At 37.6% G+C, this 69,237-nt stretch overlaps 2 protein-coding genes and 2 pseudogenes across 2 annotated transcripts; 3 read left to right on the forward strand and 1 right to left on the reverse strand.

Moving 5' to 3' along the window:
• Positions 1 to 16,782: 16,782 nt before the first annotated feature.
• Positions 16,783 to 16,937, forward strand: LOC143431408 (5.8S ribosomal RNA; annotated as a pseudogene).
• Positions 16,938 to 24,004: 7,067 nt separating this feature from the next.
• LOC143431363 (uncharacterized) lies at positions 24,005 to 25,357 on the forward strand. Its single transcript, XM_076908035.1, has 6 exons — positions 24,005 to 24,150; positions 24,227 to 24,362; positions 24,498 to 24,590; positions 24,666 to 24,703; positions 24,778 to 24,898; positions 25,154 to 25,357. Exons 1-6 carry the CDS (start codon positions 24,005 to 24,007, stop codon positions 25,355 to 25,357), a joined length of 738 nt encoding a protein of 245 aa, XP_076764150.1.
• Positions 25,358 to 25,531: 174 nt separating this feature from the next.
• On the forward strand, positions 25,532 to 25,928 carry LOC143431364 (uncharacterized; annotated as a pseudogene).
• A 25,465-nt stretch (positions 25,929 to 51,393) lies between these two features.
• LOC143431365 (uncharacterized) lies at positions 51,394 to 52,502 on the reverse strand. Its single transcript, XM_076908036.1, has 5 exons — positions 52,488 to 52,502; positions 52,187 to 52,359; positions 51,854 to 52,011; positions 51,528 to 51,811; positions 51,394 to 51,450 (listed from the first exon to the last, which is right to left on the reverse strand). The coding sequence occupies exons 1-5, from the start codon at positions 52,500 to 52,502 to the stop codon at positions 51,394 to 51,396; spliced, it is 687 nt and encodes a 228-aa protein (XP_076764151.1).
• Positions 52,503 to 69,237: the final 16,735 nt, after the last annotated feature.

Raw genomic sequence — 69,237 nt, forward strand, 5'->3', positions numbered from 1 at the left:
ACGCTGAAATATGCTAAGCATAGCATTGTGCATATCTACTTCTACATTTCCGTAGAAGGTGAATGCTACATCTCCATGCAAAGGGATGGCGGCTCGTAATGCCTGCGTGTGAATGGAATGGAGTTCTAATGCTCCATGCAATGCAATTGTGCATGTGATTTCATGATTTCAAATTAAGTAAGCTGTAATCCTCCATGCATAGCATTATGCTTATTTGCATCTACACTTCAGAAGAATATGAATTCTACAGACATATGCATCGGGACGGCGTTTCATAGTGTCTACGTGTAAAAACAATGGAGTTCTAATGCTGTATGCGATGCGGTGGAGTATCTCATTTCAACGTTCGAAAGCAAGAATGTTGTAATGTTCTATGTATCGCATTATCCTTACCTACTACTGCACTTCAAACGAATGTAAATTCGTCTGTTCCTTGCACCGGGCTGGGGTTTCATATTGTCTGTTTGTCAAAGCTGTAGTGACCTAATTCTCCGCATTATAAACAGACATTCAATATTTAAAACATAACAAATCAATATTATAAACCTAACAATTATTTAATCTTTTTATGTAATTTTTCAAAACATGTTGGGTAGAGTTTCGGTTGGCCCTTACATCGGTTACAACAGGTTTTTATTTTCATCGTCTTATTCGCGGCATACTGCCTACCATTTATTCTAGACATCCGTTTATTACATTCTTTACATCCCTGTCTCGTTTTTCTCGCGCGTCCTTGGAACGACCGCAGAAAATGTGTACGTTTCTTGGGCACTGCTTAAGTTTCAGATGACGTTTGTTCACCGTGATGATCCACTGTACTGAGGAGATAATCAATAACTTTTTCGCGGAAGTTTAATATTTTCATACCTTTGGTACTCCATTTTCTTTGTATATAACAGGCATTGACGAGAGAAGCCCCGCATACTAATTCGATAACTATTTTTCTATACCACTTTACTGTTCTGCGTAATCAACTGTGATAAGAAGACATCTGGTCGGATGTTCAAACCCCTTCTTAGCTTTTTTATAAAGGAACACTGTGTCCGGCTTTAACTTATTGTTACTACCCTGGACAATAACATATTTGTGGTTTTCAGAAGTGGCTAGCATGCATACCGGCCTCTTATCCGTCCACTTTAAAGATTTAAAGCCACAAATAAATGTTCCTTTTTGCAGAAGTTCCTCGGCCGATGGGACACTATTGTCAAAATTATCTGCGTATAATACGCGGTTTCCAAATAATAATTCAACTTCCAGCGTTATAACTACAGCATGTGCATGTGCTTTAACTATTATGGTTGCATTTTTTCCGACGTAAATAAGAATGTTGTGGGTGTATCCTTCCGGAAGGCACAATTTACAAAGTCTTATACCATATTTATGCCGCTCTCCAGGGATATATTGGCAAAAACTGATGCGTCCTCGATACGAAACCATGGTTTCGTTGATTACAATATTTTTACAAGTCTTAACAGTTATTTTGAAAGTGTCGACAATTTCGTTAACAATATTTATAAGTTTATATAAACGGTCCTCAGTCCAAGCCGTGAAAATGTAGGATAAGTGTAAATATCTAAGTATCGATATAAACCGGTCGCGCTTTTCATATGCGTGTTTGTATACATATCCTTTTGAGACTAATATAATCTAATTTCTAGCAGTGGCGGTACAACTAATATAAGCAGGACACCAATAAAAATGTTCAGTTCGTTTTCTGTCACAGGCTTCCAGGCCAGTTGGTGTCTAGGAGAAAAGAAAATTTTAAAGTGTAGAAACAAATAAGCATAATGCTATACATAGAAAAATACAAATTACTTACTCAGAACGTTGAAATGAGATGCGTCATCGCATTGCATGGAGCATTAGGACTCTACTGCATCGACACCGAGACACTGTGGAACGCCATCCAGTTGCTTGGAACTGTAGAGTTCACATTTTTTAGAAATGTAGAAATAGATAAACAAAATGCTATGTATGCAGGATTGCAACTTACTTACTTTGAAACGTTGAAATGAGATGCCATTGAATGGAGCATTATAACTCCGTTGCTTTGACAGGCAGACACTATGAAACTCCTTCCTGTTGCTTAGAACTGTAGGGTTCACTTTCTGTTGTAGTGCAAAAGCAGATAAGCATAATGCTATCCATAAAAGATTACAGCTAACTTACTTTGAATCGTTGAAATGAGCTGGGCCATTGCAATGCATGGTGTTTTTTAGAACACCGTTGATTTGCCACGCAGACACTATGAAGCGCAATCCAGGTGCAAGGAACTCTAGCATTCACTTTCTCTTGAAATGTAAAAGCAGATAAGCATATTGCTATGCATCGAAGTATACGGCTTACTTATCTCGAAGCGATGAAATGCTATGCGCCATCGCATTAGTACTCTTCTGCTTTGACACGCAGACACCATGAAGCTCCATTCCACTGCATGGAACTGTACAATTCACATTCTTTTGAAGACCTGAAGCTGTTAACACATTGACAGCCGTCCCCGCGATAACGCAGGTTTTTGAGTATGTTACTTGGCCCCGTTACTTACGCCGGCCCCGCGAAAACACGGGTTTCTGAGTCTGACGCTTGTGTGCTGATCTCACGATAATGTGCAAATTTTTTTTGCTGATTTGAGTATCTTGTACATCGATTTGTATGTACTTGCCATGGTTATGTCGATCTTCATTTCTTACGCCCAAGACATAAAACTTATGCGATAGTTTAGAAACAATCAAAGCAAGAATTATTCTAGAACAATGCATTCCATAGTTATCTTCTGTTTCGTAGGCTTACGCTTCTAGTTTACCAGTATAACAAGGTTTATTATTTTGTTACTTTTTACCCACATAATATGAGTGATATTATTGATGAGTATATTGCTGACTCTATCGGATTATTCGGTACATTCAGAAGATTCTGATATAAAAGTTGAGGACAGCGTTATTGATGTGGATCCAAGAATAAGATCAACAGCCATTCCACTACAGCATTCAAGCGATTCCGATGGTACCAGTCATTGTGTAATGTTCACAGGATTGTATAGTTACAGTGAAGTATGGTCAGATGTCGATAAAATTCCTACCACATCAGATTTTACAGGTGAGCCAGGTCTAAAAATTTTCCCTATTGATAAGAAAAGCATAAAAGGAATCTATTCTAATGTTGCATGTAACTGAATGGCGCTTCATAGTATTTGCGTTTCAAAGCAACAGAGTACTAATGCTCTATTCATTTCTGTGACGATTGTCATTTTAACGTTTCAAAGGAAGTAGGTTCAAATTTCCTATGCATCGCATAAAACATATCGGCTTGTACGCTTTAAATGATAGTGAGTCCTCCTGCTGAATGTAAAGAGGTGTCGTTTCATAGTGTCTGCGTTTCAAAGCAATAGGGTTCTAATGCTTCATATATCGCAATGGTCGCGTTTAATTTCAGCGTTTCAAAGTGAGTAAGGTACAATCTTCTAAGCATTCCGATATGCTTAACTCCGTTTACACTTCTAAAGGATGTGGAGTCTACAGGTCCATGCAGCGAATAGGCACTTCATAGTGCCTACGTGTTAGAGCAATAGAATTATAGTGCTCCATGCAATGCGATGGCATTTCTCAGTTCAAATATTCAATTTAAGTAAAATGTATAGTTCTATTCAAAGCAGCTATGATTACCAGGGTCTTTGATACAAAGTATGTAATTTCTACATATATATGTAACAGAATAGCGCTTCTAAGTATCAAATTGTCTAAATAATTTATTTGCAAGTGTCCATGCAACGCGATTTTGTTTCTCAGTTCAGAGTTTCAATGTATGTTAGTTCTAAGTTTCTATACATATCAATTTTGCTACAGATCCATGTAACTGTTGGCTCTTCTAACTGTCAAATTGACATTGTAAGTGACTTCCAGTGGTTCATACAGCTTCCTAGTTCTACGTTCCAAAGTAAGCAAGTTGTAAGTATCTACACAACGCAGTTATGTTTACCTGGTGCTACGTTACAAAATGTGCAATTTCTACAGTTCCGTATAACTACTCTGCACTTCTAAGTATCAGCTTGACAAAGTAATTGACTTCCGAAGTTCAATGTAACGCGATGGCGCTTCTCAGTTCTACAATTCAAAGTTCTTCATCTAAACGTGTCTGTAGAAATAGCACTTCATGATGTTCTAAGTTCATATTTCAAGTTATTATATATATTTATTCTTATCGTGTATTTCAGTTGATTGTCAATAGATTATCATTACTAAATACCTTATTACATTCAAAATCCTAATTAATTTTACATCATTTCATGATTTTCTAATAATAAATATTCCATATTAGTATATATATTTATTCTTATCATATATTTTAGTTGATTGCTAATAGAATACCACCTCTAAATAGTCCATTACATCTAAAATCCCATCTAATTTCGTACTATTTCATGATATTTTAAATAAATATTTCAAATCAGTATGTGTTCACACTTATAAATTTTATTTAAGTGTATATCTCCAAATGCTCCATTACACCGAAAGTCCTATCTAGTTTTATATCATTCCATACTGTTTTAATTAGTTACATCAAATTGATACATATACTTACACTTATGATATATTTTAATTAACTGCAAATAGAATATTCCCTAAATACCAATTACATTTAAAATCTCATCTAATTTTATATCATTTCGTGATGTTCTAACCCTTTCACTACGGACACCAACTATAGCCGGCGGCCGCGCGAAGTGCTGTGCGTACTGCTGCCGGCTACAGTCGATGTTCGCGAGACCTACTGTGTATACCGGTGTCGACTATAGTCGGCGTGATCACCTACGCTGACTCCGCTTCGTAAAACAGAATCTACCGTATCGGTAGAATATCTTTTGAATCTAGTGGCTCGTACTGTACTAAAGCCTGCCAAACACATATTCGACATATGAAGTATTTATAAGGCACAAAACTATAATAAAAAATAGGGATTATAATATAAAATCTTTCTTGAACCAATACAAGTCGGACAACATGTAAGTTGAATAGATTATTGTCGACTTTTACAGTTGAGGTAAATTCTAAGGTTATAAATGATTATCTAAAAATTTTAGTTTTATGTTTGCGTAAAATTTGTTTTTTAACTTTTAATTGCACCCTCCTTACAATTTCTGGACGGAGTTCAAAAGGAATTCAATTTTTGATTGGATTAACTGATTACGAAAATGATACCGTGAGTGAAAACGAAGATAATTTCGCTGAGCACAAAAAAAGAAGGTATATATGTAGTACCTCAGACTCAGAAGTAGAGAACAATGAGCGAAACAATAAGGACGATTGCGATTCCTGGATGCCAAACACATTCGTCTCTAAGTTACATCCGTTTACCCCAGAAAATACAGGAATTATACCAAACATTAGCAGATCAGAAAAAGCAATTGATTACTTTGAACTCTTTGCTTCAGACGAGTTCGTGCAATTTATTTTAAATGAAACAAATGCCTATTGGAAAAAAATAACAATAATATGAAAGATGGTGAAGCGACAATGCTGTCCGAAATATACTGCTTTTTTGCTGTGTCATTTCTAATGACACGCAATTAGAAGTTGTCCTTAGAGCAATACTGGAGGGTAGACAAACTCCTGCGTAGTGACATTTTTGCTGAGATTATGCATAGAGACAGCTATTTTAAATTGTTATCGTTGCTACATTTCAATCAAGATATCACATATACCAATGGTAAATTATATAAAATAAGGAACGTGGTTGATATGCTTCGAAAAAATTACTGCCAGTCATTCTATCATTACCAAAAATTATGCATCGATGAGAGTATACTTCTATATAAAGGGCGGCTTTCATTGGAACAATACATTCCTTCAAAAAGAAGTAGATTTGGGATAAAATCATGTATTCTCTGTGATTGTCGAACTGGTTTTGTACAAGACCTTATTGTTTACGCCAGGTCAGCGACTATAATCAACAGCCAAAATAAGGAAATTAGAAAATCCGGAGCGATAGCAGATGCCCTAACGGCGTCCTATCTAGGAAAGGGACATACTGTTTACCTAGATAATTGGTATTCAAATCCAGCCTTGTTTAATTTACTATATAATAATCATACAAATGCGTGAAGGACCGTAGCAAAAAAGCGACAAGGAATACCAAAAATTACTGATACATTGAGAAAAGGAGGGGCATCTTCCCGGCCAACTAAAAATTTATTAGTTGTGAAATGGCTGAATAAAAAAGAAATATATATGCTATCCACTATGCATACTTCAGAGTGTGCAACGGTTGTTAGGCATGGAGGAAACAGAATTATTCAAAAACGCCTATGCGTCATTAACTATAATAATTGTATGGGTTGTGTCGACAAAGCCGACATAGTGATAAGCACTTTAAATTCGACACGGAAATCTGTAAAATGGTAACGTCAATATTTTTTCATTTGCTGGACATATGAGTATGGAATGCATATTGTTTTTATAAGGATAACACAAGAAAACCGAAATCTATGGCTAAATTTTACTTGAATTTAATCCAAAAAACACTGAAAAATTATCATATGAATATTACTTAACATCATCAAAGAGACAACAACAATTCATTACGGCCAACAAAACGGCATTTACCTTCACTGTATGAACCACGAAGAAAAAACCGAAATAGAAGATGCATCGTCTCTACGACAAACAAGAGACGCGTGTCTCGATATGAACGTAAATATTGTAATGTTGGACTCTGCGTGGAACCTTGCTGTAGAATTTACCATACTGAGTTGCATTACTAAGAATTAACGTATAATTTGATATCTCACTAACTCAACTGTATTTTTATTTATAATAACAGTAAAATTTTGTAATATGTATATTTCTGAATACTCAAAATATACTCATTTTTATATTTTTCATATAATATGACGAAACAGTTGTTACATAACTCTCAAAAAAGTATATACACAAGAGAATTCCAAGGTGCCAATGAAAGACGTAAGTGCGAACATCGACGCCTACAGATGCGTAATATGCACACTGCACGGCGCGGTGCCCCGTCACAGTATACAGTAGCGAAACTCTCTGTCGGCACCTTTGATGTCGGTGTACCATAAAATTGAGTGCGCATGCGCGACAGAAGCAACCAAATCGCAGTGCCACCTGGATTTCAATCTCACTTGCATTTTTTTACTCTCTATCTGCCCAACTTATTTTTACGTTTAGTTAATCAAAATTTAATAAAAATAATAAATGTATTATTTCTAATACACTGAAAAACAAGGAAAGAAAGCAAAAATCGAAAAAATATAAAATACACATGTTACTATGACTATAAAAATGTAAGAACATAAATATTATACAAGATAAACAAGAAAAAATATAATGAAAAATACAAAAAATATATTATACATTGTATATTTTATTTTAAAATTTATTTTAAAGTTATTTTATATATACTTAATACCTATGTATACAAATATATCGGTAACAAACATATAATATCTTTTGCCATGTTTACTTTTATATTGTGCATCTATTTGTGCTGTTAATAATCTATTAAAATCTTCCGGTAATAACTTACGACCTAATTCCCTCAAATTATTATATTCGTCTTGTCTACTTGGGCTGACTGATTTTCTTTCCCTTTCCTTCGCATGTAATCGCCGAATTTGTGTACGCAATGCATTATTTTGCGTTTTTAATCTTTTAACTTGTTCACGTAATTTTTTTATTCTGAAACTATCATCTAATGATCTCTTTGTATGAGTCGTCATCAGGCTTGTTCCTGGCTCCTCAGCAGATGTGCCTCTGTAATATTCAAATCTGTTAGATTCATTAAAAAGAATTTTTAAATATATGATATAAAATTATATAATTATAAATTAGCTGACACAAAATAAACAACAAAATAATATGAAATAAAATAAAATAAAATACAGTAAAAGTATAAACTTACGGTTTCATTACTTCTGTCTCGAAATTACTAGCAGCAGAATGGCAAGTTGGCAGAATTATTTTAGAGGTTTTTGTATTCCTGAAAACAATTTAGGTATAATTTATAAATTTACTAATTAAAAATACATAAATTCATTATTCTATTAATATATATTACCTATTCTCTTCTTCAACTTTTATAGCCCCTTCTGCATATGTATTACTACAACAAAAAAATATGTATAGAAAATTACAAAACAATATAAAATATAATTTTAATTATTCTATTAATATATATTACTTATTTTCTTCTTCAATTCTTATAGCCTCTTCTGCATATGTAATACTACAACAACAAAATATGTATTATAGAAAATTACAAAACAATATAAAATATAATTTTAATTATTCTATTAGTATATATTACCTATTCTCTTCTTCAACTTTTACAGCCTCTTCTGCATATGTATTATTAAAACAAAAAAGATATATATTATAGAACTATAAAATTGTATATAAAATTATAACAAAAAAATATGAAATACAATTTCACATACCTAGATAGTTCTTCTTTTTCTGTAGCTACATTTTGTTTTGCAATTACATTTGTATTATCTCTGAAAAGAATTTATTTATTAAATTAAATTGTGTCAAATAATTTAATCATTAAATGAAATTATGTCAAACTAACAATTATTATTAAACTTACTGTTGTTTAGTATCACGTCCCAATAATAGTGTTGGAACAGCATCTGGATGAAGGCTAGCTCTAACTTTATTAATTCTGAATAATTTTTCCTCAAAATGTAAATGGCACAGACGAATATTGTTAAATGAATATTGTGGACCTTTAGATAATAGATGATATCTTTTACATGCATCTACCCATTTCAACCATCTGTAATATAAAATTGTATTAGTTTTATCAATAACATATTAATTTATATATTACATATATTTATATTATACTACTCAAAAGAAGCATGGCATCAAAAAATCATAAGGCATATTATAAGACATGTTATACCTGTCTTGTTCCTTTGGAAATTTAAAATAATGTCGCTTCACGTTGAATTGTTTTAAGCATCCCAGTATTGCACAATTTGACTTCTTTTTTATGTCCATTTTTTAATTATAAAATTAATGCAGCAACATCTGAAACAAAGCTAAGATCAAAGTGCTTCCAAAGAGAATATATAATTTAAAATATTTATATAAATTAACAATTCCTTTAAATTATTAATCAAAATACTTTTAGAAATTAACAACTATTTTAAATTGATTCTTCTTTGCTTCCTTTCCTTTTTCTCCTAAAATCTTCGAAATAGCTTGAACGTGCTTCAACGCTTTCAAGCAGCTTTCAACGGATATTGAATTCCCTCCAAATTCAGCTTCAGGTTTGGTTAGATATTCAATCGTCTTTTTGTTTGCTAAGAAAGAGAGAGAAAGAAAAACTAAAGAGCAAGTGAGGCAGAAGTTCAGATGGCACTGCGATTCGGTGCCTGTTTCGCGCATGCGCATTAAATTTTGTAACAAAATCGGGCCAGTTGCGCTACTGTATACTGTGCTAGAACGTGCTGGCACTGCGTGCCGGCATTTTAGCTAACGAATGCAGTTACAGATGGCTACGGACACAGTATATTCCGGAAAACGATCCTCGAATGTTGTCGTATTTAGGTGCAGAACAGAGAAATCAACATAAAGGTAAGTGAAAATCCTTTCTATATACACGTTCAGACTGTTAAGGCAGGCGCATTTGTCAGGATCGACGGACCCGGTCACACGCGTTTTAAACCGGGCCGAATTCAAAAACTAGGTTAGTGTCGTTTTAGCCTCTAGGACTACGGAAAATTGATTCCCAAGGACGTGACAGTAAGATATTAGAGCCTACTTACTATAAAACGTTGAAATGATATGCGCCATCGCGTTGCCTGAAGCACTAGAACTCTATTGCATTGAAACGCAGACACCATGAAACGCCATCCCGCTGCAAGCATATGTAAGAATCACATTCATTTCACGCGCAGAAGCAGATATGCATAATGCAATGCATGGATCATTACAAACTGCTTACTTTGAAACGCTGAAATGATATGCGCCATCGCCATGCATAAAGCATTGAATGAAGCATTAGGACTCTATTGCTTTGACATGTATACACGATGAAGCGCAATCCCATTGGAAGGAACTGTAAAACTCACATTCCTTTGTTGTGTAGGGGCAGTTAAGCATAATGCAATACATACAAGGTTACAGCTAGTGGAGTATTTATAGGGGCTATTCTATTGAGAATTAACTATAATGTATGAAGAGTATAAGTATATACACTAATTTGAAATACTTATTTAAAACATCATGAAATGATACAAAATTAGATAGGATTTTAGATGTAATGGAGCATTTAGAGGGGATATTCTACTTTCAATTAACTAAGACATATGACAAGTCTGAATATATATACTAATCTGAAATATTTATTTAGAGCATCTTGAAATGACATGAAATTAGATAGGATTTTAGATGTAATGGAGAATTCAGAGAGTATATTCTATTAACAATCAACTAAAATATATGGTAAGAATAAATATATATACTAATATGGAATATTTTCTTAGAACATGAAGTGTAATTTCTACAGATACTTTTAATTGTAGAACTTTGAATTGTAGAACTGAAAAATACCATCGCGTTGCATGGACCTTTAGAACTCAATTACTTTGACAAGTAGACACTAAGAAGCTCTATATAGCAATATGGATCTGCAAAAATTACATACATAGTAATGTAGAACCTAGTAAGCATAACTGCGTTGGATAAAAGCTTACAAATTTCTTACTTTTAAAGCTAGGACTGAGAAACACCATCGCGTTGCATGGACTTTCGGAAGTCAACTGCTATGATAAGTTGACACTTACAAGCACTATACAGTAACGTGGATTTGTAGAAATTACATACTATGTAACGTTGAATCTAGCAAGAACAATTGCGTTGTTTAGAATCTTACAACTTACTTTGTAACGTAGCGACATCTTTAAAGCGACATCGCGTTGCATAGAATTTTAGAACTCAATTGCTTTGACACATAAACACTTAGAATCGCAAATTAACAGCCTGGAACTGTAAAAACTGCATTCTTTAATGAGTAGAAACAGATAAGCGTTATATAGTTTCATAGAACCTTCCAACTTATTCACTTTGAATCATAGAACTAATCTGCGTCATTGCGTTGCATGGAACTATGGAAGCCTATTACCTTAACAATCTGGCACTTAGAAAAGCTATAAAATAATATGGATCTGCAGAAAATGCACACATTGTAATGTTGAACATAGTAAGCAGAATTGCTTGATACAGAACCTTACAAATTACTTACATTGAAACGTTGAACTTAGAAGCGCCATCACGTTGCAAGGCCCTTTGGAAGGCAATTAGTTTGACATGTTGACACTTAGAAGCACTATGCAGTTACATAATTCTATGGAAGGAACATACTTTGTAGTGTAGACCCAGGTAAGCATAACCGCATTGTATAGAACCATTCAACTTACTATCTTTTAATCGTAGAAATGATAAGCTCCATCACGTTCCATGGACCTTCAGAAGTCAATTACTTTGACAAACTGACTTTTACAAGATCTATACAGTTACATGGATCTATAGAATTTACATAATTTGTAATGTAGATGTAATAGAAGCATTATACAGTTACATGAATCTGCAGGAATTACATACATTATAATGTAGAACATAGTAAGCGTAATTAAGTTATATAGAACCTTATAACTTACTTACTGTGAAACGTAGAACTGAGAAGCACCATCAAATGTCATTTACCTTTGAAATACATTTATTTTGACAGGTAGACATTTGGAAGCGCAATACAGTTACATAGATTGTCGAAATTACATACATTTTAATGTAGAACCAGTTAAGAATAACTACATTATATAGAACCTTACCACTTACTTACTTACATACAACTTTCTACATTAAAAGTTTGATATTAAATCTGTTGCTTTGACACGTAGACACTATGAAGCACAATCTCGTTACAACGCACAGTGGAATTCACATTCCTTTAATATTGTAATACAAAGAATGTAATGTTGAACTGTAATGAGTTGCACCATCGCATTGCATGAAGCATTAGAACTCCATTACAATAACAAGTAGAAACTGTGAAGCGGCATCTTGTTGCTACGAACTGCAGAATCGACATTCCATTGATGTATAGAAGCAGATAAGCATAATGCTACTTATAGAAGATTACAGTTTACTTACTTTGAGACGTTTTTACTTACGTTGCAAGGACCTGTGCAATTGACATTCTTTTGAAGTGTAGAAGCAGATAATCATAATGCTATGCATAGACATACATTACAGTATACTTACTTTGAACGTGTACTCAATTATGCCTACTAGGTTCTACATTGCTATGAATGTAATTTCTACCGATCATGTATCCGTATAGCGCTTCTAAATGTCAACGTGTCAAAGTAATTGACTTCCAAAGGACCATACATCTCGATGGTGCTTCACAATTCTATGTTTCAAAGTAAGTAAGTTGTAAGGTTCTATAAAATGTAGTTATGCTTACTAGTTTCTACATTACAATGTATATAATTTCTACAGATACATGTAACTGTATAGCGCTTCCAAATGTCAGCTTGTCAAAGTATTTGACTTCCAAAGGTGCATGCAACGCGATATCGCTTCTCAGTTCTACAGCCCAAAGTAAGTTGTAAGGTTCTATGCAACGCATTATGCTTATCCGTTTCTACACTTCAAAAGAATGTAAATTCTACAATTGCTTGCAACGAGATGTCGCTTCAATGTGTTTACGCGGCAAAGTAATTATGTTCTAATGTTATATGTAACGCGATGACATATTCAACCTTTCTGCAGTTTCATGCAACGCGATGACGCTTCAAAGTCTCTACGTGTCAATGTAATTGTATTCTAATTTTCTATGCAACACGGTGGCACTTTTGCGTTCAACATCTCGAAGTTTGTTTTAGTGTTTTATAAAACGTATTCATGTTTATCTGATTTTACACTTTAGAGATTGTATATGCAACGCGTTTTCAAATTAAGTAAGTTTTAATATTCTATGCAACGGAATAATGCTTATCTGCTTCTTTATTTCAAAGAATGCGATATCTACAGTTCAATGCAACCGTACGGGGCTTCTGTGTCAAACTAATTGAGTTCTAAAAATCTATGCAATGCTATGGCACTTCTCAATTCAACGAATCATAGTAAGTGTTCAATACACCGTCAAGGTGGCCGTCAGTGGCTATTTGTAAAATCGAACCATTAGACGTTGTTGATGTTCGCGTTCTTGCACAAAACCCACCAGAATGTTTTTCTGTAACCAGCCGGAGAGTGGATTCCAGAACCTGGGTGTCCAGGAAGTACCCATCCCCACCTTCTCGTGGTGGAACCTGGGCGTCGGGCTTGCCCGGCGGCTAACGGGGCTCTGGAGTTATTGAATAATACTGCGACTCGGGGGTTTGGTGCATTATTAATTTGCCCAAGCTAGTCCGAGCCACATTCATAGAGTAAAATTGAATAAGACTGAGGCTGGCAGTCTGGATCATCAATAAATTTCGCCAAAATGATCCATCCTAATTCAAAAAGGGTCAGAGTGAGCGTGTTCGCGTACACGTAGTGAGTTCGCCTCCCCGAGGTTCCCCGTGGGTACTCCGGCGGTTGGGATTCGTCCTCCCCGACGGAGTAGCTGAAGGACTCACCCGCGGGAAAAACGCCGCGGCACATCTGGATTTTTCCATCGCCCGTTTCAGTGTGGTGGATGTAACTGGTTGGTAGATGGGTAGATCCGTCTGGGTATATCTGTATGAGGAACCACGTCCGATCACCGTTCTGGTGTAAGGCAGACAATAACCAGCCGGAGAGTCTCGAACGGTCGCTCCATAGTTAGCAGTAAACAGTACGCCGTAAAGCAGTTAAAAGTAAGCAATCAAGCAAGTGAGCATCGAGTAACTACCAGACTATTCAGAAATCCGCAAGCTCGTCAGGCTTGCACGAGGAGGAGCGCTAATAACGTAAATAAAGAATTTTTAACTACGAAACTAACTACTATAAACTACTTATAGAGCCCATCTACGATCCAGCGAACCAATGAAGTTAAACTAGATGAAGACGTAACGGTAAGTAAGCTATAAAGTTCTATACAGCGCAATTGTGTTTATTAGCATCTACATTACAAAGAATGTACACAACAGTAATTTCCACAGATCCATGCGTACGTGTTAATGCTATTGAGTACTATTGTTCTATGCAGCGCAATGGCGAATATAAGTTCTACGTTTCAACGTAAGTAAGTTGTAAAGCTCTATGCGACGTAATTATGATCATCAGCTTCTACACAACGCAGTGTGTAATTTCTACAGATCGATGCGACAGGAATGCGCTTCAAGTGTCCACGTGACAAAGTAATTGACCACTAATGTTTTTTGCAGCACAATGGTGCTTCTCAACTTCACAGTACAAAAGTAGTTGAGTTCTAATGTTCTATGCAATGCGATATCACTTCTCAGCTCTACGCTTCAAAGTAAGTAAGTTTTACATTTCTTTGCGACATAATATTGCATAACTGTTTTGAATGTCTACAGATTCATACAACAGGATGGTGCTTCCAGTGTCTACATGTCAAAGTAATTGAACTGAGAAGCGCCATCGCGTTTGATAGAATAATAGAACTTTGGCACGTAGACACTGGAAGTGCCATACATTTACACGGATCTGTAGAAATTACATACTTTGAAATGTATAAACAGATAAGCGTATTTGCTTTGTTTAGAAATGTACAACTTACTATGAAACGTTGAACTGAGAAATGCCATTGCATTACATAGAACATTAGAACTCAATTACTTTCGCCCGTATACACCAGAAGCGCCTTCCTGTTGCATGGATCTGTAGAAATTATGTACTGTGTTGTGTAGAAGCTGATAAGCGCCACACTTGGAAGCGCCATACAGTTACACGGATCTATAGAAATTACATACTTTGTAATGTAGAGGCTGATAAGCAAAATTGCAGTGGATAGAAACTTACGATTTACTTACTTTTAAAGGTAGAATTGAGAAACGCCAACGTGTTGCATAGAACATTGGAACAAAATTAGTTTGATACGTAGACACGGGCAAACGCCACCCTATTGCATGGAACTGTCAAAATTGCATACTTTATTGTGTAGAAGCTGATAAGCACTATTACGTCATGTGAAACTCTACAACTTACACGTAGTTGAAATTTTCTACACACCATACATGTGTTTATCTACTTCTGCATTTCACAGTTTGTAATATATATAAATCCATGCAACAAGATGGAGATTCTAAGTGTGTATGTGTCAATGCAATTGGATTCTAATGTTCCATGCATTGTGATGACGCTTCTCTGTTCTACGTTTCAAAGTAAGTAAGTTGTAAAGTTCTAAACAACACAATAGTGCTTACTAGCATGTACACTACAAAGTATGTAATTACTACAGGTCCATGTAACACAATGGCGCTTATAAGTGTCTACATGTTAAAGTAATTGACTTCAAATGTTTTATACAACGTGTTGGCACTTTTCTGTTCTATGTTACAAAGTAAGTGAGTCCTAAAGTTCTATGGTAAGCAATATTTCTTATCTCCTTCTACACTAATGTTCTATGCAAAGCGATGATATTTCTGAGTTCAACAGTCAAAGTATGTAAGTTGGAAAATTCTATGCAATGCAATAATACTTATTTGCTTTAACACTACAGAAAATGTAATTTCTAGAGATCCATTCAATGGGATGGCACTTCTATGTATCTACATGTCAGAGTAATTGAAATCTAATGTTCTATGCAAAGCGATGGTGCTTTTCAGTTTAACATTTCAAAGTAAGTAAGTAGATAATTTCTAATCAACGCAATAGTGCTTATCAGCTTCTATATTGCAAGATATATAATTACTACAGATCCAGGTGAAGGTATGGCGCACCTAGGCATCTACGTCCATGCTACGCCATGGTGCTTCTCAGTTCAACCTTACAAAGTAAGTAAATTGAAACAATCTATACCTTAATTGTGATTATCTGATTCTACATTTTAGTGTGTATAACTACTATAGTTCCATCTGTAGTAATTGATGGCGCTTCTAAGTGTCTACCTGTCAAAGTAATTGAGTTCTAATGTTCTATGCAACACTATATATATGGTGGTTCTCAGACTGACACTTCAATTCAAGCAAGTTCTAGTGTTCTATGCAACGCAATAATCCTTATTAGCCTCGAGACACCAAAGTATGTAATTTGTACAGATCCATGCTACAAGATAGCGCTTCTAATTGTTTATACGTAAAAACCATTGAATTCTAATGTTCTGCGTAGCGGTATGATGCTTCTCATTTCCACGTTTCAAAGTAAGTAAGTTGTAAAGTTGTATGTAACGCAATTGTGCATATCGGCTTCTGCAGAACACAGTATGTAATTTCAACAGATCCATACAACAGCATGGTGCTCCCAGTGTCTACGTGACAAAAGTAATTCAGCTCTAATGTCTGTAATCCTGCCGTTACGAGCTTCAATCCTTTATGCTCGCTTCGCGTCGTCGAGAAGGCCGCCTTAAGGCTGCTGGTACGCGGAGGAGTCCTAACGAATTTCTGAAAGATTTTTTTCATACCTGGACACGTGTACTTGGTAACTTTGAGAAATCTTACGCGCCAACTATCGACGTATGTTTCATCCATAGGAACGATATGTCGTGCCGCCTAAAACTCCGTTGAGCGATGAAAGCTGCCACGGTTCAGCGACGCCCACGTCTCTTTCATCGGAAACGGTTGTGTATCGACTTGTTCGAAGTTAGTACCAAGAGACTTAAAGCTCAATAAAGATAAAAAGGTGGATCACTTGGCTCGTGGATCGCTGAAGAACGCAGCTAATTGCGCGTCAACGTGTGAAGTGCAGGACGCATGAACATCAACATTTCAGACGCACATTGCGGTCCACGGATACTATTCTTGGACCGCGCTTAGCTGAGGGTCGTTCACGTAACCAAAATACTGCTTGCGTTGCGTTCCGTCGAATCTTTTTTTCCTCCGGTGCTCGAACCTGCTCGCCGTCGTTCATTCTCGAATTAAATTCCGAACGTTTTTGAGTTCGGGTGGCACCGAAAAGGAGGAAAAGGGGCGATATGCGACGTACGAGCGATCGTTGGACGTTCATCCGAGTCATTTGTGGCCCTGTCGAAGCAATCTGCAATTGGCAACGTGTGTGCGCGTGCGGCGTGCGTAAATGTGTTCACAGAACTCGACGGTGTGTCGATCACGGACTCGCGTGAGTTCTTCGTGACGTGGTGAGTCGTCATTTAGCGTTCGATGCTGTTTAAAATGAATTTCTTTTTATGCCATCACAAGATCGAGAGACAATCTCGATCGAGAGAAGAAATATACAAGAGGGAGCGCCATCGTCGTAACACGAGGGACAATGATTCAAATCCGATCCTTCGAATTTCTCCTCGTATAGCCCCAGGGTTTTTCGATCAGAATAACCCGTTCTCTCGCACGGACCGTCACTCGAACATAGGTCGTCATTACGCCCGAAGTCGATCTCGAATTTTCATTTTCCGTATGCCGTCGATTTGTCGGGGATCATAGACAAACACACGCGTGACGCACGTTTTCCCTTCGAAGACTGATGATCTTGAGATGCCCGAATCTGACCCCAACCACGTTCGTGGAGACATGAATATATCATGCGTCGGTGCGATCTGTTTGTGTCGATCGGAACAACACATTTAGTTAATAGTGATCAATGACGTTGTAACGTTCCTGGGCAGTAACACGTATCCGCGCTTCGAAGAACTCCCGAAACGAAACTCGAATCAGTACTAGAATCAGTACTACACGAATCATCTACTTTTGGCGAAGATCGAGCTTTTCTTCGACGAGGTGCCGCCTCGGCACAGCAAAGTACTACTGCTGCTTCGTTATCGAGACGGGACCTCGCGACCAAAAGCCCGTCTTCCAGTACCCAGAAGCAGCTTGCTAGGGTTACATCGTATATTATTCTACGCGTGCGTTCCCTTTTATTTCCCACTCACGCAGCAAAGAGATTCGTGCGGGCGCTCCAACTCGGCCTGTTCTTCGTTGTAAAGGATCAGGGTAATAAAATTGAGGAAAAAGGAACTGCTCCGTTTCGATCTCTGCGGACGGATGTTAAAGAAATGCCGGTAGCTTGGTCGTCTAACGAGAGTCACGCATTTTTTTTTTTTTTTTGTATTTTTTACGAATCGTATATAAAAAGAATAATGACACACAAAAGATATTGGCACGGTGAATAAAACGCTTCTACGAGAATAACGGAGGGGTGTGTAGTTCTTCCTGCCGGTTTCTCGAGCGGTAAATTAAAGGATCGCTGTGTCAGAGATAGACGAAAGTTCTTTTCGTCGTCTGCCGTCCCCGTTCACCGATGCTCTCTCGTCATCTTGTGCGTGCGTGCGTGCGTGCATATATATATATAGTAGACGCACAACATTCATTCGTGCCGAAAGACTAATCGAACCACCTAATAGCTGGTTCCCTTCGAAGTTTCCCACGGGATAGCTGGCACTCAAAGTGTCATACTTGAACATATCTGTGGTGAATCCCATCTGGTAAAGCGAATGATTAGAGGCCTTGGGGCCGAAACAATCTCAAACGAGCTTGAACTATGAAGCCACGAGATCTCGGATCAGAATGTGTGGGCCAATTTTGGTAAGCAGAACTGGCGCAGTGGGGTGAAACAAATGCAGCCGAAGCAACTAGCTCTGAAAATGGATGGCGCTGAAGCGTTGCGCCTAAACTCCGCCGTCAGTGGCAAGTGAGAAGGCACGCGAGCGTCGATCCTTCATAAAGCTCTGACGAATAGTATAAGCGTCCAAGTTCCCTGGAAACCTCAAGGAGATAGGGTTTGGAACGCGAAGAGCACCGCAGTTGCAGCAGTGTCCACATCTTTTCCTCGGATCTTGAATACTCAGGACCAGGGCCACGTGGAGGTGTCGCGCCGGTTCGTACCCATATTCGCGCAGATCTCCAAGGCGAAGAGCTTCTAGTCGATAGATTAATGTAGGTAAAGGAAGTCGACAAATTGAATCCGTAACTTCGAAATAAGGATTGGCTTTGAAGAGAGGGGCGTGTCGGGCTTGGCCAGGACGTGGATTTGGCTGGCGTGCCGGGCCTGGACGAGCTGAACGGGCCGCTGCTTCCTGCATGCGAAATCCGAAATCCGAGATTGATCCCGTGCCTTGGTCTCCCACGGTTCTTTTTTGCTGCGAGGCTTCAGCGGCGGTTCGCCGTAACTGTCGTCCTTTTCGGCCGCCATTCAACGCTCAGCTCAGAACTGGCACAGACTAGGGGAATCCGACTGTCTAATTAAAACAAAGCATTGCGGTGGCCCCCAAGAGTGTTGACGCAATGTGATTTCTGCCCAGTGCTCTGAATGTCAACGTGAAAAAATTAAAAAACGCACAGGTAAACGGTGGGAGTAACTATGACTCTCTTAAGCAGATATTACCCTTAGGTTATTAGCATCTTAGCGATCTGTGCAATCGGTTGAGGTGTATGAATTACCTTTTGATAGAGAACGAGTTGCCTGTGAAATAGCTAGTCTCGAAGAAATATGTGAAGTACAGCAAGGAGATTACTGGTTGGGTGAAATTATATCTGCGCTCGACGCTGGGTATTGTTTTGGGGATATTGAAACGGTAGTGTCTTCTTATCATGTGATTTATGGTAATGATATCACGCTAACCCGCGCTGGTATGACCTACACTTGGAATCAATTATTCCATAGTTCTCCAGATGAAGTCCTGGTTGTATATGGGAACAAAACATTTAAAATGTCAAGGACACAGAAGGGAGAAATTCTCTGGTAGCGTGCCCCTCAAGGTTGGACAATATCTTCTAGTAGAATCTGCACAGGTTCCATTTGGCAATAAGAAAAGAGCATTATTTTATGAGTTGCGACTGGCTATTGTAGATCCTACATACAACTTCATCAAAGCTAGTGCATGGAAAGGAGTAGCAGGAATGAGCGGGTGCCTGAAATGTAACTCCAAAGGGGAAATTGTTTCTATTTACGGCCTAGGGAATATCGAATCAAGGAGGATCCTTAGTAGTCGCCACATCATAACAGCCGACGAACCTGCAGCCCTCACTACTTTAGTACCCGATATATCAATTGATGTAGTCTCTGAAAATTTCTTCAAGACGGCAGTTACTGATCAGTTAGGAAATGACCTAAAGGAAGGCAACATGCATTATTTGTTAGAGGCCCCTACGGGTCAATTTTTTACGGTCAATCTAATGAAAATGACTAAACCTCGTTCCGTTGTATACTTGCTGCAACCCACAGTGGCAGCGGTTAAGGCCGCGTACATTAGAATTTGTGACTTACTAGATCTGTCTAGTCATGGTGCCATCTCACATACACTTTAGGATATGTAGTTGATCAGCGACATGAAGATTCATCAGATACGGTGGACTATGGGAGGAAGAAATTAGTTATATTGTTATATGGAGCTGCATTGTGCAAGACACAACAGATAGAAAACAATGCGGATTTCATATTATAAGCCGAATTACATTGTCGATTTGATCCGACTGTGATAGCAGGCGATTTGCAATTCACAAAACGAAATCCACCTTATAAATGTGTGTATTTGACAGCGATAGTACTGACAAGAAATAGGTCTCAACGCTTGGCCAAGGGAACTAGATATGAGATTAAGGAGAATCTAAGATCGAGCCTGTTGTTTTGGGTAACGCCGCCAATGATGACTGGTTTGTCATACCTGGGGTAATCAGCGTTAAGCTAGAAGGCTTCTCAAAGGAATGCAAGATAGCTATAGCGATAATTAAAAAAGGGTGTATAATCTTTTTGTCAACTCGGAATGATTGTGACAAATTATTAACTTATGCTTCGAGGATGTGTAGAGGCAGAAGGGAATACATTGCAATCCATGGAGGTACGACCTTCAACTTAGAAGAATTGTCTTCGTCATTGACAAACCGTCCCGGGTTGTAGTGTGGTTATTGATTTTCTGGAGGAGATGCAGCCTAACACCGCACTATTGGGTGGAGATAATGGCTCAAGTTATCGCTACACATTAAACCCAGCTCTGTTGGGTTGATTGGCGATAGTGTTGTTGTACTGGGTGTGACTATCATAATATTGGGTTCTGTTTATCATCTCGCTATCCGAAATATTAGTAGGCATGTATCTTCAGTGTTTCCATTTAGAAAGACATGTGTCGCTAGTCATTGTAAGCACTTGACGGACATGTATGGACTTGATTTGGAGGCGACAGCAATAGCTAAAACGTTTGTAGAAAGCGCTATCGAAGCAGCCGTGAGGCGCAAAGAAGGGTTTAAGGCCTGGATCAAGGGAGCAAAGATGCTTATTAGTGACCCAACACTCTGTTGAAATTCCAATGATGAGTGTCATTTCGACCTGACCACAGGGGTGCTAAATGTGATAGTAGCAGTGGTCTTGCTGGTCATTCGAAGCGAATTGCGTGCAGCCAAATATCAGTCTGAAGTGTCCTGCAAAAATGCTAGGCAGCCAGACCGTACAACTGCTGACGTGGAGAATTATTTCGAAAGTTTTGATTATTTTGCTTTGAACGTGCTCTGCGTAGGCTCCGTTCTTGCTAGCCCCAGCTCTTTACTATCTATCGCGATTGCATGGATAGGCAATTGCACTCGCAGGGGCGAGATCACAAAACAGTGTTTCGATGATGCCTTCGAGGCCTATGCAGGTGTCCCTACTGTACTTGCTATAATCTCTGAGGGCATAGTGAGTTTAAGCCGAAGTGATGGCCATGAACGTCACTCAATGGACCTATTTACCCTAGCATTAGGCGTGCCCACCTTCATTATCGGCTTGTCCGGCTGCCTATTTTGGGCTAAAAATGCTGCGGTTGTGCACGCGATCACAGATTTTTGGAATAACCTTACGAATTTTGTTAGCTTCGTCTAGCATTATGCCAGGGATTGTATATATGGAATGGCTAGTCGCTTAGGTGGGTCTATCGGCAACAGTATCGTAGCCAAATTCGTTAATTAGTTGCTAAATTGGTGTAAACCTAAGACAGACAATTTAGTCATAAGCGAGAAATTTACAATGACTAGGGCGAAGCCATAAGAAGTAGACAATTGATTTTTGAAAGGAATAAATTAAGGAGGCCTTAGTTTCATTCAGCGGCTGCATTATTCGAGATCAATCTGTAACTCCGATAGATATGGCAACGTGTTGCCACTGTCATATCCAAAATTCGTGCGTGATACCAACCAAGGTCTGTCGTTGTGTAGAAAATGTGAGTCTACAGTGCCGTTCGAATTTTTTTGTGTAACGGCCGAGGATTTACATGATATAGTACAATGTTTCACTGCCAATGTTATGCTTACTAACGCTGAACTTGTCTTAACCAAGGGAGATTGCACGATCAGACTTGAATGGTCTTATAATAGCAGTGTGGCGGTTCATTTTGTCCACGTGACAAAGAATATATTTAGCTTTAGCTTTTTGTTAATAAGCACGCCGCATGACACCGGAAGTTGTAACTATGTTCTCGCGTATAGAGTATCAGGAAAGTTGCTTAACACTATTTTTTCGAAATTGGCCTGTTTACGGTTAAGGCCGTTCCCGTACATACTACCGCAATGAACGTTGCGCGACGTACGCGCGAAGCGAAGAGAGTTACAAAGTTAAAAGTAAAAGAAAGAAAAGCAAAGCGAGAGAAGGAAAAAAACGGACAAGCCGCTAACACTTGGCGTTTAATAATATAATATTAAACATCGAGCGTCGGCGGCTTTTTTTATGACTCGCCGCAAAGCAATACGCCGCTGGTACTTTGCAAATAGACGGTCGGCGGCATGAATAGAATAGACATGATTAAAAAAAAGATTTGCATATATTCAAACATAGCGAGCCGCCGGCCGGCGGCCGCGTTCTTTTATAGCCAAACCTACACCGTATAGTATATGCACGGTGTCCAAGTCACATCACTCATAGTCAAGTACGCAACGGTACGGGTTTAGGTTTGGCTAGTAAAGAATTGCGCCCGAGATTGACTGCAAAATACATATCTCGGACCGAGAAGACGAAATCAACACTCCCCGGTGTCTTGAAAATATTCGGATCGGGATTTGAAAATCGTATATACTCGATACTTTACAAAAAATTCCAGCCGAGAGTTGAAAATCGTACGTACGCGATACCTTGAAAAAGTTCCGACCGGGAGTTAATATTCCCATCGAGAGGTAGGGATATAGATTGTTTCGCTATGTTCTTGTTAATTAAACCGCTGACCTATAAATTTTTTTTTAAAAACCTTAATAAAACCTATTGATTATACTTACCGTCGCATTATTTAATCAAATTAAACTACACGTTCGGAAGATTTTTACAATTTGTTGATAATTTTTATATATAGACAAATGGTTTTTTGGAAAAATATGTTGTAACAGACAGAGTAGGCTCTATACAAACTTAGAAAAGGTGTCCCGTGTCGATTGCCCAGCGCGCGCTTGATACGCGCCAGCTCGCCTGTGATAGGCAAGATATAAAATATACATCAGTGTGACACAATTGTCCGCGCTTACCCATCATCGATGCCCAGCATGTTTTCGCAAGAGATGTTCGTGCTATAGACGATTAAAGGTGTATATCTCTCGAAAATCAGCGTGAAAATTGTAAACGCGCTTGCTCGTCGATGCTTGTCGATGATATCACAAGAGATCTCCGTGAAGTAGATGATGTGCATTTCAATGTGGAGTGTATACGCGCTTACTCGACACGGTTCAGTTGGAAGGTCTTTGCATTGAAAACCACAAATGGGAACCATGAAATTCGAGAGGGAGGTTGCAATACCTCAGCGAATTGTTGAAGTTATGTGTTCAACGTAGGATATTGCACCGAAATAAATAATGTGCTCGAGCGAAATCCAAAAGAGAACCGCCAGCCGCAACCACTGCACTGCCAATAACGAAATTATGTGAACGATGTTCATAAATAACGAAACGGTATGCTCATAACAATCGGTGACTTGAAGAGAAGCGACAACTGAAAACATGTTGGAAACTACTATGAATGATGATGATGATGATGATGATGATGATGATGAAAAAGTAAAAAGGAGTAACGAATGGTACGGTTCCCTGGTTGATCCTGCCAGTAGTCATATGCTTGTCTCAAAGATTAAGCCATGCATGTCTCAGTACATACCGAACTAAGGTGAACAACGGTAAGGTCGACGATAACTAAGGTGACGGTTTCTTAGATTGTACACGAAGTTACTTGGATAACTGTGGTAATTCTAGAGCTGAAACATGCAAATCAGAACTCCGACCAGAGATGGGAGGAATGCTTTTATTAGATCAAAACCAATCGGTGGCGTGCGGTTCGTCCGTGCGTCCATTGTTTGCTTTGGTGACTCTGAATAACCCACACAGTTGATCGCACGGTCATTTAGCACCGGCGACGAATCTTTCAAATGTCTACCTTGTCAACTGTCGATGGTAGGTTTCGCATCTACCATGGTTATAACGGGTAACGGGGAATCAGGGTTCGATTCCGGAGAAGGAGCCTGAAAAACAGTTACCACATGCAAGGAACGCAGCAGCCGCGCACATTACTCACTCCCGGTACGCGGAGATAGTGGGGAAAAATAACGATACGGGACTCATAGGAGGCCCCGTAATCGGAATGAGTACACTTTAAATCCTTTAGCAGGGATCAATTGGAGAGAAAGTCTGGTATCAACAGCCGCGGTAATTCCAATTCCAATAGCGTAAATTAAAGTTTTTGCGGTTAAAAAGCTCGTAGTTGAATCTGTGTATCACAGTGTCGGTTCACCGCTCGCGATGCTTAACTGGCATTATGTGATACATCCTACTGATGGGCTTAGCTCCTTCGAGGGCGATCCAACAGACATCCCATCGCAGTGCTCTTCACTGAGTGTCGAGGTAGGCCGGTACGTTTACTTTGAATAGATTAGAGTGCTTAAAGCAGGCTATTTTCGTCTGAATAGTATGTGTATGGAAGAATGGAATAGGACCTCGGTTCTATTTTGTTGGTTTCCGGAACCCCCTGGTAATGATTAATAGGGACAGATGGGGGCATTCGTATTGCGGCGTTAGAGGTGAAATTCTTGGATCGTCACAAGACGGACTAAAGCGAAAGCATTTGCCAAAAATGTTTTCATTACTCAAGAACGAAAGTTAGAAGTTCGAAGGCGATCAGATACCGTTCTAGTTCTAACCATAAATGATGCTAACCAGAGATCTGCCGATGTTTCTCCGATGACTCTGCAGGCAGCTTCCGGGAAACCGAAGTTTTTGGGTTTTGCGGGAAATATGGTTGCAAAGCTGAAACTTAAAGGAATTAACGGAAGGGCACCATCAGGAGTGAAGCTTACGACTTAATATGGCTCCACACGGAAAACCTCACCAAGCCCAGACACCGGAAGGATTGACAGATTGAGAGCTCTTTCTTGATTCGGTGGGTGGTGATGCATGTCCGTTCTAAGTTGATGGAGCGATTTGTTTCATTAATTCCGATAACGAACGAAACTCTAGCCTGTTAAATAGACGTAACTTATGGTATCTCGAAGGCCCACGGCTTCAGTCGGTGGGTTTTTACTATCAACGTACAAACAAATCTTCTTAGAGGGACAGGCGGCTTTTAGCCGCACGAGATTGAGCAATAATAGGTCTGTGATGCCCTTAGGTGTTCTGGGCCGCATACGCGTTACACTGAAGAGTAACCCATTAAACCTCCTTCGTGCTAGGGATTGCGGCTTGCAATTATTCCCCATGAACGAGGAATTCCGTAAGCACGAGTCATAAATTCGCGTTGATTACGTCCCTGTCCTTTGTACACATCACCCAGCGCTACTATCGATTCAATTATTTAGTGAAGTCTTCGGACTGGTACGCGGCCAATGTCTTAGCATTACCGATGTTATTGGGAAGATGACCAAACTTGATTATTTAGAGGAAGTAAGAGTCGTAACAAGGTTTACATAAGTGAACCTGCGGAAGGATCATTAACGAAAAGACGTAACAAGGAAGAATGATATATTGATGAGCATGGAGGAAGAATCATCATAAAAGAAAAAGTCGTTTATCGACCAAATAGTAGCAAATACAAAAAACACTTCCTTCGATCGCATAATGCCTGGAGAAAGTCGGATTACGTGTAGAGGTACTAAGCCTTCCGTTCCGCGTCTCACTGTGTTGGCATGGCAGCCGATCGAAGCGAGAAAGCGGAGCTCTTTCAAGAGCTCGAGCCAGAGGACGAATAGTTCAATTCTCTCTCGATTTCGAGACGAGGAGTTGCATATTTACATACAAAAATAAAGTGCTCGCGTGTGGCCTTGGTGACCCGCGGCACCGAAAAATGAAAATAACGAAATGGTAAATGTGCTCGCGTGTGGTCTTCGTGACCCACGGCACCGAAAAATGAAAATGGCGGAATAATAAATAATGTGCTCGAGCGAGCCTCATCCACTGCACTGCCACTCAAACAAAAACATGACCATTGCATGCATTGCAAATACTTAATGGCATGAAAACATTACATCCACTGCTGGAAGTATGTAACTCCGCCTCGTGTTTTAACTTTAGTTCAGTTCTCCAGAGAGAGTGCAAGGAAAAGGTCACTTCCAGTGAGTGGAAATGAAGAGTATTATAGAAAATAAATTCCTTTCCAACCTCTGCCAGCCTAAGTGAATTATCGATATGGTTAAATCATTGAAAAATATTATAGTTGCCGTCAGATCCAGTCGAGTCGAATACCAAACGATTTTAATTGCAATGAAAAATAATCAGCCCCCCGCGACAAAGTAGTAGTAGTAGCTTCAGTGTCAAGTGGATTATTCTAATTACCGAAAAATAACAGTGCAATTTATTTATTAATTGCAACATTTTATCGAAAACGTCAATTTATTGGAACATAAGACCTCCACGATGCATGATTATTGTTCTCCAATATTCTCGAGAATAAAATTTGATAACTGCATCTTTTGTTACCATGAATCCCGGCAAAGTAACCTACGCTAATGACGGTGTGCTCTGTGAAGTATAGTAACTGCTGTTGACTGAAACTTATCAATTTTTAAAACTGAATCTTTCAAGATCCATCCATCTGCAGCATGGAAGCGTACATTCGATGTGGCCTATCCTTTTTTATAATGTATATCGCGGACACACTTAAATCGCAGTGTAATCGTTTACCACTAATAATTGCGCAATTTTATGAACTTTATTTTTGATGAAAAAGTAAATTATTCAATCGCAGATAGGAATTCTCTCCGTATCAATATCGTCCCCAATTGATTAAAACATACCACGACCTTATATATTGCTTATGCTTTCGTTGCATTTTCATTCTTCCGTTTACAAATTGCTTTCGCGATTAAAAATACGTGGAACAACGTTGCGAAAGTAAAGTTTCAATGGTAAACATATGCTTGATACCGCAGATAGGGTTAAATAATTTATAACCAGGATTTGTGAGCAGCTCCGAACGAAATGAAAGAAGTAGCGTTCCATAATAGTCCGTAGGAGCAGCCACTAGGTACTATTCCGAGGACTGCCTAAACGTCAATTAACATATTACATCTGAATTTCGAAGACCTACGTCGGTAATGTGATCGAGATGAGCTGTCCGCATTTTGCCAAGGAGTGTCTCTTGCTCAAGCCAATAACATTAAACTATAATACGTTAAACTACCGGCGTTAGCTTGATCAACCCAAGTTAAACCCGGTTTAACTGCTATTTAAGTACTGTTTTTTAAATTCAGTGTAATCATCCGACGCCATTAGTGCTCATGCATTTTCTTCGAACAAACCCCTTATCTATAACATTCGGATACATACTCGCGGTTTTAACTAATGCTTGAAATAGTGTACAATATCATTTGCGAAGCGCAATAATTATTACGTCCATCAATTTTCCACTGCGATTCTAAATATCATTTTTTTCTTTTTCATTCTTCTCCAACGTATACTGTATTTCTTGTTTGTTTGCTTAAAATGGCAAAGAGATATGGAAATATATGTTTGAATTCAATATATTATCTCTATATATTATAACTTGATAAAATGCTATTCGTGACGCAGTTTTATGAAACTATGGATATTCGATCAAGTAATGGCATGCGTTTATGCTTTCAACTGACGTTTTTATTTATTTCCATTATATGATTGTACATTTTTTTATCGAATGCATCCACTCATTTATTTACAGACACATCTCACACTTATCTACAGACACACTTCCTCTGTATATATTGAACTTTTTGAAATATTAATTATACAATTTCATGCGCCTCTCTTTCTCTCTCTCTCTCTGTCTCTCACTGGAGGATAAGAGATTAATTTTTGTACTTGGTTTCCAACGAAAACTAACTCGAATATGTTAAATGATTAATTGATTGTTCGTTAAGATAGGAAACGAGAGTGACTTTCGAATGCAAATGCTTTAGGTGAAAAGGGTCTGGGAAACTTCGTGGCGAGATGATTGCAACGGACCCCGACTCGCTGACGTCGCAATCCTATAGAAATTCTGTCTCGAGGCCCACTTGAGTTTTTTGGGAAAGTTCGGAGACACTTTTCTCGTGCCTTGGGAATGCACGAGAAAAGAGCAGTCTTTGACTAACGCTGCAGATCAAGTTTCAAAGATGATTATTCAAATCAAATTTCATTGATGAAATAACCGTGTCTTGTTATTATCACTTTAATTCTGCTCCGCTTTTTATCCAAGTCGCTACGTTTTTCTATCTCGAACTGATTCGTTTCCTTTATTTTCATCGAAAATACATCGATTATCTATCCAGTTTGATAGAAAGTAATTCTTCTTATCGATTCGCTGCTTGTTAACGACGCGTTTCCTATCGCGTTTGACCCAGTTACTTAATTACCCTCTTCATGAAACAAAACGCTTGCTCGCTTTTTTCCTTTTTAACGTTCTTCTATCTCTGTATTAAAAAATGAAATTACAGAATTGTACAAACCATCATGCTTTCTGACATTATAACTTTTATTGATATATGACTTGAAATATTTTAATTATTTAAGAGAACGTGTATTTAACAATTAAATAATTTCGGATTATATTTGTTTCGTCTTGGGACAAACTGTCTTGCTTGACTGGGAATGGTTCGTGTAATGATTTTTCTTTGTCTCTTGGAAAACTCTCTTCATCACATAAGCCTGACAAGTTCACAGGTTTCCAGATTGTTTCGTGGCGACTCGACCCTCACTGACTGTAAGCCAAGCAAGCGGTTTCCTGTATTATTCTCCGGCCGGGTGTGAAAAACAGTTCGGCGGAACACGAACAGATCGCGTAAGAACAATGATATCAACAGTTTGTTGATGAGTCGTTGTATTCGACGCAATGATTGCTTTTACAATTAACTCATTTGCATTATAAATACATATATGCGCTGAATCTTCCTTATGGATTCAAGTATTTCTTCGGATAAAGGCAAAAAATTTGGTCAAAAATGAAGGGTTGCAATTCCAATACTAGTGGAGAAATAATTAGCCCTACAAAGACGTAGATGTATCAGATTCAAAGGTAAATTTTTACGCTCGAATCTTTGCAATTTAGACATTGGACGATCTGCGATAAATCTGATAAAGTAGTGATAATAAATGATGATAAATCTGCGATAAAATAGTAGAAAAGGACAAATACTTATCCAGCATTTAATACACATGACGTGTACAAAAAATACGGGATTCTGTTTTAGAAACCGCGTGGTAGGTGACCTTTGAAACTCGGAAAGTAAAAGATGATTCATGGATCGTAATATTTTTTCCCTCTCGTTTAAACAAATTTCTCTTCAGACGTGTGTTTCATTACACTATTGAATTTTTAAGTCGCAGTTTTATGTAACTCGCCCTATCATTTTATGTATTAAGTTCCCTTTTGATTTCTTATCGCTATTATCGGAAGGAAAATGTGAACAATTTTACATTGAATAATATGTAACGAAATGTATTAAAAATGACAAAACACAGTCATAAAACGCGAATAAATTGATTTTATTTAGTTAAACGCAAGCGTTCACCTAGCCATTATTACGCCAACGATTTACTACCAACGGGTCAAGTTGAACCTGTCTCAATCAAACGTTGTAGTCCGTGAGAAACAAAGTTCAAATGATAATGTTTTGAATGTAGTAAAAAGTGAGTAAAAGTATGAAATGAACAAGAGGGAGAAAGAGAGAGAGAGAGAGAGAGAGAGAGAGAGAGAGAGAATTTGATGGTTAATGCTTTTAAGGAATAATGAATACTACGACTGACAGGAAGGGATATAAATCCAGTACGGGCGGAGGATTTGAGAGGATTGAACGTTTATAAGATGGAGGCACAATAGGGTAGGAAGGATAACACTAGGCGGTGGAGGACAAAAGATAGTATTCGTCATGAGACAGGTGCGTTTAATTAAACAGGCAAATAAGTGCGGCATTACCGGTCATCGCTTCCACATTTTCTGTACCCGAACGGAGGAGGCGAACGATGGATATGTAAAGATCTGGTGGTTGTGCTCTAGCAACGCTCCCGTCGGATTGGGACCTTGCATATCCGACGGAAGAGAGCAATAACAAGAAATACCAGAATTTTGTGCAGAATCGCGACCCACCACGCGGACATATCGACTTTTCTTCCGCCTTTTTTATACTTCTGTCCGTATCGTAGATCTATCCGGAAGAAAGAATTTCGAGAGGCATAGCGCGCAGAAAACGGAAGTGCGTCGGCTGTTGAAGGTTCCGATAGACGCGTTCGGTAGATGCAATTTTTTTTTTAGCATTATCCTACGAGTGATAAATATGTATAACTTCGTATTACTTGCTTTAAGTTAGAAAGAAAAGAATTTGGCAAACGATACCGTTCCAAAAAACAGAAATTGTCGAACATATCATTCCAATTTGACGCGATGCACCTTCAGCGTATACATAGAACTGATTTCTCTGTTTTGTTCAAACACCGCTTCGAGACTGTTGCCGCATATGGGAGAAACTGATAAGAAAAATCAAAGCAATCGAAGCAATCAAAGTGTACATGAGAACGCGATAGAATGTACATAAAATCGAACCCGAAAATTGATTAAAATTTAACAAAAAAAGAATTAAAAAAAAAAGGGATTATAATATTTCTAAAAGAAGAAAACGTTTCATTCGCAAAGTTACGACACATTAAAAAGGTATACATTTCGGTTCCCGAAACCATTGATTTTAAGGCTCACCCCATATTTCATCACGAGATTTGAGCCATGGTCGAGGTAACTGCTCTTTTTGAGAAAGCTCTTCAGTTTTTTTTACCATCTGGATGCCAAACTTAGATGGTACAGGACTTTACACACACTTAGTTCTTAGCTCTTTCACTTTGTCTCAATAGCATGCACCGTGTCGTAAATCTCATTCACATGGACACCTCCAATAGATTTCTGCTAGACTTTCACCCGTATTTTCCTTTCTCTTTCTGTACCTTCCCGCGCTTTTTATCTTGTATTATTTCGCTTCATTTCATTTAATCCAATAGAAATCGTTTGTTTGACTGAATTTTTACATTTCACTCGGAAAATTAGTTCTTGGGATACCTGAAAAATATTCTATACTTTGTATATTTTCAAAATCTACCCTGTTATTCTATCATATCTCTATTCTATGTAAAATTATAATAAGTTTTTTTTTTGTTTACGAAACTTTCGTCACTTCCCAACGTTTGGTTAAATGGCGGAGTGGTTTGGCGGAGGAATGAACTTTTAACAAGAATGATCGTCAACGACTCGTATATATTGTATAATAGTATATTTTCGTTAACGGATCAGGAGGTGAGGGTATCTGCAAATATAAGATTGTTCGACGAGTTTTTTGTAGGTCTTAGAACTTACTCGTCGTATGTTGGTGAAGATTTTCAACGAAAGATAGGTCAAGCTAGAATACAAGCGAATTCGTTAACTGCTATTTTACGAAATCTGGTGAGAGAAGTGGCTGGTGGAGCTAATTAGTTAACGAAATTCTAATAAAGTAGCCATCCGAAACTATCGGTTACCCACTAAGAGAACGCCTCGACAATGATCAATACGGCAACGATAAAAAAGATTCAAAGTAAACGAGAAAATCTTCAACCTCGAAACTAATGGCTTTTTCGATATTATTCCTGCTATGTCGAAGCTGTTTGCCAAATGTGGCTAAATTTAATAATAAAAAATTAGCAGACTCCGATAGACCTCCCTTTGCTTTATAAATTTTTTGCTAATTTTTTGCTAAGCGATAAAAGTTTTTTAAGTAGAATCTACTTAAAAGTAGCTGAATCGCTGTGCATCGCGTGACCTTTATCGGCATTTCGATGATCGTAATTTTAGAGGCTCCTGAACTTAAAACATGGATTATAAAGAGGAAAGACTACCACAGTAGTGACCATTATTTGTATGAAAATAATCAAATATCTTCACTATGTGTAAAAAATATTTAACGCGGCATTGAAACTCTAGAATTTTTTTCAGTTTTTTAGGTTCCTAGTCTCTATTCCGAGTATAAAAATGAAAATCACCGTAAAAAATGCGTGATGCCAATTCTGTTTCTTATTCCAATATTCTTCTGAGGGATGGTATTAATTTTTGACGCACCGGCAATAGTATTTGAAACGACGCAAGCCATTTTGCATTGATCGATAAACAAAGTAATCGTAACCTCCATTTCTTACCTTCGCGTTCCCTCCGAGCATCGCGGTAAAAACTGCATTAGTTACTAAGGATAATGAAATTATTTTTATTAATAGTTGCGAGCGGGAGCGAATGTGCTGAATGAATGAGTTTTTCGCGTGAATATCTTGAAACGACCAGTTAGTTGTTCATCATCCTTCTTTTGTAAAGGATACCTTTCTCAGTTGTAAAGAACTATCCAACGATTTATAAAATGTTGCAATTTTCCTTAATTAATAAATATCCTACAGTTATATTTCTATAATTCTCGCGGAAACTTACTCCCAGATCGAACGCGGTTGCTCTGGACGCTGTCCGCCAAGTTAAATTATGGACAGCTTGTTCTAATTGCTTGGGACTTTCCGACCGTGTAGAAGTATTCAAGCCAGCGACTGGTGGTAATGTTCGATCGTTCTTTACTTTTCACAAGACTGCTCTCAACTCGATCGTTGATAGTCTTTTGACTATTTAGTCTCGATGGGTCTTTGTCGTCCCAAAAGATCCAAGCCCCTTGGTAATGTTTTCAGAATTTCCCAAAGATCAAGATTTCGGTCCGGTCCCAGTGTGCGCACGGTTCTCGGTTGGCTACGTGCACATGTCTTAAATTTAAATTTTCTTAAGGAATTAAATTTTCTAAGGATCATTGCTTTGCAAACGTGTAATATACAAGGCCTTCGAAAATTCATAATCAAAACCCTTTAAACATGATCGTTTATCATTTTTAATTTGAAATATTTCTTAAAAGTCAGACTGTACCTAATACTATCAATTCGTCTTCATCAAGAAAAAATTAATTTTAATTATTCTAATGTAGACGACTCTTATTAAAGTGTCCACTTTCCCCCCGATGTAGTAATGGTAATAGCTAATTCTATTAAGGTAGTATTTGAACACGTTCTTCCTCATTCTGTTTAACCATTGAATTTCTATTGAATTATTTACGTCCCGTGGAACTTTGTTTCCTATTTTAACGAAACCTATTGTAGTTCACCGCTTTTCGAGATTTTTATTCAAATCGTCACAGAAACTTACGTCTTTTACCTGTTTCTTCAATATTTAGTTTACAATTATAAAATAAAATTATAATTTATTTCTAAGAAATAGTTGTCATCAAGTGACGATGGCGACGGCGACAATGACGTTAAAGAAATAATTGATTCGGAAAATTCGATATAGTCAAGTTTTCCTTTCAATCTCAAATTCAAAACTCTTAGGAGCGTCATATAGGAAATATAAAGGCCATATAGGAATTAAAAATCAACGAGAGGTCTTCTTGGATTACGATACGTGCAATCTCGTAGCGCGTAAAATGGTCGAGAACAAAACCCGATTACATTCGCGCCATTCTTTCTTTTTACATTTCAGACGCCTGATATAGCAAGTTGGCAGGATACGTGTGCGAATGATGTCTTAGTCTACCCCGTATGGTGTACTTAAAGAATTAAAAACAGATTTTGTTGTGCAAAAATTGCGATTACTATAATCGATACCATATACAAAGGAGATATTAAATTTCATCATTCGTTTGCTAATTTTGTGTCAAAAGTGATTTATTACAGCTAATATGGTTCAGAACGACCTGACAACGGTCAGGTGATGCTGGACAGCAGAAGATATACGGCTCTGCCCGGTAACCGACCGACGACTGCTTATCAGAAATAAAAGAAATCAAAATTCGGAGGGGACAGCTTCTTCACCTAATTGGTCAATGAAAACTCCAGATCTATTGCGTGCGTCCAAAGTTGTCCGCACACGGGGTGCATGGTATCTGGGGAGATGGAAAATGTAAGGCATGATCTGCATATATCGCAATATATGTATGATATATGACCTTGCCAATGGTCAATGGGCCCCTTGTATTTATGACCCTAGAAAGGCTATTTTTAGGCATTTAATTGTGGGTTAAGTAGTGGGTCCCAAAGTGCTGGCAATCCGCACTAAAGATGAAATCTGTGTACAATTGCCAGACTCTTGGGTACAATTGGTCGACGATAGTGAAAATGAAATGTATTACTTAAAATGGGGGTGGGATAAACAGGAAAAGGGGGCCCAGAAAATTGTTTTAAGACCCCTGGGTGTGTCGTTTTCGTAAAGAAGTGAAAGTTGAGTGTTTAACATCTCCTCAAGTATCATCTCTTCAGCGTTGCTCGTCTAGTTTTGGACACCTTACATAGAGGCTTGCATCTTCCGTAAAAAAAAAAGAAAAAAACAATAACCCTCCTATTCACTTTTAAAAACCCCTAAGCTGCCTCGTCTTACACTTAACTACATATTTTATAGTTCGGATAGTATACTAATTCAGCCTTATTTATTTCCATGATATACTAATGCACATAGAAAAATATGTAAATTATATCGACGATCGTCAATACTTGTTTGTACACGGTAACTGACAATATGATTGCTGTCTTATATTTTTAAAAACGAGACATTAGCACTCAACTCACTAGCAATCTAAACTGGTACGTGGAAAAGGGAATAATTATTCTATAGCACTCTGTCGTATTCGTTTCGTTAACATTCTTCGTTACGTGATGTTTTCATTGTTATTGGAAGTGATAACGGAAAAACGTTTTACTCTTTTAAAATCAGATGAGGTAATCTTATTTCTGTTTCATTGACCAATTGGAAGAAACCTCGTTACTTGCACGATATGTGATATATTTCTTTGCAAGATAAAAAGATTTTTCTTTCTGCAAAATAAGAAGTTGATGTTTCTAACGTTTTGCATAATGAATTATTAATAAGTAAAACGCAACCTGCTCGCTTTCCTGATTAAGTGAGATTTATTTATACCATCGTGTGGCGGCCCTCCAACACTCGCCACTAAAAGGATATCGACACTTACAGTTTCCCGAAAGTGCATGTATGTGCAAGTAAGTGTATGTATCATGTCTGCAGTGTGTCTATGCTAAGAAATGGGTTAAGAGTAGATACACTCGAAATACGACTATGGCTATGGAGTGACGTGGTGGAGAGCAACTGGGCTTGCGTGATGTTTTCCTAGGACCGGTTGACTGTACGCGTTGTAGCATAGACAAAGAGTCCGACTACTTCTGGACGATCTGTACCTGGTTGTTTAGGCTTGGCTGACGAGCGCGTTGACGGTTTGCAGAGGTGCTCGTCCAGTGTACTTGGATGCAGTTGTATGTATGTAAGGCCTCGTCGGGCGTTGGAGGTGATGCTGGAAGGTGGCAAGCGGTACATACATTATAGCGGTCCACCGATTTGGAGCGAGACTGTTGTGACGCAGGACAACTTTTGGCCCGGTTTCAAGTTATCCGCGTGTTAGGTATACATCTGCTTTATCATCGAGTGTTTTCTCCTTTTGGTATTACTTGTGTAACTTGCTCTTGGTTATTCGCGGCGTTTACGGTTAAACCGTCTTTATCCCCGTGGAAAACACTACAATCTTAGCCAACCTCTATGTAAGTAAGAACGTGGCAATGGTGCTATAAAACCGCGAAACGATCGCTTGAGCAACAGTAATAATTTTCCAATAGATAACAAATTATCCACGGCCAATTATCAGTAAGTTATCGATACTTAATCGACGACAATTCTCGACGAGAGGGTGACTCGTTGATGGCTCTCGGCGCAGAGACCGTTAGAAGGGTCCCTCGCAAACGATAACAGGTCGGTCATTAATGTTTCCCTGCGTTTGAAACGAACAACACCCGAAACCCACCATTTAGACCGCATAAGATTGCAATCCTTTCTCACGCTACGGAACTCGACTGCCGTTAAATACATATGCATATGTTTTACAGTGCGTTCGGAACAAGCTGTTTTCCCTTTCCGTTCCTGCTCCGACAAGTTACGGTCACGCTTGCGGTCGATTGAGAAGCGAACGCGTTACCTGTCGACGATTATCCGAGGAATCGACTTTGAAGGTCTGCGCAGACCATACGAGCTGCGGTGAACCGCATCCACCCCTTTCAGCTCCAAACACGGTAATCCACGCGGTATTTTATGTAGAACAAATTGATATCGCGACTTGACCACGCTTTTGCGTGAATCCTGAAGAAATTTGCTTCATTTTTTGGTCCGATCCAAGGTGTTCGAACAGTCGTTTGAATACCGTTTTTGCTGCGATATCTTAGAAGACATTTTCACATGGTTTCGAAAGATATTTTTCAAGCAAAATTGCAAGGTCTTTTAAAACTTCAACGGTGAACCGTTAGTTCACTATCGATCGATAAATAATCTTTTAATGTCGATGAAGTAGAGTGTAACGTTCGGTAGTTTCCAAAATTCAGTTGAAAAATTGTCGCGACACCTGGTCATCGAAAGTTCGTCATAGCCGTCAGAACGGCAGTTTAATCGATAAGGATTCACAAATTCAAAATAAGCCCCGAGAAAACATCCACGGAAGCTTTGCTATCCGGCATGCTATAATATTCCAATAGAACATCTCTTTCTGGTTTTTGGGTCATCGTTTAAGGCTAAGGGAATCGAATTCTCATCAATATCTTCCTTTGCGTCCAATTTATTTGTTATATAAACACGATTGAATTGTAGTGTCACGCTTCTGTTGAAAAAGTTGTCTCTTCATAGCACATTGCATGTAAAATGTGGAAACTCATTGCTTGTCGATAATACAAATCAATTTTGCCATTCGTTCTGTATTACATATAAAAAATTCTTGATTTCATATATTTTTATCCACGAAAAATTCTCTTACTTCTCAAGCTAACTTTTCGCCCACCAAATGTGATTTAAAGCATTCGCTGGTAGTACAAAATTTAATGATTACATTAGTATTACCAAGTTTGTAAGAAAAATCTTCAAACAAAATGCTATATTATGTATGTCTGTGACCAAACAGTGCTTTCCAATGCAAAAAGGTTAACATCAAAACAGATTCTGCGAGTAATTTACCAAGATATAAAAGTACCTCCATTCCCAACTTTCTTCCTGTTCGGACGTCCTGCCCCGACGTTCTTTCGTGATGCTCATGATACAACAATATCTTCCCCCGGCTACACTTCATGTACATTAGCCACGCTGCGCGTATCTCCGTGCATCGGATCACGTTTCCGGTAATTCATGGTTCGCATAATCACTGAGGTCCTCGCGGTTGTGTTACGTCTGTCGATCGTTGCTCGCATCCGTTGAGTTCGGTTGATTGCGCGCTCCATTTTGGGGCTGCACGTGGTGACAATTAGCGGATCGAATGATGATTCTTCCCGAGGAATCGTGATTTGTTGGTGATTCCTAGAAATATTTAATGTGTAGGCGATTATACCCGCCCCAGGGGCCATTACTCGACATTTTTCAGGTCGTGGTATTGAGTCTGATGCATCCGGGGCTCCCAGTCCATCCGGCCCACGCCTGGCCCAACACCCGTGCGAGGTGTACACCACCTTGGCGGTTGTGCCTCGCGTATTTGCACAGGTATCGTCCGGGGGACGTGGTAGGTACGATTGGGGAATTCCGATCGACATACCCCCGGAGTTCCCTAGCTCCGGAGGATCCATGAGTATTTACCCACGTTGAAAAAAAAAGAAAGGCTATTGTAACCGTTCAACTTTGACTGTCAACTTGGAGCACGCTTAGTACCTCTCAAGAACTTTGGTAAACAACGGATCGTTCTATAGAGGCGGATATTACCCCATGTTGAGCCTTGTATCCTCTTTGGGAGGCGTTATTTTTCACAAATTAAAGGAACAGCTGTGGAACTTGTGAATGAAAAGATTTGGTGCATTGGACTCGAAGCCATTGAATTCTTAACTTTTCAGTAAAGGTATATTATGCAACTAGAGAATGCAATGGTATTTTTCAATTTCTACATCTCAAAGTTCCAAGCAGCACGATGGTCCTTTCTAATTTCTACTTCTACTTATCAGTAAAAAATCTTAACTATAATATAATATAATAATATATAATTAAATCTTACTAAACAAGCAGAGCGCAATCGCATCGTGTCTAGCAGTCAAATGGTTAAGATAGATTGTTGCGCGTCTTGCGACTGTTAGCTTAAAGTCTCTTTATAGAACAATTTACACGTTACCACCCTGTACCTCGTTGTTATTGTACAGTGTTTATTATTAAATTGAGCAGCGACCGCTATTTCTTATTCTACGTACCGCTTTAACGGTATAGGACACACAACAGTTTATTTCAGTAGGCCAAACACGTTAAAGTCTGAGAACTGCAGGAATTTGCAGCGGTATTCCCAGCGCGTTACGGAAGTCTTTGAGATGGAACAAAGAAAAAGGTTCGAGGTGGTGTATCTACTGCCACGGACCGGCCGCGGCTGGTACACACGTCTGAGGAATTAAAGAATGCGGACTCGTGTGTCAGCCATGGGGAAGGACGGATATGTCTTCAAGGAGCACCCACAACGAGAAAGATATAATTGTTAAAGGGGAGTCGCGTATAAACCGTGGTGGAGGACGGACGTGTCCGAGGTGCGCCTGCAACGGGAATGATACAATTGACAAAGGAATTGTTAAATGAGTGTTAATGATGTGAAAAGTGTATATAAGCTAAAGAAAATAAAATGGACAAAAAAATAAAAAAAGTACTATTGGTGAGACTAGAATTAATTAAAAGTATCATGCTAGTGAAAGTGACTAAATTAGATATAATGTAGGAAATAAGTGAAAAATAGAGAATAGTTAAATAGTGTAGTGTTAGTATAAGATAAGCGTAGGATAGTAAGAATAAACCTGATATCAAAAAGGTATTACTTACAAGAGTCTATAAAGGAAAGGAGGGCCAGGTAAAAACACCCACGGTGGAGCACCAAGGAAGCGCTCAGACAGTGAAAAATGGAGAAAATAAAGAAGATGTGGGGGGTGATCCAAAAGGACTATAGAGTAATAGAGGAGGACTAATGGTGGAGAAAGAAATGGAAGAATTTACAGAGAAAAAGCCAGGAAGAAACGATGCTAAAGTCGGGAAAATCGGGGAAAAGTTGGGAAGAGGTAATAGAGTTAAAAAATAAAGGGAAAAGTTTAAACGAAGGAAAAAGAGAAAATATACAAAAATAGAAAGACGGAGTGGGCGGAGATCAGGGAAGAGAAGAGAAGGTGTGCGTAAATTAACGGTCAAGAGGGAAAAGAGCGGGAACCAACCAGGAAGTCAGGAAACAAAGAAATCAGTGAAAGCATTACAGGATTGCAAGACAAAAAAAAGAAAACGGCCATTGGTGGATGAGGAAGAGAGGGAAATGGAAACCAATCAAGAAAGAGAAGCCATGGCAGCGAGAGAGGCGACGCCTGGGAAACGGGAATTGAACCAAGGAACAAAGAAAACCAGATGGGAAGAGAAATGGAAAGATAGTCATTGAGATAGAGAAAGTGAAAATAGTAAAAAGCTACGTGTGATAAATGAAGAAAGGGTTAAGATTAAACTAATAAATAAAAGTTTTGAGGAAGAAGAGCAAAACCAGAGGGAAGAAAGCAAAGAAAAAGGTGGAAGTCCAAAAAAAAATAAAATAGATACGGATGAAATACATAGTTATACGAAAAATAGAAAAGGTAAGATAGAACATCTATACGAGGATGACATACCATGTAACGAGTATACGGTGAGAGATAGAAATAAGATGAATTGGAGTAAGTACAAGAATGAACAAGAGTCCCAGTTGTAATGAATGCAAAAGTCGCGTTAGATATCGAACACCGTGCGAAGGTTTTAGTAAATAAGTTCCTCATAAAACAGATATCAGAGATTAACAGCAAGTTTATAAAGTTATTATGCAAGTATGAGACGGAAGTAAAAAACGCAAGAGAGGGATATACGGATATGATCTGTGAGGAATGGGAAAAAGTAAAGGAGTGGAATGATAGTTGGAGAGGAAGTTTCAATAAAAAAAAATAAAAAAAAAACAGAGACTAACAGAAAGTGAAGGGAAATAACCTGGAAGTCAAGATAGCTGCTCTAATTGTTGAGAGTGAAAAGGTAAATAGCCGAGTAAATAATTTGCTAATAAATCAGTCAATTTTAGAAACTAAACATTAACGCCTGAAAATAAACGAAACAGTAAGAATTTACACGGACGGATCTAAGCTGGAGGGATTTATAGCCAATGGCATAGGAGTTGTAGAAAGAAGTGAACACTGGAAAGAAATGTCCACAGAAATAAGCAAAATAGCTACAATATTCATCACTGAAGCAATTGCTATCTTTCAAGCGTTAGGAAAAATAGAAGAATTAATGAACAGTTTGGACTTGATAAGTTTTGCAATTCTGACAGACTCCAAAAGTGTAATCACCTGCCTAATGAATATGTGGTGGCTACAATTATAATGCATTGTGGGTTATCACTCGTCGCGACTGAGTGTTGCCCAGTCGTCTGCGATATATCCTTGACTTTGGTTTATTTATGACAAATTTTCGTTCCTTGCGTTTTCCTAGAAATGTCCGCTTTCCTCGTCCGCGCATCCATCCTTTTTAAGGGGCGACATTTCCGCTCTCGCTTTAGTTCGTTTCGAACCTGCAGTTCGTTCAGAATAGTTCGTTTAGAAAATCCAGTTCGTTCAGAGCAGTACGTTTAGAACATTCACTCCGTCCGTTTAGAACCGTCAGTTCATCCAAAGCTTTCAGTACAGTCGATCAGTAACTCGGAAGAATTGTAACCATAGCACTGTTCTCGTTGTTAAGAATTATCTTTATTGTCATCATCGCTATTTTCATTGTTATTTTTGTATTAAAATTGAGAGCAAGATTTCGAGTGTTATTCTTCCTCTTATATGCCTCAAATCAGATACATGTGAAAAAATACAAAACGATAAAAGAAACGAATCCTTGGATTCCGGATATTTTTTAAAATTTAAATAAATTAAAGGGCATAATACAAGAAAGAGAACATGAATGTAATAATAGTGTTATTTGGGCAAAAATTCAAATCATGTAAATTCCAGCGCACGCAGGTATCAAAGGAAATGAAATAGCGGACACAATGACCAAGGAAGGAACGAATAAGACCCCGAGCAGCAGTTTCAAGATTCCAAAAATGGGCATAAAGAGTTATATAAAAGAAAGGGTCTGGAAAGAAAGAAATAACAAGCTGATAAATCAGGGAAAATGGAAAGTGAAGGAATAGTTCAATAGGGACAACAACATGAAAAGAAAGAAACTTTAGTTCGGTAACCTGTGTAAGTTAAACATAAGTAGGCAGGCGACTTCGAAACTAAATAGAATAAGGACGAATCATTGTAATTTAACGGCCCCATTATGGAGGAAAAATATGAAAAGCTCCGCACGATGTGATTGTGGGGCGGGTAACGAAGATATTAACCATATTATATGGAAATGTGAACAATATAACAGGGATAGAGTCAATTGAATAAATATACTTAGGAAAAAGAATATCAAGCAGAAAAAGGTCATAGTAGCACATATAAAAGAGGATAACTCTCCTATAACCCGAAGGTTGCTAGGGTAATAACTGTCTTCTTGACGAAAATTAAATACAATATTTAAAATAAGGAATGTGATAAGCAACGAAGAGTCTGATAAAGTAAAATGTTAAAGTACAAAATGTATGTTTACGATAATAGTTAAAAGAGTTAAAGAAGATTATTTATACTTGTTACTGTTAGATAAATGTTATAAAGTATGCATATTGTAAAGTCTGAGACGTTATGTAAATAGTATGTGAATAGTATGTAAAGGATGAGTGCAGATGCATGAATGAAATAAGCAAGTTGGGGTATGGGTGTATAATAGTTGTAAAAATGGAAAAATAGAAGAAAGGGAGCATGTGAGTGATATGTGAGAAGGGAATAATAGAGTTTGTTATATATATTTTGTAATGTGAAAGTAATTATTATAACCACTATTGATTCATACGCAAAACATCAAATACACAATACCATAGTCAAAAGTAAAGGAACTAGGCTATTTCAAGTTCACGAAAACGGTCGCTACGATTAATAAGAAATTGCAGAAGAAACCTTTTTTCTACCAGTTGCACCCAACAACACGGTACGTGACCGACTACCGCTCGCGGACAACGTATCGACAAAAACGCGTCTGAAAATCACAGATCGCCCAGTTATGGATATTAAATAATAGACAGTAATTATTCCTGGGAGGCGAGCGCGCGGTGTCCGGGCTCCTCTTCCACCACAAGGATGACATTTTAACCCCCCTTAACTAATATAATACTTAACATACATTTATTACGCACATCTCGGTTGGCCGACTCTTTGTTCGATTGCTCCTTGCCCCACGGTTTTAAAATAAAAACCTATCGTGACCTTTGGGCGCAACCGACGTCTTCGTCGAATATACATTACCGTTCTTATATGATATGACTCTTACACTATTGTTGCACGATGATCGTACGCCGCTGCATCATCGGACAAATTTGTAGAGCCGGTTCCGTAGCTATCATTGAAGCATCCTGGGTGTGGGAAATGCACGGTTCTGTGGCGTAGTGCGCGTTCTTCGATTTAAATTCTCGTTGGAAAACTTAAGACTCTGTTTGATGACAGAGCAGGAAATTTCTGTACAACTTGGTCTATGAAAGATCTTGGAAACTTCGAGATAACAAATTAACAATAGATTAAAAACTTTTTAGGTGATTTGTTAACCCTTTGTCTACGACGGACTTTGCGACGTACCAGTCATAATACTATACAGTAGGAATTCAGAAAGTTTTCGTTAGACGTGCATTTCTAAAAAATTACATTCAAAACAAAACATTTTGCATTGTTGCATTACAATTTTTTTAAACGTTTTTAGGCAACTACAGTATCACACGCGCAAGTTTTCTAAGCGCCTTTAAGCGTTCGTAGTATCACAAGGGTAAGTTCTTTTTGGATACTGCATTTGTGTTGCGGTGGTACATGGAATGGGAGAGCTTGATGAAATAATCAACAGGTGTAACTACGCGTTCAGCTACTCTTTTTTCAATATAACAAATCGTCCGCATTCTTCAAAGGCTCCAAAAAGAATAGGACCTCCGTTTTCATATTCTTTGTTACATTATTCTTAAATTAAATGTTACCAACTATCTTATATTAAAGTTACTGGCTAAGGACTAGATGTTTCCTTTTTCTAACATTACACTACCTTTTTCTAACAAAACTACCCGTAAGCCATTTTACTCTATCTTGTTTATATTAACTTAGCCTAGATGTCACTCTATATGACTTTTGTATCTTAGTCGCCATAGTATTGTGGCGTTACCAACTTCTGTTTTTCAGAAAGCATATTTGATGCCATTTACTTCCACTCCTTGGAAGGTACATTTCTAATAGGAAATTGTTCCAAAAATAATTTACACCATCTACAAACAAGAAACGCTCGTTCGCTTCATTTTTCAAATTATATTCACTCATTTTCTTCGCCTCCAAGATAAACAACTGAATTTTCTTTATTAAAATTAGATTTTTACATTTCTAAGTTTCCTTAAAATTTATTTGAATTATTAATGTTTTGTTATTTCTTCAAGTTAAAGAAGACAGTGAATTCAATTTATAAAATCAAACAACGCGATCGTTAACAAAGAAGAAATTTCTTATACAAGACCTTACAGTATTTTCTGGTATGCTGACATCTAATGATGGTGTATGGGGTTCTTTTTCCCCTTCTTTTGTTTCTAAATTCTCTATCTCGTAGTATTGTAATAGATGCCATTCAACACGTGGTGCGAGAAGGTTATATAAGTGAAACTTAGAAAATAAGTATATTTAAAGACAAAGTAATAAATAAAGAATAAAATATAAGAAACAGCCTAAGAAGTTTATCTACAATTTTGTTTCAAAAATTGTAGAGAGAGAGAGATTTTGTATCTATTGAACTTCAGAATTGTCTTGTTGCTTGGTGCTCGCTAAACTTTTGCTATCTACCTTTGTAATCAATATTCACCCCTACTCTAAGGACTTTTTTTATTGCATCCTTCCAGGAACCGAGTACCAACCACGCGCCAATCAGGTATAAGAATGCCTATGATTGGTATCACCACAGTATACAGTAGCGAAACCTTATGTCGGCAACTTTGATGTTGGTGTTCCAAAAAATTGAGTGCGCATGCGCGTCATAAAAATTCAGTTCACAGAGCCATCTGGATTTCAATCTCACTTGCATTTTTTACTCTCTATCTGCCCAACTTATTCTTACATTTAGTTAATCAAAATTTAATAAAAATAATAAATGTATTATTTCTAATACACTGTAAAATATGGAAAGAAAGCAAAAATCGCAAAATAAATATACACAAAAAAGCAAAAATAATATACACATGTTGCTATGACTATAAAAATGTAAGAACATAAATATTATACAAGGTAAACAAGAGAAAATGTAATGAAAAATACAAAAATATATTATACATTGTATATTTTATTTTAAAATTTATTTTAAAGTTATTTTATATATACTTAATAGCTACATATACAAATATATCGGTAACAAACATATAATATCTTAAAAGTAAAGGTTTCATTAATGAAGAAATGAATATATCATATTTTTAATAAAAATATACTTGCATAAATTAATATTTATATATATAAAAATATATTGCATAAATTAATATTGATATATATATTGCAACCTATTTTTATGTCTTCCAACTTCTATTGCGGAGGGGTTCGTTGTTAGACGGATCAGATTGTTCGTAGGATGTTTAGGATAAAACTACTGAGTTCACTTTTGCGTCTTTTATTTCTAGAGCGTCTGCACTCGGCTAGTTCTCGAGATCAACTGAACTTTTTCAGTTCTCTCGTGGGCAGCCGCGTCTGTACAATTTCCTTAAGTCGCATGATTGGCTAAGTCGGTGCTTCGACCTTAGCCAATCATGTATTTGTTTATATCTAGGTGCGGCAGCGGGTATAGTGGGGGTGCTTTGTTTCCTCCTTTTCTGGCCTAGACCCCTTTTTGCGGGGAACATGCGGAGAAAGTTCGTTAAGGACGTCTTCTCAAAAATAACTTATTTGTGCGCATACCATAAATCGTGCTAGCTGCTTGTAGCGAAAAAGGTCTTCTATTATATCTCGATGGTAGCCGCTACACTATCATATTTCATATTTCAGCTACCCGATGTAAATAAGTGCAAAGTACGGATTGAAGTAATGCCATTGATTTTTGTAATTCCTTGTAAGTTCCGGGGTTTGAAAAAAATAATGACAAGGCAAATTTTTTAGACTGTGAATCATATCTTCTGCCACGTTTACTTTCACATTGTGCGCCTATTTGTCTAGCTATTAAAATATTCTGTTAATAACTTATAACCTAGTTCCCTCAAATTGTTACATTCATCTTGTCTACTCGTGGTGACTGGTTTTTCCTTTTTTTCCTTCACATGCAATCGCCGAATTTGTTCATGCAATGCTCTGTTTTGCGCTGTTAATTTTTTGACTTGTTCGCATAATTTTTTTATTCTCAGACTATTATTTAACAATTTCTTTGTACGAGTCGTCACCAGGCTCATTTCAGGTTCCTCAGCCTCTGTAATGTGACGGCCTCCCGACACTGGCCACTAGAGGGACAGCACCACTTACAATTTCCCGATAATACACAGTTACCTGTCCGTTCCAATATATATATAACTTCTGACCTGTCCCTAATATCCCAGCGTCTAAGGCAGGGCCTGCTAGGTAGCCTTACTGATGAGTTCACTAGTAGGCCCAGGACGAAACATTCTTCCCTCTCTTTTCCTTCCTTCTTCCCTCTTTCATTCCACAGCAAACCGAAGCACTTCGCTTCAGTAATATTCAAATCTGTTAGATTCATACAAAACGATTTGTAAATATCTGATATACAATTATATAGTTGTAAATTAGCTGACACAAAATGAACAACAAAATAATATGAAATAAAATAAAATAAAAGACAGTAAAAGCTTAAACTTACGGTTTCATTAATTCTATCTCAAAATTACTGGTAGCAGAATGGCAGGTTAGCAGAATTATTTTAGAGATTTCTGCATTGCTGAAAAAAATTGAGATATAATTTATAAATTTAATAATTAAAAATACAAAAATTCACTATTCTATTAATATATATTACCTACTTCTTTCTTTAACTTTTACAGCCTCTTCCACACATATATTACTAGAACAAAGAAAATATATATTATAGAAAATTACAAAGAAATATAAAATGTAATTTTAATTATTCTATTAGTATATATTGCTTATTCTCTTCTTCAACATTTACAGCCTCTTGTACACATGTCTTTTTGCTTGCTAAGAAAGCGAGAGAAAGAAAAGGTAAAGAGCAAGTGAGGCAGAAGTTCAAATGACTCTGCGAACTGGATTTTAATGAAGCGCATGGACATTACATTCTGTATAGCACAAGGTCGTGCCAGTTGCGCTACTGTATACTGTGTTACAATCTTATGGCTTAACCTATCGCGAATACCGCGAGTTTCCTCCGTGCGTAAGTGGCGGCCTCAGACCCTGAGTGGTAATGATCTTGTGACATCGTCACATCACAACATATGCATATATATATACTTATTTCTCGAAGTACTTTTGTTTAAAGGAATACCCTTTTATTTTATTCGTTATATAGACCTATTTTTACTCTGCGCTTTATTTAATATCATTTGTTTGTTATGTTTTTGTAGTATCGTAGTTTTAGGAAACTCTAGTTGTAAGAGAAGAAAGTACAAGACTGTAAATTATACGTAGTTTTAAAAAGGTAATAAAAAAGGAAAAAGTCGTCAACGAAAACCAGACGCAACTTGCGTGCTTCTAGAACAAAAGCTAGACAGAGAGCTATTACTTTTCGCTTGTCGCCATCATATTTATGAGCTAGTTCTAAACCAGTTTGTCTGTTTGAAACACAAATCCAATAAGTTACCAACAGTTTTCATATTCTGCTATTCAAAGAGTTTAAAGATTCTTGGAGGAACATTGATTCTACGAACAGACAGATGTACACTGATTTCGTAAAACAATATGTATGTGAAAGCGCCAATTTATTCTTAACGAATGCAAGTATAAAACTCGCGATATACTCCTGAGTTGTCACTGTGCTACCACATCGATGTTGTTAACAAGAATTGCTGTTTCTGCATCGTAGTCGCACGGTCAAGACTTCCTTCCACGACGGAACACCGAAAAGGGTATAATTTATGACATCTCCTTACTGCCTAACGTTTTCCCTTTTCCGCTTAACTTCAAGGTGACGAAAACTAGACGGCACCCTCGAGCGCTTCGACTCCAGCTTTCTCTTAAAAATATTTAAATTATTAACTGTTTGTATGGTTGAACTGCAAAAATCTATTGTGAGAAACGACTACTTTGAAGTAATCGAGTTACACATTACATTTCGGTGGCAAGATACAGAAAAATATAGAAACAGACCTCCTGGTCCAATGCACCAAGATAGATGGTTAAAGCTGTTTGCTCTGTGAAAATATATTTGTTATAGTCTCAATTCAAACTAAGCGCTAAAGACGAAAAGAAATGAGTATTGCGATACATTTGTTATTTATTGTGACAGTTTATGTAATACCCTAGCTTGGGTGTGGTTTAATAGCGAAGCCGCCATATCAAGAATTGTACTTTTTGAAAACATTGAAAAACTATGGAATAGTTGACATATTAATTTCCCCAGCAGCATTGATCAAACTTTTCTAACACTTGTGGTATTTATCTGAGAAAATAGCTATATTTTCATTATTTAACTATTTAGTCAATGAAGAAACGAAAATGAGGATAGTAGCCAACTTAGAATGGGAGAGTTTATCTGATTTTAGGAAAAGATCTGTTCCGTCTACGGAAGAAGTATCAAGTACACTGTACGGTATGTAAAATTTTCTTTGCTCTTTAATTTTATGTTATTAATATTACCAACTTCTTATTTTAGGACAAAGCTTGGACGAGGTCGTGTCTGTCAAGAGCAAATATTTATTTCCCCGATTTAAAATTGAAAGCAGTTTTCTTCAGGAAAGCGTTTCTTCATGGTAGGAAATGCTACTTTTATGGAAGCTAAAGAAAAGATTCCGTTTAAACCTGGTCAATGATACAGCTGAAAGAGCTGTCAAACTAACGCGAGACTTTCGTCGGTTAATTACCGCGGATAAACAACAAAAACAGATCCTTTTATGCTCTGCGGAACACTTATTATTTATCATTACAATGATTTAGTCATACAGCAACGAATAATCAAATAGGTTTTTCTAAAAACTTTGTAATCTAGTAATTTTATATACAAATAAGTTTTAATGCTTTGAAAGGTATTAGGGTGTATATGTTTGAATATTAAAAAAAAGTTTTGTTTCTTCCTATAAGGGGTACCCTAATATATGGTATATATAGTATAGCAAAACAATTAAAACCATGTACACTACGGAGCCCGGATACATTAAATAATAATACAAATCAATGGACACATAGTAAAATATAGGGATTATTACAATTAAAAGACGGGTAAAGGAAAACGTAGAAGTAATAAGATTTAAAACATGATACAAATCATGAAACAGATACGTTGAACGATAAAATCATACGTAATGTATGAATAAGAAAGACCGATAGTACATAGAAAATCAAATCATAATAATAATAAAAACATACATTGATAAATACTTAAAAAGGATTAATAAGAAAATGCTAGTCTTTCCCACGATAGACCAGTAATTCACGATATATGGGAAATTGTATTAGGCAATTTCTTTCTTCAACGAAACTTAAACTTTATTAACAGGAAACAAGCTGTTCGCGCAAAGGCATGTGATGTTGACAAATGGTTCGTAATATATAGCTAATGGATCGTATGTTTGTATGTCTGGTGTGTTTTATTGTTCTATCTGATTGCAACTTACTGTCCAGCAGGATAGCTTTTTGGATGTCACCCACTACCCTTCCATGCGCCCTAAACGCGCTTCTTCCTGTCGAGGATGGGGCGTATACCTGGATTGCCTTGAGGACTTTGGTTTTCATCAGCGATCGGTCTAAAAATCGTTATGTGCATGTATCGCAGATTGGCTTTCGAAAACATCGCGTTTATGATACGTCAAATGGTTACTGAGGGTAAAACTTGAAAATTCTTAAACATATGCTGCAAAGGACTCTACCGATGGTTACTCAAAAGCAGTCCTCATTGTCGATTCTACCATAAATCTTGCCGGCAAAGCCCCCAAATAGTTCGTTGTTCGTATCGGTGTGGAACACACACACACACACACACACACGCGCGCGCGCGCACACATATAACTTCAAATACATTCCAACAAATAGATAACAGTACACAGATATTATAAATTAATCAAATACATACATAGGTATACGTATGTCAACAAACAATGAACAAATTGAAAAAAAGGAAATAGGCGCGAAGACGATAATTACCAGACAAAAATACACACAAATTTCATTGGCATTCACCGTAAATAAATAGCATATCGACTTGCACTTCAAACGAATACATCGTGTTGGATTGTGTCAGTTTTTGGACTTACTTCTTGATAGAAGTTTCTTCGGGAGATCGTCCGTTACACCCTCCACCATGTAAGGGGATAGATGCTATTGACATTTGCGAAAATAATTCGCGACATGCCTCCATTTACGAACAAACTATTTTCGCCAACGGATAGGCTCCTTTGTACTGTGCAATTTTGTGGCAGCAAAAATATCTGTGAAACTTACAGTTTTGAAGATATTCACGGTGCTAGTAGTCACACTCCCCCCCCCCCCCCCCCCCCCCCCCCTATATATTTCATATAGTAGAAACTAAAGAATTATTTACAAATTATATGAATGCGATAAAGGAACTTTCTCATGTATCGATACGTCATAGTTTTCGTTTTCTAATCATGTACCAAGTAAGTGTATTCACTATTATTATTATATTGGAATTGCACAAATTGTTGTAGACAACAAAATGGAATAAAAATTTATTATCAAAGAAGAAATTATATTGACTCCTTGAAGGAACTCTAAAAATTCTCAAACATTTATCGTACATTTTCAAAATTCGTTTTGATAAGAGCTGATAAAATAGCTGCATCATAATTTCCATTTTCCAAACGCATACCGAATAAGCATAGTACATTCAGCATTATCACATTTAACAATTGTTCAACGCGTACACGAATTGTTTACCTCAAATTATTTGTATTACGCGTTACAAGCGGTAACCTAATGCCGCCTAAATATTCAGTGTTGGTGCGACCATCAAAGTTAATTTTCTGATAATTTCAACAATCTAGCTAATCACTTTACCGACTGGTAAACTATGTATCTTTAGTATGTAACAATTTTTTACCAGACGTAATAATTTTCGAGTTTTATTTCGGGTGTCAAGCAAGTTATGCGATTCATATACGTTCGTAGATAATACGTTCATTTTCTTTTATTATCGCTTTTTATAAATCACAAACAATCCAAACTTTATTTTTATCAATTTTCATTGATTAGTAATAATATTTAAAGATAAGAAAGCGAAGGAAATGGACTTCCAATTCGAATGTTTGATTCTTAGCGTATTTCGGAGTTGTAACTTGTCTAGTTGCTAATTCGCGAACTTTCTGATTTTTTGGTCAAAACATGCGTTTTAGTTCCTAGCGCGGATCTTGAAAAGTATCATTTTTATTGCCCCGCGCTACAAATTGGGTAATAAATATGCACAAATCAGGTAAATGGACACTTGTAATTGATGTTTGCTTGCTATTCGTTTTGCGTACCATATGTCCGCTACATGAATCCCTCACCAGTGTTAAGATACGTTTTATTTACATGACTTTTTATTTCTAGATTATAACTAATTATATTTATATACAATTAATTACAATCAATTAACTGATTACAACCAATTTTACTTGTTTATTTTAATCCGATCTGTGATATCTGTCCGAAAAGCGGTGAGATCGATTAATCGGCGAGACCTTGGATTATGTCGAATTATATTTTATGGGTTGTTTGTCTGCTAGGTTGTAGCCGATGTCTATGTACTGCCGCTTACCAGCTCGTGTGTTGTGCGAGCCTCCCTAGTTGAGTTCTGGACCGGCGCCGGGAGTACTTGTAATGGGTATCTTGTTCCATTATGACGGAGGAATAACTGTTGCTTTGTGTGTAAGTCATTGCGTGTAAATGTATTCCTCGATCCGTGCCAGGTTCCGAGAATTGGCCGTAACTGCTGCATCTGATGTCTTAGACGGATTGCGAAGCTGGACGTGCTGGAAGTCGTGGCCTTCGTTTCGACAAGCTCGCCTGGCAGCCGGCTATTTTTACCGTATACAAGTTGCGCTGGTATTGCATCTAAGTCTTATTTCCAGGCTGTTCTGATACCCAGAAGCACGATCGGCATAACCTCTACCCATGCCACTGCTTGATGATATTTTATGGCGACCATTATTTGTCGGTGGAGCCTTTCCACCATGCCGTTTACTTCCGGATAATACACCGTGGCAACGAAATAAGTTGCTCCTGTCAGGGGTATTAGTTCCCTAAACAGATACGACTCGAATTATCTGTTCTGGTGCTTTGTTATTCTCCTCGATGAGACGAATCCCGAGATTCAGCCATCGAGGAGGACTCGAACTGCCGATTCTACGTTTGCTTCTTCTAGGGGTATGGGTTCGGGCCAGCGTGTGTAGGCGGTCCACATAGGTCAGCCAGTACCTGAATCCTCTTGAGATAGGTAATGCACCGACTATGTTCATATGGATGTACTCGAAGTGTGTTCTTGGGAGTTCTAAGTTTTTGGGCGGTGTTGTAACGTGCCTCGACGCCTTTGCTCGTTGGCACGGAATGCAGGATCTAGCCCAATCAGCGCAATCCTTATTGATGGTCGCCTAGATTTTGGCTGTTACGATTTTTCGAGTTGCTCGGATCCTTGGATGCGATACATCGTGGAGACTATTGAGTGTCTGAAGCCTTTGTTACTTTGGGATGTATGGCCGGATTGTTGGACCTAAAATACTACAATAAATCCCATTTTTTTTTCTGAGAAATGACACCCTTTTTAGCTTTAGCAAGTGAGGTAATGGTGCATTAATGCGTCTTCAGTTTCGCGTCGTTTCCTTGGGTTTCGGCCAGTCCTTGTAGCGAACTGATATTGTTATTCCTTGTCGCACTGTACTTATGTCGTACTATACTGAGTCTCGGAGCACTGTATGTTGTTTAAAATTGATTTTATTTAACATGACTGTGGCGGCTACGATTCCGAGTATTTTCTAATCGTAAATTTTCTAAAGAAATAACAATGCGTTCCTACGACACAGCGCAGGTCTGGTCACCGCGGGTTAGCACTTGACGACCAGGCCCGCGCGTTTCCTAAACCCGATACCCCTCTGGTTTGTGTCCATCATCTGGGCCAAGCAATTGTTTCCTTTAAGATTTCGTCGCGACTGAGCATTGCCAGTCGCGTACGGCAGATCCTTAAACCTGGTTTATTTATGACCAATTTCCGTCCGTTACGTTTCGTGGAAACGTTCACTCTCCTCGTCTGTGCATCTATCCTTTTCATTCTGGGATTTCCCATCCTCTTCTATACGCATTTTTAAGGGACGACATTTTCGTCCTCGCGACAGTTCGATTCGGACAGTTCGGTTAGAACGACGCAAGCATACAGTTCGGTTAGAACAGTTCGGCGAGAACACCCTGTTCGTTAGAACAACCTCCATATTCGTTAAGAATTGTGAGGTCAATTAGAGTTTCACTAGAGTCGCGTAGCGACGCGGAAGGAATCGTAGCCATAGCACCGCCCTCAACATTAAGAATTATTATTTTATCGTTGTTTCGCTATTGTTGACTATTGTTGATTATTATATATTAAATTGAGGGCAAAAAAGGTTGAGTGTGATTACTTACTCCCGTCACATTGCCCTCATGACGATCAATCATATTTAAACAATTGTTTCTCATCGTACAAGCACGCCATAGATAACTAACCTGTGATGCATCTCATTTTGATATTCTTTTCCCCTTTGCCTCACTCTATTGGAGATATCTGTAGTAAGGCTGGGAAATGCTAACCACTGTATCACACTAGCGAATCATTGATGGACGTTGTCTCTCTCAGCCTTACGCTTGCTAAATATTTTGCAATAATTTCCTCCAAAAATTTTTCCTTACGGTATGTACACATAAAAAGAAGTCGGATCATATCTATGTATAAAGTAAAAAGACTCCACCGATTCCACCATCCATTATATTCTTCTGTACTTATCAATCGATCATTGTTGATGGTTTTAAATAAAAAAAACTCTGTTCTCAAATACATTTGTTTCTCTTTCCCGTTCCAGCAAACTTACAACGAATGCATCGTTGGTAACAACACAAATAATAGCTTCTCCCTTTTCTAATCGATGCAATTTTAATTCACAAGATATCACCTTCCTATTCTTGTTTCGTCTTGCTGTTCCACATATGTTGCTTTGCAATTATAAAATCGCTGAACTGTGCCAATTGTCTATAAATAAAAGCAGTAGTCACATTTCTATTGTACATTGGTAAAGATAAAACTGATGGGGATCGGCTAATGGTCCACTTAAGTAAGGCCACCTAAATATCTCCTCTAATTATAGAGGATGATTATGGGGGATTAAAAATATTTTGTATGCTATTCGAATGGTTTGAAAAACCATTCTATTGCAAAAAATGTTTTTTTCTAAGGTAATCTTTTTCGGAGTTTACAAGGTTATCGATGCTTTTTTCGCGTATAATTGTATAATTTTTTTGTTACATCGTGTAGCTAATGTAAAAATACGTTCAGATATGTAGGTTATATGACCTTGAAATGACTTTTGAATTCAAGAATTAAATGGAAACGAAAAAATTTTATCTATCGACGCTATAGAGTTTACTATCACGTAACCCCATTATGAAATTTGTAATATTTTTTTAGGAACCCTTTTTTTTAAACTGTCATTGTAATAGATGCTTGAAATGATGTGCCCCTCTAAATCGATACATTTTTTGAAACGTAGAATAAGAGACACTCTGACCTTCTCAAATGTTATGAAATAAAATTGCAGTACAAGCTGTTATTGTTCTGTCTTTCATGTTCCCTGTCGCTGTTGGTTGTACATAATAAACAACTTCTTTTAAATGTCCTCATAAGAAATAATCGATAGGCGTGAGATGTGGTGACCGTGGTGGCCATGCTACACGTCCAGTATGTCCAATCCAAGAATTTGGGAATTTTGTATCTGAAATTATGTTTTACAAGGCGTGTAGAATGGGCTGGTCAACCATCGTGCTGATACCACATTCTTCCACGAATGTTTAATGGTACATCATCTAAAAACATCTGTAGCTCATCTTGCAAGAATGTTACATACTTTTGTCCATTTAGTGTACTATTTATAAGATAAGGACCAATTGTTTGGTAATTCAAAATACCGCACCAGACATTTACGGTTTCCATTTAATTTTTGAACTCAAAGGTCATCCCAAGATCGTGTAACGTACATATCTGAACGTATTTTTACGTCAGCTACGCGATGTAATAAAAAAATTATACAATTATACCCAAACAAACATCGATAACTCTGAAAAGAATTACCCTAGAAGAAAAACATTTTTTGCAGTAGGATAGTTTTTTAAACCATTCAAAGAGCGTATATAATATTTTTTAGATCAGAGGAGATATTTAGGTTGCCTTACTTAGGTGGACCACCCTGTATATATGTGTTAATTTCAAAATGGTGACTCGCATAATTTATAAACCATACTTTATTTCTTAAATGTCTCGCTCTTTTTTTTATCCAAAATACTCTGTATATATGTATAGGTATTACATGCACGTGAATGAAATACTTTGTTGTACTTACTCAACCGCAGCTAAAAGCAAATATTGGTCTTATTTTGAAACTTTGTTCATACTCTAACTGACTACATTCCAATTTTTTTATTTTCACCCACAGTAAAAATGTCCAGACCAGAGATCAATGAGCAAATTTTACGAAATGTTTTATTGTTTTTGTAGGACAGAAGATTAAAACCAGAAAAAGCTACTGAAAGCATTTGTGAAACTTATGGAGATATTTTGGACGACTTTCGAAAGCGTGAGACCTTATACGCTAAAGAGTCCTTATTTTCCTCCCATCGATCCAACGATTATTATGCATATTTATTGTACGTCGCAACATTGTATGTCCACAGTACCGGCAGCGCCGTACGTCGACCATCCGATAGCGACCGCTGCATGTGATAATTTAAAGCGTTCGCCCTCCATCCCCGTGCGTGTCCAAGATGATGTATTTCCAATCGTTACCGGTCTAGCGAATATTTCGAGCTGGTTTTGCATCGAGATAATAACGAAAGAAGCTGTAACGTTCAGAAATCCCGTGATCTGAGATTATTATTTCGAACCCTAACCCTTTCCCGTTTGCCATCCAGCGTTTTGAAATTCCGAATCCCTCAAAGTTTCAGGTGCCAATTCTCATGAACGAGCGTGATTCTGTTATGGTACTACGCCGTTTTGTAGCTGACGCCTATCATACAGATTGAGTCCCCGCGTTTGAATGCCGTCGAATTGTACGGATAGTTTCTTCGTTATAGTTTCTCCCATTTATGTTTATACCATTCTGCTAGTCTACTAGCGATTACAACAATCGACAATGTACCGAGTATCCGCTTGATTTTTACCTACTTCGGTCCCCTTACATGTTTGGTTCCTTTTTTTTCCGTATCAAGAGATTATCTTCAATGTACTATATATATTATATATACTTTTTATATATTAATTTATATATAAATTTTATATATTATTTACAATTAATAATTAGAGTTTCCGTTTTTTATAAATGCATTTTATTTCTCTACTTGCTAGAATTGCATACAACATTTCGTAGTATAATATCTCCAGAAGTAGTAGACATTAAAAGATTGACGATTTGATTTACAATGTTACACATATACAACAAAGTGATATACAAAGTTGTATATTTTCTATCTCATTATCGGTTTCTTCAAATATTTATGTTTGTTCATATCTATAAATGGAAAACGTTATATAGTCGCATCTCTTAGTCGCATTTTCTTCTTTTCATTGAACCATTTACCCGCTTAAATCTTTAAATCTACAATAGGGCAAATAGAAAAGCATATACCAACATTTTATCAAAATTATTGGATATTTTATTTGGAGAGAAACGATAGAATTAAATAAACTACAAGACGTAAAGTAAAAATTACGCATTAAGATAAAGGGACTGTATAAACCTTGCAAACTATTATAAAACTACCGACTGACTGTCGCCAACTGAACATCACGTAACGACACACAAAAATGAAAAACAAACGGCAGTCGAACCTTTAGCCCCACGTACACATATACATATTAGCTTAAATACATGACAACATTCCCAATTATTTAAACTAATATATCTACTTTACGTCTAAATTTTATAAACGATTGGTTGGCCAAAGAATTTGTAAATATATCCGTCAATTGTTGCATCGCATCAGTATATTCTATATCAATTTCATTATCTCGTTCATAAATATTTCTCACAAAATGAGTCAATATGTCAATATGTTTCATAGTTTTGTGGTATTCAGGATTACTTGCAAGTTTGATCGCCGATTGATTATCGACTATATTAGTCTCTTGAGTACCCTTAACTAATGCAATATACTCTGCTTCGGTCATTGAAAGTATAGCTACTCGTTGTCGTGAGCTAGACCATGGTTCCATTATTAAACAAAAATACGAAGCCGGTTGCTGATCTTCGTGTAACCATACATTATGCATTATCTGCATCGGTATAACCTAAACGGTAACTATTGAGTAAACTTTAACTGTTGAGATATACAGGTGGAAAAGTAACATATTCAATTTAAACTTACGATTCTTCCGTTGCACTAGTTGGCTCAGCGTTTTCACTAGTTACGCGTACTTGTATTACTTAACCGTTCTATACTAACTGCTCTAAATGAACTCAAGATTCTAAAATGTCGCGTGAAAATGTCGCTCCCTTAAAAGTGTGTATGGAAAGCTATATGAATAGCTAAATGGGAAAGGGATGGATGTGCGGACGAGGTAAGCGAACGTTTCCAGAAAAACTCAAGAGAACGGAAATTGGTTATAAATAAACGAAAGACAAGAATACGTCTCGCACGACTAGATCACATACATCTTCTGAATGAATCTTTGTTTTCTTGCTTGTTTGCCAAATGTGCAAGCTTTATAGAAAAATTTCGTAGATTTTCATTGCAATCTTCATTCCACTTACCGCATTTTCTTCGTCTGTTCTCTTGATTGCATTGACATCGATATGGCCAAGTTTTGCCATGCCATAATTTTAATGAGTTGTCTTGTGCAATGTGACATTCCATAAGTACCTTGTCGCGAACAACATTTTAAACAGTTGTCCGTGGCGTGTTCCCACTACAGATAAAGCTGTTGAATTCCGACTTGGAGAGACCTTAGAGGTTTATTGAGACGCAAGTAATGACTAGAAAAATTTGAGCTGTGGCGAAAACTACTTAGTACATATATGGCTTATCATTTAGTAAAGATCTAATGCTATCATATATCATATCTGTTGCTTTACATCTTGTCCTATCAAACAATTAAGTACCTGTCTCTTGTTTTCTATATTTCGTAATTCGTTTTGAATTGACGGTAGAGTTTGCGTGCAATGTGATTTTCGTTGTTTCGATGTTATGACTTCTTTTAATAATAGTTTGCAAATTTCTCATGTGTTAGTGTATGGTGTCTTGAATATTACATTAGAAATTAGAAAGAGTAGTGGTAAGATTATTAAAGTAAATTAGTATGATAAGTGGTTCTCTTTCATCCCATTTGCAGTTCTACAGTGTTGTTGGGATATATTCGTGTAATTTTGAACGATCCCTTGAAATTGTGTGACAATCTTTTGTTGGGGCCTAACGTGACTCATTTTTCGTATACGTATACAAGATTAACTTTAAACTTCGTTGGATTGATTTTTTTATCACATTCTTTCTTGCTCCTATTTTTGGAGTTAATTAAGCTTTCCTTTGCTATTTTGAAAAAAAAGACGTATGTATAATGGAATTCCGGTTCTTTTAGTATAGTAGAGGGTAGATAGATTTTTCGCCAAAAGAGAAGTTCGTGTGGTGTTTGGTTGGTGGATCTTTGAATCGAAGTGTTATAAAGAAAGATAGCAAATGGAGTATATTCGTTTCAGTCCGTTTCACTGGCTTTCATATGATATTTTAAATGATCTTTCAGTGTGAAATGATTCCTTTTTAAATCTTGTCATTAGTTTGGGGATGATAGGGGCTGGTGCAGAGGTGTTTTGTTTTCAGTAGAATCCCTAAATATTTTTATCAGTTTAGAAATGAAGTCTGGACTTCAATCACTTAAGAAGGATTGTGATATTCTAAATTGAGTGAATATGCCGCTCAACGATTTTACGATAGTTAAGGATTCGTGATTTGGAACAGCTTTGATGAAGCAAAATTTAGTTAGATTGTCTTGTGCAGTGAGAATGAATCTATTCCCGTTCTCGGTGAGTGGTAACGGACCTACAATATCTATAACTATTTTCTTAAAACGCTTTTCAGCTGTTGTTTTTGTTTTCTCCATAGGTTGTTTGACAGGCTTGAAATTTGTTTTATTGATTTGACACGACCAAATGTACTTTCTTATATTTGACTGTATAGAGAGCCAAAAATACTGCTCTTTAATTTTTGCATAAGTTTTATTGAAACCGTAATGTTCAGATAGCTTAACTATCATGATTTTCTATTAGAATCTTTTGTATTTCTTCTAACGTTGGCGGAATAATTTTTTCAAAGTCAAACAATTTGATTTCATTATTGGAAAATATGAATTTTAACATCTCGTTTAACTGACCTAATTTGAGACTACTGTATTTTTTATGATTAGGAAGTATTGAAATGAATCCCTAAGTTTTTGTTCTTGTATTCTGATCTATTCAAAATTTTTGGATGATCCATTTAGTTCTGGCTTAAGATTTCCTATGTTAAATTTTGATTGTATACAGTTTAAGTATTTGTTATTTTCATCAAGATCTTGAAACAAAAGTATTGTTACAGAATCGGTAAATAATGGTAACGTTCCTCGTATAATGATATTTGATAAAGTTACTGTAGGACAGGGCTTGTTGCGTGCTTATATTTATCGAATTTTGGATAACGAGCCAAAAGAGAACACCTGCGTCTGCATTGGTGATTCCTGGTTTGTGCTTAATCGTGTACTGGTACCCTTCTAACCTGAGTGGCCATCTGACTAATTTTGACGATGGGTTTTTGCAATTGAAAAGCTACTGGAATGGATGATGGTTGGTGTATATGATGGATTCTTTACAGAACTTGATAAGGTCAGAAATGTTCTCCACGGTTGACAATAGCTAATAATAACTCTTCTTCCGTAGTCGAATAATTACGTTCCGAATCATTTAAGGTCCGTGGATAATAAGTGATTGGGAGGTCTTGACAATTATTAATTTGACAAAGCACCGCACATATATGTAGTAAGAATGAACTGTTTCGAGAAATCAAGGTATTGTAAAATCAATTTACTGATCAGTTTTCGTTTTAGCGTTTCAAATGATTTTTCCTGTTCTTTCATCTATTATATTGGGTCAGAGATTTTGCCGCGGTAGCGAAATTTGGAATAAATTTTGTGTAGTACCCTAAGGAACATTTTAACTTCTTTTTCGTTTCGCGGTTTTAAAATATTTTGCAAACAGTCTATTTTCCTTGGATTTGGTTGTAGACCCTTGTCAGAAATTAAATGATCTAAATATTCGCATGATTTTTTTAAAATTCACAGTTGTTTGGTCATAGTATCAAACTATGTTCTCGGAGTCTAAAAAATACGTTCATGAACTTATGATTATGATCCTCTAAATTAAATTCGTAAATAACAAAATCATCTACATGTATACAAAAAACATTGCGTGTTATTCATTCCGGTTAAAACATTGTTCATGACCTTTTGAAAGTGTGCTGGAGCGTTCTTAAGACCGACAGATATTCGAATAAACTCATAACGCCCATTTGGTGTTGAAAATGGCGTTTTCTTACTATCTCTAGAATCTATCGGAATCTGATGAAATCTGTTTGATAAGTTTAAAATGCTAAAATACTTTACATGTCCTAATTGACTGAGAATACCCTCGATGTTTGGGAGCGGTTATGCGTCACCTATCGTCTTCTCAAAGAGTTTCCTGTAATCTATTACGATACGCCATTCTTTTTCCAGTTGAATCTGGTTTTTCGGGATAACCCAAAGTGGGCTGGAGACGTGAGTGTTCCCAGGAATTGCCACGAGATCGGTCGCGATCGTCTTCTAAAGCACAAAGATCGATAACCACGAGGAACATGATGGTCAAGAAACCGTTACAAACTGTGGAAACGTTACAAAAGGAGTTGAAGTTTGTACGACACAGACCGGCAGTCCAGAAACATTAAGTGCTGCGGTTTGATCGTGCTGACATTGAGATATGGGTTCGTGAGGCGAACTGTGTTGCGAAACGTGACGGGTGGCGCGACGATATAATTTTCAATATCGATGAGGTGCAGCGACGGCACTCTACGCGTTAATTGCACGCTTTAAGAAACCGCTGCCTTCTAATTAATTGTTTCGCGAGACTGCCACATATGTAGGAAATTTATTAATTAATGACAATTACAAGATTATTAGATAGTTCTTTTAAATTGAGATATTACTTGAAAGACTGCTAATGAACAACTAACTGATCGTTTTAAAATATTCACACGAAAAACTCATTTACTCCGCACATTCGCATTCTAGACTATTCCGCGCACATAACATTTGAAACTTGAATTATTGATTAATTTTTTAAATTAAGATAATTTCATTATCCTACACATATGTAGCGCAACTTAATAATTAACTTAATGAATTAGCAAAATTGTGGGGGTTGAAATTGAAAATTCCAGACGAATTTCTGTGGAACGCATAATATTTGAACGCATGATAGGTTCAAATAAATGGATGCGATGCCGAAATCAGAAGGCATTTCAGAACCGAAAACATCGCTTTCCATGGCTCGTGGATCGGTGGTTGTAGCAAGGCCATCAGATGCGCAAGCCGAAAAAAAGGGAAACTGTCGAAGTAGAATAAAAAGGTCTTTCAATGTTACAACTAAAGCGAGGCACAGGTATATCAAATGCCGTAAGTAGGGGCACTTGGAAAAGTATTGCTACAAAACTAAAGTTATGGTAAATACATTTTAAATGAGTTCAAACTCAAATAAGTAGATGCCAGTGTGAATGGGAGGAAGGTGTGGTTTCTGATAGATACAGGTTTGTAGCGGCTGGCAGCAGTAACAATAAAGTAATATTCGCTGTAGAAATAGCCAGCACGGTTTATGGTGTGCAGGATAAGTAAGCTACCTTTGAGGAGACCTTTTAGCTTTTAATATTTTTAAGAAGTAACAGAAAAATAAACTGTAAGCGAACCTCGGGAAATCCCGCTACATTACTGAAAATTAATAGTTAACAACAATTCCCCCATCGACGTCCGTGTCGCCCTTCCTAAGCGACAAGAAGGGCGGCAACCACAAACAGGTAAGGTGATTGGCTTACCAGAATATGTACGGTGGCCAATCACCGAAACGTACGGGTGCAACAAAATGCTTATAAGCAAATGCAAAAAATTGGCAAACACATTCGACAAGTTACAAGGTAGAAATATAGAATTGGAGGCGAGAATCAGAAATATCAAATAAAACTATGTGAACTTGTGATTCATTTTAATACACGACACAACTCTCTCCCTCCAAAGGTTGTTCGGTCTGAGGGGTCAAGGGATCCTTTCTACAATTGCGATTGCATCTGGGCTCAAGATCAAAGCAACAATCCAAATTATGGAAACTTCCGCCAAGATTACTGCTATTATTGTCGAATCTGAAGGGATAATTCATGAAGTAATCGTTGGACAGAACTTTATTGAACAAGATTATGTGATACTAATTAAAATGCGCTACCGAGTGATCGTAAAAGAGTTGCCAAACAATAGGGATGAGCAATTACTAATAAACGTGTAGACGATATGAACGCGTTGAATTGCGGCGACTTATCGAAGAAGCAGCAAATTCGTTGCACAAAACTGATTAAAAGTTGCAAAGGCATCGATGAAGACAACATTGATGCATACATTAAAGAAAACAAGCATTGTTAAAATGAATATAATTTGCACCAGCAATGTATTAATTATGTGTCATACATATCGAATGGCTGAATCCCAGCGAGTAACTGCACGAGAAATAATAAAAGAATTGTTAGAAAACGGAATAATACAAGATCACCGTAACGCGAGTCTAATTGCTCTAATAAAAAAAAAAAAACAGGAGAATATCGACTTTGCATGGATCATCGACAATTAAACGCGATCACTATTAGGAATAAATACCCAGACAACCAGCAATTGGCACACGAGTGACACCGGGTGGAACGAAGCACTGTACTGGGACAATGCTGCCACTCAGCTCTCGTTACGGCACAGGGCTAGCACTGGGGCGACACGCGTGTCACGGCACTATTAAAGCAGCGCGATATAGCACACGGGCAACACGACAGTGCCAATGACTATCAGCCCACCATAGTGACACGCGTGGCAACGATGTAGGCTGATATTTACTAATGGGGAAGCTGTTTCCATAAAAATTATAAACGAATATTAAAAATTACTAAACTAAGCAGATTATTTATTCTGATTCTAAAACAGATACACTGACACGAAACAAAGATATAAGAACTTGTTTTTATTATTTTCTATAATGTATAACTCGATACAGCGATTTTTTCGCAAAGTCGTTAATTACTCTATCGTAAAATTATATACACTTATTTTATAAATATTTTTTTCAACTCATCGTTACAAATTCATGCAATAAAGGGTATATTAAATACGATGGTACTTGGAAAACAACTATCAAAATGTCTATCAATATGCATATGTATGGCGTTATCGACTTTCGCATCTCAGCAAACACATTCACTGCCATCTACTTCCGCTCCTCGGAAGGTACATTTTCGATAGGAAATTGTTTCAAAATTAATTCGCGCCATTTATAAAAAAGAGACTCCCCAGACAACACAAGAAAAGATTGTGGCGACACTTCCGAGGGGTGTCAGCATATCCGTAGCAATCTGTGACCGCATTCGTTAGCTAAAATGCCGGCACGCAGTGCCAGCACGTTCTAGTCATCAGCGTAACACGCGTGGGAATGACACTGCACCAGCATCAGCATGACACGCGTGTCATCGTTCCATTCAAAAATTTGTTCTGCATTGGCATAGGCGTCACATTTATTAGTGGGGAACCTGTTTTTCCGTACAAATTAAATACGTCAGAGTTCAAATATTCACATACGAGTATTGACAGACGTTTTGGTAGTTCTTTGCCAATATTTATAGTTACTGAGAGAGCTATATATATTTTTTCAATTCGTCAGAAAAATTCATGCCAATAGAGAATGTTAAATACGATGGCAGCATATTAATATGTAATAACTGATACATTTACTTATAACCCAGAGAACCAGCGATTGTAGCGCCAATGGCACCGGGTGGAACTCTAAGCACTGTGCTAGCACAGTGCTGCCTCTCAGTTCTCGTAACAGCACAGGGCTAGCACTGGAGCGACACTGCGTGTCACGGCACTATCAAAGCACGGCGATATAGCAGAAGGCCGACACGGCGTGCCAATGACACTATCAGCTCACCATAGTGACACACGTGCCAGTGGCGTGGGCTAATATATACCAATGAAGAAGCTGTTTGCATAAAAATTATAAACGAATATTAAAAATGACTATACTAAGCAATTTATTTATTTCGATTCGAAAATAGATACACTGACACGAAAGAAAGATAGAAAAACTTATTTTTATTATTTTCTATAAACTATAACTTAATACAGCGATTTTTTCAGAAAAGTCGTTAATTACTTTATCGTAAAAATACATACACTTATTTTATAAATATTTTTTTCAACTCATCGTTGAAAATTCATGTAACAAAGGTATATTTTATATTTAATAATCCTTACAAACGATAAAACCATTTACCACAAGAATATATGTACCAAAGGAAAACAAATAATTACGTTCAATATTTTCATCTGAAAATTGTGATACGCTAGTAAAGTAAACATAACTTAATTAGTTCAACATTTTATAAGTAAATGTATCATTTATTACATTTCCTTAAACAATATGCTGCCATCGTATTTAATACTCTCTATTGGCATGAATTTTCCTGACGAATTGAAAAAATATATATGGCTCTCTCAGTAACTATAAATGTTGGCAAACAACTACCAAAACGTCTGTCAGTACTCGTATGCGGATATTTAAACTCTGACGTATTTAATTTGTACGGAATAACAGGTGATTCCCCATTAACAAATGTGACGCCTACGCCAATGCAGAAAAAATTTTTGAATGGAACGATGACACGCGTGTCACGCTGGTGCTGGCGCAGTGTCATTCGCACGCGTGTTACGCTGGTGACTAGAACGTGCTGCCACTGCGTGCCGGCATTTTAGCTAACAAGTGCGGACGTAGATGACTACGGATCTGCTGACACTCCTCGGAAGTGTCGCTACAGTGCCGGTATGGTGTCGCCACCATCTTATCTTGTGTTGTCTGGGTTTCTTTCGTGACAATGTATCTATTTTCGAATCGAAATAAATAAATTGCTTAGTTTAGTCATTTTTAATATTCGTTTACAATTTTTATGGAAACAGCTTCTCCATTAGTATATATCAGCCTACGCCACTGCCACGCGTGTCACTATGGTGAGCTGATAGTGTCATTGGCACTGCTGTGTCACCCCTGTGCTATATCGCGGTGCTTTGATAGTGCCGTGACACGCGTGTCGCCCCAGTGCTAGCCCTGTGCCGTTACGAAAAATGAGTGGCGGCACCGTGCTAGCACAGTGCTTAGTTCCACTCGGTGTCACTGGCGTGCCAATCGCTGGTTGTCTGGGAAGGGTTAAAATAACATAAAGGACCTTTTCCAGAAAATATAATAATAACCTTTCACAGAAAATATAATAATACATCATTTACATAACAATAAATATTAAAATTTAGGAATATCAGTGTTTCGTGCCACTCTCGACGCGATACCCGTGCTTCAACAGCGGCCAGGTATACTGGCCAGCAGAGGTTGTAAGGCTCTGCTCGGTGTCCCCGACTGTTTAGACCGGTGTGCAAATGGGCGATAGGAGAAACTATAGTCGGTCCACTGCAAGCGGTGGTCTTTGACGCGGATAAGGGCTCACGTCGTTGTGATGAAGTCCGTGCTTCCAACCGTCGCAGCGACTTCTCGCGAGGAGTAACTCCTGCTCTCACGGTTTGGATGCTGCTGTGAGATTACCGTATTGACAGACTAACTGTTGACCCAGAAATTGTCTGCTGAAGGGGGATCAATCCTAATATGTGGTGGGTTTTCAGGGATTGTATGCCGTAGCAAAACAATTAAGCTGAAAGAGCCCAACTCCTGGAGAGCGCGTACCTCCTCGACTATATTTCTCTTGATCGCCTTTGATAGTTGGTGGAATGAGTTGTAAGAGTTAGATGAGGACTCGGTTCAGAGAGGAATGTTCAAGTGCAAGGCTGAAGCTCAACTCATTTTCTTTGGAAAATGATGAAAGATTCTAACCCTGGATTAGTTCTTCCGTCTCATTGGACCACAAGGGTCTTATGTTGGGGGTGCCAAACGTTGACACTGGTCTATGATGAGTGTCTATGTTATCCGCTTGAAGTGTTTGGTGTTTGAAAGGTGGTACTCCAAAAGAGAAAGTGGCCATGAAGTCTACGTTCTGTCAGGCACGTGCCATTAAACATGACATTATCAATAGGCGCTAGGTCTGGTCTTTTTAAGCTTGGAGTTTCTTTCTACAGTCCGAATGCAGACTAAGTGGGCCTTCGGTTGTTGAGGCCATAAACTCGAATTCAAACAATTAGCGATGGACTGAACGAATTGCCTCTTGAAAGTAGTTACTGAGGTTCGTAGATGCCAGAGCGCCAGCTGAATGCTCCCAGATGAGGACTGAGGTCCCCTGCTGGACTCTTGGGTGGAATTTATGCCCGTGGTTGACAATGGCAAAATGGAAACATGCATGACAGAATGGAACTGAGTGACCAGAAAAGAAGGATCTGGAAAACATCCTAAGACCCGTGGGTGTGTCACGGAACAGTCAGTATGATCAATTGTTTGAGTGATATGACAGAATTTATGGTGTGTCATAGTAATTAAATTTAAATGTCCTACTATTTGGACATAAAATTAAATAAAATTGTGCTTATAAGGAATTCTAATGGAAATAATTGATGACAATAAGGAACATTTTTCACACTGTACAATCTTAAAACATTTGAAAAGGGACACGAAAATAATACAAAAAATATAAGGACTTACTAAATAATCTAAAATATAATGTTGTGTGGCGGCTACGATTCCGTCCCGGATACAGGCCCGCGCGCTTCTTAATCCCGACATCCGTCTGGTTCGTGTCCATCATTCAGGTCAAGCAATTATTATCCTCAAGAATTTGTCGCGACTGAGCATTGCCCAGTCGTGTACGGTAGATCCTTGACTTCGATTTATTTATAACCAATTTCCGTCCCTTGCGTTTTCGTGTAAGCGTTCGCTTTCCACGTCCGCGCATCCATCCTTTTCGTTCTTGGTTTTCCCATCCTTTCCTGTACGCATTTTTAAAGGAGGATATTTTCGCCTTTGCAACAGTTCGTTTAGAACACCCAGTTCGACTAGAGCAATTTGTCTAGAACACTTGGTTCGTTCAGAGCGGTTCGTTCAGATCCTCCATTCTTCTAGAAACTCTCAATTTACTTTCTGAAAACTTTTTCACATAGTTTCTATTCTCTCTTCTTCCAAATTATTCCCAGCTTATCTATTTCTTTGTTACTTCCCTAATCTATGATTCTATCTTTTTAATTCTTTTCTTCTTGTATTTAATATATATACATGTGTATTTATTTATAATGAGATATTGTTATTATTGCCTTAATATTTTGCTTTCAGAGCTGCTTCTGATAACTTCCGCACAAAATACCGTTGCATTTGACATACATTATATTCGTTGCATGAAATAATAATTTTTGCAAGGTTATCGATCTATTATGTTAACTGTATAACAATTATTTCATTCATTTTTTCAAACTCTACGATATTAATTTTATGTGGTATGAAATAACTTTTAAAACAGTAGCTAAGCTAAATATCAGTTTATTATCAATATTTCTTACCATTATTCAACTTTATATTTATTTAATTGCTTTTGTATTCTTTTTTTTTAAGGATTTGTTTATTATGATTATCTTACATTGCTTGGCATGTTTTAAAAAACAATTCTTAAAGCATTGAATCAGTACAGTCTATTAATTTAATTTCGTTTAATTTTGTTTCACAAAGCAGGGCTATGTCGGAATTGTGTTGGGTGAGGAAATCTGCGAGTGTATCTCTTTTGCCTTTTGACATAAGTGAGTTATTGTTTATTTCTATTATTTTGAAAATTTTGTTCTGTATTGTGGCTGTTCGCGTGTGAACTATTTTGGGGTGTGTTTGCCATTAAAAGGCGATTTCGAGGGCCTCTGCGATTAGGTTTATTCTGATGGCGTTTTCTTCGATGTTCTCCGTGAGCTTGGAGTGGAGGGAGTCAATGGTTTGTTTTATTTGGGAGAAGTGAAGAATCTATGACATCCGGGTGGTGGAAAGCTGGTTTTAGGTGTAGCTGTGTTTGAGCTTTGGTCCTGTACATGTGTGACGGTTTGTGTTTGGAAGCAATTTCGCTGAAGAATACTCCTAATTTTATGTAGTTGAGGATAGATTTTTGTTTTTTTTTTTCTTGTCTAGTTTCGCTATTGTCTTTCTTTATTCTATTTTTAGCCTTATTCCTTTTAATTTTAAGGCAGCCCCTGTACATGCGGAGTGGCCAAAATTTTTGCAGTTTACTCAGTAGGATTTGCTGTTGGACGGATCTGAGGTGAGGTTATGAGGTGTTTTTTCACATTCGCCTGAGTTATGCTTTTGGTCACATTTAACGCATCTATATTCTAAGTTACAATTTGTTGCAACGTGTATGATTCGCTGACATTTTTTGCATTGAATTCGTTCTTTAATTATTAATTTCTCCCAGCTTACCATTGTACATGGTACTGATTTTATGAATTTGAGGTTGTTTAAATTGTTGCCTGAAATTTGTACTATATATATTGGTAAGTTGTTCTTTTTACTATGGTGTGCTTTGTGATAAATTTTTTGACTGATAAGAAGTTTAAATTTTCGACGTTAATTCTCCTAAATACTGTGAGGATTTCTTTCTCCTCAAAGTCATTTTCTAGCCCTTTTAGGAGGACCATTTGGTTTTTCTTGTTTCTTGGTGTAAATGTGTACAATTCTATGTTGCTATTTTTTAAGATATTACATGCCATTTTGTAGGTTTTTATGTTTTTAGCATATAGCGTAAAGTGTGTTTAATGGGGGTTGTTATGTATAATGATTGGAGGTACCTTAGTATCTATGTTTGAGTCTGCGATCGCGCTTTGGTGTGGTGGTAAGGCGGATTGTATACCTTGGCTTGAGTTTATGTTTTTTACTGGTTTCGGCTGATGAGTTGGTAGACTTGGGCTTGGGGCCTGAGGAAAGGGTAAGTTGCATTTTCTCTTAAAGGTCTGGTGGGAGTTCTCTGGCCGCAAGCCCCTGGCTGAGTGA

Source organism: Xylocopa sonorina, chromosome 17 (assembly GCF_050948175.1).
Source record: "Xylocopa sonorina isolate GNS202 chromosome 17, iyXylSono1_principal, whole genome shotgun sequence".
NCBI classification, from domain to species: domain Eukaryota; kingdom Metazoa; phylum Arthropoda; class Insecta; order Hymenoptera; family Apidae; genus Xylocopa; species Xylocopa sonorina.

What these genes read in the sequence shown, in the direction of transcription:
- LOC143431363 (XM_076908035.1), top strand. Translation starts at nt 24,005, where the DNA reads ATGTTGGAAACTACTATGAATGATGATGATGATGATGATGATGATGAT. An exon ending in ACTCCCGGTACGCGGAGATA is followed by an intron (nt 24,591 to 24,665) that starts GTGGGGAAAAAT and finishes ATCCTTTAGCAG; the next exon opens with GGATCAATTGGAGAGAAAGT. An exon ending in GTCTGGTATCAACAGCCGCG is followed by an intron (nt 24,704 to 24,777) that starts GTAATTCCAATT and finishes TGTGTATCACAG; the next exon opens with TGTCGGTTCACCGCTCGCGA.
- LOC143431365 (XM_076908036.1), bottom strand. An exon ending in TATGCCGATCGTGCTTCTGG is followed by an intron (nt 51,812 to 51,853) that starts GTATCAGAACAG and finishes ATGCAATACCAG; the next exon opens with CGCAACTTGTATACGGTAAA. An exon ending in CTCGCACAACACACGAGCTG is followed by an intron (nt 51,451 to 51,527) that starts GTAAGCGGCAGT and finishes ACATAATCCAAG; the next exon opens with GTCTCGCCGATTAATCGATC.